Below are 72,089 nucleotides of genomic sequence, written 5' to 3' on the forward strand. Positions count from 1 at the left end.
TGGAATTCACTTTGTAGACCAGGCTGGCCTCGAACTCACAGAGATTCGCCTGGCTCTATCTCCCAACTGCTAGGATTAAAGATGTGCGCCACCACTGCCCGGCCTAAAAGGACTTTTTCAGAGCGAATCCTAAATGAGCTTGTATTGATATATGACTAACTGCTCATAGCAGAATCTCCTTCCCACACTTGCCTAAGGATAAGATCTAGCTGGTGTCATTCTCAACTGTATGGTTAACCTTGATTTTCTCTTAGTAATTGGCATTTGGTGGGTCTGGTGTAGGGTCTGGAATCTGCCTTTTAAAAAGTCATTCTTACCTTTAGGAAAATTTGGAAAGTCATGGTCCAAATACACTGTCCCTAAAAATAGAAACCTATATACCATATAACCTAGCTAGACCACTCTTGGATAAAGAAAACATGCATATGCACAATGGAGTTTTACTCAGCAACCAAGAAAAAATGAAATTACAACTGTGGAAAAATAGATGCACTTGGAGATCATTATATTAAGTGAAATAAGCCAGACTCAGAATGATAAATACTGTATGGTTTCTCTCTTGATCCTAGATTTAAAAGTGTGTGTGTGTGTGTGTGTGTGTGTGTGTGTGTGTGTGTGTGTGTGTGTGTGTGTGTGTGTAGTGGGAGAGGAGAGAGAAGATGATCAGGATCAGGGGTGTGTGTGTTATGAAATTAGAAAGGGGATCATGAGAGGGGAGGGAGAGGTTTCATGGGGAAACAGTAAATAGAATCCTTGACATGAAAGCGATAGGGCGACTGCTCATCCGAGGACAAGCAGAAGCAGTCACAGGAGGAGAGAGCAGACAGAAGGGGGAGGAACTAGAACAAAGAATGATACAAATGGACCAAAAAACATAATGAAACCCTTTACTTTGTATGCTTACTTAAAAAAAAAAAAAACAAATGTAGACCTTGAATAAAGTATTGTCCCCAAGATTTGTTATAAAGCACTTTGATTCCTAAACACATATGGCTAAGTTGTAGAACATTAAGAATTTTAATAACAGAGCTGGAGAGATAGCTCAGTGGTTAGGAACAGTTGATGCTCTTCCAGAGGACCTGGGTTATTTCTCAGCACCCACATAGAGGCTCACAACCACCTGTAACTCCAGTTCCAGAGGATCTGACACCCTCTTCTAGCCTCTGTAGCATGCACAAAACCTCACACGGACACACATATACACACATAAATAAAAATAAATCTTTTTAAAAAGAATTTAAATAACAAAACAGACCTTATGTTTGAAAAGCATCATATAGTTTATGATATCATATACACCATACATTTTACCATAATAGAACCTCCTAAGAGCCTTTAAGTCATGTAGGCCAGGATCTTCGTGTTTCAGGGTTAAGGAAGCCTTGCTGTTGTAGGACATGGTCTTCAGAACAAAACAGCTGCTATTTTCAGCAGATCAACTGAACTTGTTAGAAGAGACCATCACAACCAGGTCTGTAGACTGTCGATATTCCCTCAAAGAAAAATGGGCTGGGGTGGGTCACTGGACTCTTACTGGAGGTTCCAGCCATTCTGCCCAGCCATTTGTATGTGTGCAATTTTGCCTTAATTCTTCTGGCCTCGGTGGTCTATAGAGGTGCTAGAGTCCATAGGCTGGGAAAGGTTAACTAAGGGATGCTCCCTTATGCAGTTAAAAAGAAGCCATGCTGTGAGAAGACTTTCCAGAGTGGCTGCTTTAGAGCCACCCATATATATATACTTGTAGGCAACCCTTCAGTCATGCTCTATAACTAAGCCTCATACTTCCTGATTTCCCAGGTTAAACTTCAGTGGAATCATACTTTGGTTTGTTATTGGGGCCTTATAAGGAAATTCCGGGGAAGAAATTTTCTCAACATCTGCCATAATATAATCTATAATACAATTATAAAGCAACCACACATTAAATGATGGGAGAACCTATTGTTAGATCACAAAGGCTGCCCCTGGAGAGGGGATTAGCCATGCTTTATATCCTATACAGTATTGTATCCTAGCTGTGAAGCCTGCATGGAACTGGACTAGGCCCTCTGCATGTGGGAGACAGTTGTGTAGCTTGGTCTGTTTGAGGGGTCTCAGGCAGTGGGATCAGGATCTATCCCTGGTGCATGAGCTGGCTTTTTGAAGCCCATTCCCTATGGTGGGACACCTTACTCAGTCTTGGTGCAGGGGGAGGGGGGCCTTAGTCCTGCCTCAACTGAATGTACCAGGCTTTCTTGACTCCCCATGAGAGGCTTTACCCTTTTGGAGGAGTGGATGGGTGTGGTGATGTATTGTGTCCCCCAATAAAGTTTATCTGAAGATCAGAGGAAAAAGCCAGCCACTATATTAGACATAGAAGTCAGGCAATAGTAGCACATGCCTTTAATCCTATTATTCGGGAGGAAGGGATCTGTCTGGATCTCTGTGAGTTCAAGGCCACACTGGGAACAGAGCCAGGCATGCTGGCACATGCCTTAAATTCCAACACTAGTTAACCATGAAGGTCTGGAGGTCTGTACAGACAGTCAGGAAGTGATAGAACTGGGCAGGAAGAGGAAGTGATGTAGCTGGATGGACAGAGCAAATGAGATAGTAGGACAGAAAGGCGTATAGGTGTGGATATAGAGGAAGTAGGTCTCTCTTTGGAGACTGAGGTGTCGGTGAGGTGAGGTTAGCTCGTGGCTTTTCCTGTTTCTCTGAACTCTCAGGGTTTCACCCCTATATCTGGCTCTGGGTTTTTATTTAATAAGACCTTTTAAGATTCTTCTACAGATGGGGGGTAGGTGAGGGGGAGAGGTGAAGGGATGGGAGGGGCAACTGTGGTTGGTATGTAAAATGAAAAAATTTAAATAAACAAAAAAAGACATTGTATCCCATCTAGTACCTTCATTAATCTGCTAAACTTAGAGAACCCTACCTTCTAAGCTCAAAGGCCACTTACCTTCTGAAGTCTACAACTGGAAGGCTTTTCCTTTGTTCTGTGGGTGGCTGCTGGGTTGTCACCATATTCCAGCTTCCCCTCAGCACAGCTCTCTATTGAACCTGGAAAGAATCCTTTTGATTTTAATGCCCACTTTTGGAAAATGCTTTATGTCACAGACAATGCACATAAGCTTTGACGTGATATGGAGCCCAAGGATAGCCTGAACCAGCAGGAATCAAAAAGCAAACTCGATGGTTTTCTGTGGCACCGTATACTTCTCTACCCTGGATTCTCATGTGAGCCATGCCAGTTATGTCTTCCACAACCGCATATTGTACCACAAACCAGTCTGACCTGCAAGAGGAGTACACGCTTTGGTCCTTTTGCAATGCTCTGCTGCCTAACCAGTTTGTGTTTACCAACGCCACACTTGGTCAGGTCAAGATGGAGAGATGTCCTAGTGAAGAAAGGGTGACTAGCATATGAAGCCTTGCTTGGAATCCATTCTCGGCCTACTTAGGCTTTCTGATGCAGTAGAGATGAAGTATCACACTGAATTAAGTTGGATGCATATGTGTTGTAGAAGGGGCATTGTGCTGGCAGCTGTGATCTGTTCTGAGGTATTCTTAGCCTAGGCAGAGTAGAAAGGAAGATATAAACATGACCATGTTACCTAGGTCAGGAAGAATTACAAAACAGAATAAGCAGTCTTCTTTGGTGACAGAGTAGGAGTCAATGGTTCCTATGGAAGAATCTGCTGGACTTGGTGCATGCCTGTAATCCCAGCATGGCAGAGACAGGAGGATCACTGTAAGTTAGAACTGACTTGATCTATATAGTGAGCATCAGGCCAGGGCTACATAGTCAGGCCATGTTTCAGACAAATAAGACACACGGTTCTTATGGAAGATTCTGAAAGGTTAGTTGGGAAAGTGGCATTTCCCCTAGATCCTGAAAGCTAGGTATTCAAAAGACAGATAAGAGCATTACACCTTGAATCTGTGAGTAAAGGGATCATTTAGGCTCTGGCCTCTGGTAGCTACTGGATAGCTATCTGGTGGCAACCCATTGCTTGGGTAGGGCAACCAGGAAGAAGTCTTTGGGTCTTATACTTGTGGGGAGGAGACCTGTGACCATTACACCCTACTTTCCCATTTTGACTACAATTAAGTTTGAATTTTCAATTTATTTTTGAGACAGGCTCTCTCTATGTAGTCCTGGAGCTCACTATGTAAACCAGGCTGGCCTCAGACTCACAAAGCTCCCCCTGCCTCTGCCTCTCAAGTGCTAGGATTAAAGGTGTGTGGCACTGGCCCAGCCCAGCAAACTTTTTTTTTAAGCCCAGGGTGTCCTAGTTAAGCCCAGAAGCTATTGCAATGAAACACCATGACCAAAGCAAGTTGGGGAGGAAAACATTTATTTGGCTTACACACTCCATATCACAGTTCATCATCAAAGGAAGTCAGGACAGGATCTTAAATAGGGTAGGAACCTGGAGGCAGGAGTTGATATGGAGGCCATGGAGAGGTGCTGCTTACTGGCTTGCTCCCCATGGCTTGCTTGCTCAGCCTGCTTTCTTTTCTTTTCTTTTCTTTTCTTTTCTTTTCTTTTCTTTTCTTTTCTTTTCTTTTCTTTTCTTTTCATTTTTCTTTATTAAGAAATTTTCTACTCACTCTACATACCGCCCACAAATCCCACCTCCTCCCACCCCCAGCCCTCTCTCCCAAGCCACCCCACATCCCCACATCCCCCCAAATCAAGATCTCCTATGGGGAGTCAGCAGAGCCCAGCACACTGAACCTAGGCAGATCCAAGCCCCTTCCCACTGCACCAAGGCTGTGCAAGGTGTCACACCACAGGCACCGTATTCCCAGAAGCCCGCCCATGCACCAGGGATGGATCCGGATCCCCCTGCCTGGGTGCCCCCCAAAACAGTTTGAGCCAAACAACCGTCTTCCATATCCAGAGGGCCTAGTCCAGTCCCATGGGGGCTCCACAGCCACTAGTCTACAGTTCATGGTCAGCCTGCTTTTTTTTTTTTTTTTTTTTTTTTGGTTTTTCAAGACAGGGTTTCTCTGTGTAGCTTTGCACCTTTCCTGGAGCTCACTTGGTCGCCCAGGCTGGCCTCGAACTCACAGAGATCCGCCTGGCTCTGCCTCCCGAGTGCTGGGATTAAAGGCGTGCGCCACCACCGCCCGGCCCAGCCTGCTTTTTTATAAAAGCCAGGACCACTGGCCCAGGGACGGCACCACCCACAATGATCTATGCCCTCCGCCATCAATCACTAATTAAGAAAATGCCCTAAAGGCTTGCCTACAGCCTGAGCTTTTAGAAGCATTTTCTTAATTGAGGTTCCCTCCTCTCAGATGACTTTAGCTTGTGCCAAATTGACATAAACCAGCCAGCACACCACCACACCACACAGGGTCTTGCTATGCAGACTAGACTGGTTTGGAATGCAGTCCTTGGGATCTTGTTGACTTTGCCTCTTGAGTGATGGGATTACAACCATGCCTAGGTGAAAAATCTATGTCTGATTGGTTTTGAGACAAGGTCTCAGGTGCAGCTGGCTGTCCTGGAATCTGCTATGTAGACCAGGCTACATAGAACTTTAGAGAAAAGTAACAGTGGAAGGACTGAATCCAAATTGGAGGCTACTGTAGCAGCATGAACAAATACTCCTGGAGCCTAACCCGTCTGCCGTGCTGATGTTAGAGTGGAGACAGAGGATTGGCCATCAAGACAAGTCTCCAACAAGAGACAAGCCTTGGGTACTCCTTGAGTGTATTCTGTGTTGGGGAGAGGAGTGAATGAGATAGATGTCAATGGTCACCACCAAATGAGTGCAAAGAGACTGCTCTCTGAGAAAGCCTCTAATCCTCTCACGGGTCAGAGGAAGAGGAGGGGCAGCCACAGGACAAAGAAGGAAGTAGTTTGAAGCATCTAGAAGGCAGAAAGCCCAGAAGCCAGGTGGCAACACCGAAGCCACGCCCCCGGCTAGACCCCGCCCCGGGGTCCGCCTTCTCGTCCTCTTCTCACCCACCCTCCAGTTGCGACTCATCCTCCTGGGCGGGGAGAGGTGGCAGTTGAGTCCTCCCGTATCCCAGCAGGCAGTGCAGTCTGGAGACGCTGACAAAGGAGCAGGGAGCAGTCGCAGCTGCTTTGCGAGGAAGCCACTGTTACTGAGGTGAGAGTCCCCCAATGTCCCGTCACCCACTTCCTCTGACTTGGGAGGAAACGTGGAACTTACGTAGCTGAGGCCCCCCGCGTAGACAATGCCCAGGATCCACAGCCAGAGCTTGGTTCCGTGACTGACAGCAGGGCTGCGCGGTGCCGGGCTGCGGTGGGTGGCTGGGACCGGGGAGCCGGTCCACCGCTCTCTGACTGCTGGTGGCCCTTCCGCAGGGTCGGGCCACCAGATGTGTAGCTGCCCCTGCCTGGGCGAAGGCAGCCTCCCAAGCTTCCCGCTGCCTGTCTGGCAGAGTTCAGTTGCCCTGGGGATGCGGCTCTAGGGACAACTCTTTGGCGGACATTGCCTGGAGGGCTGCGGGAGGGAAGTCAGTCGACTACCCGGTTCGGGGTGACACTGTCCTCGCCCTTCCTGCAGTTCAGCCGGTCCCCCCGGGCGAGGAAGTGGGGGTGGGGGCTGGAGCCAAGCGTCCCGGGATGGCTTTGCCTGAAGGGACGTGAAAGGAGGTGGAGAAACGGGGAGGGTTGTGGTGGAAGCAAAGGTCTTGGAATCATAGGGGAGAAAGGGGGTACGTGGCGTGTATCCTCACCCCTCCCTGGACCTCTGCATGGATCCTGACGGTTGCACCAGCTGCTCAGCTGTAAACAGGCTCACATGACCAGTTTCACATGGAGCCGGGCAGCGTGGGGAAAGAGCTGTGAAGGCTGGGCCCCAAGCAGGTGGGGCTGATGTCTTGAGGGTTTTAGTCTCCCCCTAGACCTCAGCCTTTAAAGTTCGGTGGTTCCCCTTTGAGAAAAGTAACTGACATTTGTCTTTCTCCTGCTGAAGTAGCATGGCTGTCCCAGTAGAATTGAAGGAAATTTCACTTGGGAGAGCCACAGGGCAAATATGAAGTGAAAAGGGTCCTAGCATTTTGTCCTTTAAGGAAACGAAGAGAAAGTAATCCTGAAAAATTCAAGTTCCCGAATTTTGCCTAAAAGGCAGTCCTGTTCGTTTGGAACGCATTTTGTTCTTAATGTGAATTCCAGACAGAAGGGGAAAGTCTACTCTTTTGGGAAAGGCACACATGGGATTTAACACATTCATAGTGATGAAAATCTTTTCCACACTTCCTGTAAGTATTGGGAAATCTCTTTGCCTATTAAATACTCCATTCAGGAAATTGAGTAAGGGGTAGGTAGACACCCAGCTTTTCGATTACACATATATTTGGTACACATCAGTGGTGACTTTGGAAAACAGGAAACGGCCAAATGTGTCTTTAAAGTTGTACGGTCTATACACTCAAACAGGATATGAGATTAAACTATTTTCTGAAGGATATGTAGAACTCACAAAACAACAATGGTTTCCTGACATGCTAGGGTACTTGAAATTTTAGAATTTTTCAAATCTGTGAGAACTGGTTGTGCTAGATTCCCTTTACATATAGTATGTAATCAAGTGTAATAGGCAGTATTTCAGTGTAGAGTAGTAAACCCTTGATAGGCAAAGACAGAAAATAGACACTACACCTATCTTCCTTCAATTGTTCATGTCTATTCTTCTCAAATACTATAGACATATATTTTTTTCTCATGAGGAATTTACATTCAAGCCTACTGTCTGAAAACATGAAATAAGAAACTACAAAACCCATCCCATTCCTTACTAAGCCCAATAAAAAAATTACAAGCTGAGTGTGCTGGCACATGTCTTTAATCCCAGTACTTAGGTGGCAGAGGCAGGCAGACGGCTCTCTGTGAGTTGGAGGCCAGCTCAGTCTTCATAGAGAGTTCCAGGACAGGCAGGGCTACATATGGGATGTCTCGGAATATTGCTACTCTTCCATTTTGTATTTATTTATTTTGGTTTTTTCGAGAGAGGGTTTGTCTGTGTATCCCTGGCTGTCCTGGAACTCACTCTGTAGACCAGGCCAGCCTTGAACTCACAGAGATCCACCTGCTCTGCCTCCCGAGTGCTAGGATTAAAGGTGTATACCACCACCACCATCCTACTCCCTTTTTTGTTTTTAAAAAAAGATTTAAGATAAGCTGGGTAGTCTCCTGAGTTCAAGGCCAGCCTGGTCTACATAATGATTTCCAGAACAGCCAGAGCTACATAATAGAGACTTTGTGTCAAAACACAAAACAAAGCCAGGTGATGGAGTCACAAGACTTTAATCCCAGCACTTGTGAGGCAGAGTCAGGCGGATCTTTGTGAGTTCAAGGCCAGCCTGGGCTACAGATTGAGTTCCAGGAAAGGCACAAAGCTACACAGAGAAACCCTGTCTCAAAAAACCAAAACAAACAAACAAACAACCCCACATAAGACAAAACAAAAACCCCAAACCAAACCAAAAAAGCAAACAAAAACCCTAACAAAGCCAAAAAGGGGGTTTAAGATAAAAAATAGGGAACATTTTAACCCCTCCTAAAAGCTAGAAATGAAGATTGCCAATGATGTTCTAAAGGCTGTCTTGTCCTCTTTAGCAGTCTGGAGTATCTTTTTTTTTTTTTTTTTGGTTTCTCGAGACAGGGTTTCTCTGTGTAGTTTTGGCTGTACTGGAACTTGCTTTGTAGCCCAGGCTGGCCTCGAACTCACAGAGATCCGCTTGCCTCTGCCTCCCAAGTATTGGGATTAAAGGCGTGCACCATCGCCACCCAGCTTGGGAGTATCTTTACTTAGAATAAATATATTAAGTGATTTATTCTTTAAGTCCTCAATTTCTTCATCTCTATTACGAGGCTTTCGTTTTAATTTCTGTGGACCTCTCTAGCTCTCAAGTTACCTAAAAGTGTGCAGTTTGAGGTGGAGGGGTTGAGACAGTCTTATATGAATTCCTGTCTAGCCTGGAGCTCATGTAATCCAGGTCAGCTTCAAAGTCTAGACAATCTGTCTGCCATAGGCTCCCAAATGTGGGGGTACAGGTGTGAGGTACCATGTCTGGCTGGTGTGCAGTTGTGAACAGGGAGCTATTTTTGGACAAATGTGTTGGCCAAATAAGGCAAGATATTGTAGCAACTAAAAAGCATGAAATAACAAGAGGTGTCCAGAACCATGATGAAAATAGGAATTGTATCCTGCAAGGGTCTTGCGGCAGGTGGGTCTATGTGAGTTTGAGCCAGCCTCATCTACACTACCAGCTGGGTTACATAGGGACACTCCGTCTCAAAAACCCCAAAGCCTTTTAGGAGGTCAGTTAGCCATATAGGTTGACCCCTACCTGACTTGCTTTTCATCAGGTAATTGAAGATGGCCCCAGCTAAATCATGCCTCCCAAATTAGAAATAACAGCTCTGCTTGGCTCTCTTGACCTTCAGGGTGTATGTAGCCCAAAAGCTAATTCTTTCACTCAGTTCCGTTCAAACTTGCCGCTGAATGAACCGGGTTCTGTGAGTTTAGTGCAGTGTTAAGAAATGAGGAGGAGTTAACAGCCTCCCTTTGACAGTTCCTGACTTGATCAGCTGACCAGCGCCTGCTCTCTAGCCTTCTCACGGTCAGAATTTGTTTCTGTCAGCACACCATAATATCAGTCTCAGAGATTAGTTCGTACCAAGTAAATGCACAGAACATAGGAATATGTTAGGACGTCAACGTACTAGCTTACAGTGAGAGGCAGGATAAGCCTTCGACTAGAAGGCTCCTTTACAAACCAGGACACCCTTGCTCTGGACTATAAAGAAACACATAGAAACTGCTCTCAGCCTCCCTTTTTCTGGGGTTTATAAATTGACAGATTCAGCAAGACTACAGCTTTTATGTAAAAACCACGTCAGTGACACATCTGTATGACTGTCCTTTAGTCACCTGAGTGACCTTTGGTCACTTGAAACATCTCTTAAATCTGATTCCATTCCTACTGCCTTAGCCCCGGCTTACATCATCTCCTCATGGCATAGACATCCAACAGTTCTTTTTGTCTTGCATCTACACTGCAGTCAGGTGTTGGAGTTGGACAGTCAGTGGCCACCACTCACCCACCTCCAAACTCATCAGGCCAGTTTCTGTGGCTTAGAACTCCTTCAGAGGTCTCCTACTTCCTGCAGCAGTGGTTCTCTACGTTGGTGAATCTGACCGCTACCCAGACAGCTTGTTACAAACTTGACTCCCACCATTTCGGATTCCTGATTCAGTAGGTCTCAGGTGGGGACTAAGAATTTCCATTTCTGACAAGCTCCAAATGTAGAAAAGTTAATGATCTTCCACAATCTACCTCCAACTTACTTGTTACTCCCTCTGCTTGTTACTATGCTCATACATATTTTTTTTCTTTTCTTTTACTTTTTTTTCTTTTTCTTTTTTTTTTTCTCTCGAGACAGGGCTTCTCTGTGTTGTTTTGGTGCCTGTCCTGGATCTTACTCTGTAGACCAGGCTGGCCTCGAACTCAGAGATCGGCCTGCCTCTGCCTCCTGAGTGCTGACATTAAAGGCGTGCGCCACCACCGCTTGGCCACCCATACCTATTTAAATCATATGCAGTGTGCTCACTGTGAAGTACCCCCTGTCCCTTTTAGGCCTCTGCACATTTTTCTTGCAATTAATCCTTTTCACTCCAGACATAGGCCATCATTTTTGGCTCCCAGAGCATATTGTGTCAACTGGCATTTAAATATATGTCCTAATATCGCAATAGCATCATATTCTAACACCTGTTGTATGTTTCTCTTGCTAGACTGGGGTTTATGAAGGATAAAAATATTGTTTTCATCTTTTCTTCATGTTCCCTACCATAACTCCTGATAAATAATAAGGCTAATTATATGGAGAATAAATTAAAGATATTATTATTTTGTTTTGTTTTGAGACAGGCTCTCACTGTGTAGCCTTGGCTAGCCTGGCACTAGCCATGTAGATCAGGCTGGCCTCTAATTCAGAACTCCTTTTGCTTCTGCTTCCTGAGTGTTAGGCTCAATGATGTGCTCCCCCAAGCCTGGAATTAAAGATCTTAAAACTCCATGTGCCACATGTAGCAGCCTACATATTCTATAAACTGAATTAATACAGATTTTTCTTTGCACATCTTGTAATAATCAAAGACACAACAATGTTGTAAATTGTGGAAATAATGTATATATTAAAATGGAGATATAAAACTGTCTTTGGTTTAGGGGGGTATTTTAGTGTGTGTGTGTGTGTGTGTGTGTGTGTGTGTTTGAGGTTTGTTGTTGTTGTTGTTGTTGCTTGAGATAGGGTCTCACTATACTATATAGGCTTAGCTGACCTAGAACTTACTATGTAGACCAGGCTGCCCTAAAAGCAATAGAGAGCTGCCTATCTCTGCCTCGTGAGTTCTGGAATTAGAGTAGTATACCATCACACCCAGCTTTGTTTTCTTTTTGAGACAGGATCTTGCTATGTAAATCTAGCTGGTCTAGAACTCTCTATGTAGACCAGGCCGACCACAAACTTGTAGTAACCCTTCTGTATCTATATGCCAAGTGCTGGCATTGCAGGATTGTGCCACCATACACAGCCATATATTTACAAAAAGACATTTCTTTTCGTGTGGTACTTGAGATCAATTCCAGTGTTTTATGCATGCTAGGCAAGCTCTCTACCACCAAGCCACACTCCCAGCCCTTTGAAAAGTTTTGTTTGCCTGTATATTTACTTATCTATTCATTTGCTTTTTTCTTTTTCTTTTTTTTTTTTTTTTTTGAGACAGGGTTTCACTCTAGCCCAAGCCGACTTAGAAATCATTAGGTAGCCCAGGTTAGCCTTGAATGCACCATTCTTCACTAATTTTACTTATTTTTGAGACAGGATCTTACTTTGTTGCCCAGGTTGGCCTGGATATGCTATGTAGACCAGGCTAACCTTGATCTCTCAGAGTTCTATTTGCCTGTGCATCTCAAGTGCTGGGATTATAGGCATTATACCACTAATTTTATTTTGATATGGGGTCTTGCTATGTGGCCCAGGCTGTCCTTGAACTTGTGATCTTCCTATCTGAAATTTATAGGCCTGTCCCACTGCTCCTGACTAGGGTGTTCTTTTAAAGTCTTTTATATATACTACTCAGCTTTTATTTTTGAATGTGGATTAGTTCATGACTCTGTATGATTTGTAATAGTCAGCTCCACCAAGGAAGATAACATATTATACAAAAACCCTAAAAAATATGCTCTAGAATAACGGGCATTAAGATATGAAATGAGCATTATGATTTCATTTCTGGCATTAAAATTCTAATAGGTGATGGTGGAATTCACATTTTATTGCTGAGTTTATACCATGGAGGAGAAAGGGCTTTTATACTAAAGAGCCTAAAGTGGTAAAATATAGTGCTCTTACTAATTTGCATTTTTCTCGTATTTTGGCCAAGACTACCCAGTGTGGAGGACTAAGATAGCCCCTGCACTCAGATAAAGGGGCCTGACTTAAAGGTGGAGCTGAAAAACAGAATAAATATCTAGAGCCAGAGACATGTAGTTTAAGTAGGAGGCCCTCTGTGGCTAAGCAGATGGCTCACTAATTCCTGCTGCGTGGAGGCTAGACTTTGAATAATACTGAACTTTTTTTAAACTTTGTTTGTTTTATGTGTATTTGTGTGTGTCTGAGTTTACGTATGTGCACTTCATGTGTGCTGGTGTCTAGAGAAGCCAGAAGAGGACATTGGATCTCATGTTGACTGTGGAATTACAGGTTGTTATGAGCCACCAAATGTGGGTGCTGACAACTGAACTGGGGTCCTCTGCAAGAGCAACAAGTGCTCTTAACTTCTGTGTCATCTCTAGGCCCATTCTTAACTGGTTAAATTGGGAACCATAGTACAAGAATCCAGAAGGACTACTTGTGCCCTTCTGAGAGGCTCCATTTTCCCAAAAGCGGAGGGGATGAGAATATACTTTTACTGGAGTTCCCATGCTTGCCAGTAGCCCCAATGTTTGAAGTCTACAGTGTTGAAGTCTTCTGAAACTCCCCCGTCTGTCCCCGACTCTTATCTTTCCATTCCTCTGCTCAAGGCAAAGATGGGAAGACAGCAAATGATCAGAACTGTGGGCAATAGTTTGGACCAACAGCAAAGAGGGGGAAATTTCAATGTTGCCAGAAATGGTGGCATCCACCTGGGATCCCAGCATTCAGGAGGCAGAAGCAGGTGACCTCTAGTGTGAAGCTAGCCTGGGCTGCCTCAGACAATCAGGAGAAACCATTCAGGGTTGACATTGCTTTCCGTGGGAGAGTAGTTTGCAAACTGGTCACAAGGTAGTGTGCACACATAAGGTTTTCTTTCTAATTTTATTCAAGAATGTTCTGTACTTTTAGGAGAGGGTCAAGGACAAGGCAGTTTCCCATATCTCTTCTCAGCAGGACTGCCTGCCTTTATGGTCAGGGCCATGTGGGAGCTTCATGATTTATAAACACTGCTGGCGCAGATTGACTCTGAGGAGATGAAAGGGAAGCAGAAGTCAGGGGGAGAAGAGAGGCAGCTGGGAATGTGGATTCCTCCTCCTTTCCTCTCACCCTAGTCCGTGGTCAGCAGCCACCTATCTGTATGTAGTGCTGTCGTAGTTAGGGTTTCTATTGCTGTGAAGAGACACCATGACCACTGCAACTCTTAGCAAGGAAAACATTTCATTGAGGTGGCAGCTTACAGTTCAGAGGTTCAGTCCATTACCATCATGGCAGGGAACATGACGACATACATGCAGGAGGATATGGTTCTGGAGAGGTAGCTGAGAGGTCTATATCTTGCAGGCAACAGGAAGTGGTCTGGGACACGGGAAGGTATCAAAGCCCCCACAGTGACTCACCTACTCCAACAAGACCACACCTACTCCAACAAGGCCACACCTCCTAATAGTGACACTTTCCTTTGGGTGCCATTTTCTTTCAAACTACCACAAATGCCTTTACCTAAGATCCTTTGCCTGCCTTTTATGTAAACAGCACATTCCACGCATGCTCACAGATGAAAGAACTGATTATTAGTAGACACCTGTAGGAAAACCAATGACCTCAGTGTCTTCCAAGTGCCTGCACTGAACTTGGGTTTATCATGAATTTAGAACAAGATAAAAATAATGTGATACTAGGGCTAATATATAACTGAAGAGACCAAATATCAAGAGCATTAAAAATACAACATTGGTCCCAGGCATGGTAGCACAGGTCTGTAATCGTAGCACTTGAGAGGTAGAGGAAAGAGGATTAGGACTTAAAGGCTAGCCTGGGCTGTGTGAGACCCTGTCTCAAATACAGTCCTTATACAATGCCCTGGGTTCAATATCTGCAATAGGAAAAGGAAAAAGAAATGATAACACAGTGATAAATTAAATTTCGTTTGGGTCAGGCTACTTGATACTAGGGTATATATAATAGAGTCATGAGGGTAGGCCCTTCTAACTGAGATGCAGAGGAGATAAATACTATAAAAGGGAGTGAGTGGACAATAATATAATTCTGCCTTTAATAACCTGTGCAACTCTGGGAAAATGTCTTAACCATCCTGGGCTTTTTTTTTTTTTAATCTGTGAGGCTCTATAACACACTTTGACTTGGCGTACACTAGACTTTCGGACAACACCTTCATAAACTGATCTGCAGGAAGGCTTTTGCCAGCTTAGTGTATACTCTTTCCCCTGGATTTTTGCACTTTATCATTTTGTAATATGGAGTAGGGCAAGGAGAAAGTGTTACTCTCCCGGAAAACCATCCATCAAAGGTAAGCGGTGTGCTTCGTGATGCTTGTTGGCAATGCTCATGCTACTCTGCTGACCTGGCGCTAATTCTTCCCTTATCACCCCGGCTTGGAGTTGGGGAGGCAACTTCTATCTTAGCCCAGATAAGTGCTGGATGGGAAAAGGGATATGAAAAGAAACACTAAACGGCTCAAAAGCAATTAAACACTTCTTTAATGTTGACAAGGAGATGGCCTGTGTGTGATTCACGGGGAAACGAGGAAGGGCATTTTTAACTCACAAAGAGAAAGCCTCAAGATGCAAAGGATAAAATTTTCTAAGCCTTTATTCCAAGCTAATAAAATTCTTCCTCTGACCTGTGCCAACTAAATTCTCCTTAAAATTACAACAGCAGCTTAGCACTTGTCTGTGCGGTTATTTTTGACTTCACAATAAGATTTGTGAATCATCTCACATTCCTCTTTTTGTTGTTGTTGTTGGGGATAATCTCATTCTATAGTCCTCCTGCCTCAGTTTTCCTACTAGGATGGCCTTTGCCACCACATCTGGCTTAAAGGACTTGAAAAGTACATGTTTTTGTTATTTATTTATTTACTTATTTGGGATGGGATCTCATGTAGACCATGCTGGTATGGAACTCCCTGTGTAGCTGAGGCTGACCTTGAACGCCTGATCTCTTGCTTTAGACGGAAATGCTGGGTTTACAGGCATGTGTCATCAAGCCCAGTTTATCACTCATTCTTTTCTCTTTCCTTTGCATACAAATGATAGTATGTGCTTCACAAGGTACTCCTTGCTTTTCTCATTCAACTCGACATCTTTTGGTGGGGCAAAGCATGCTGGGAATTGAATGTAGGCCCTACCACTGAGCTTTATCCCAGACCTCTTTTTACTTTTTTCTCCCTCTTCAACTTTTTATTTGTGGTCAATCTTTTATTTGGTACTAGGGATTGAACCTGGAACTTCATACATGCTAGGCAAGTGTTCTACCACTAAACTATAGACTTTTTGTTTTGATACAGAGTCCCATTAAGTATCCAGGCAAATCTTGAATTTGGTATCCTCCTTTTTTAATTTCCTGAGTAGCTGAGATTACAGTTCTATGTTAGCAGGTCCAGCTTTATCTTACATTGTGAGGCTTGATTCATGTCCGGCTACACAAAGAACTTTCTCTATTGTTTTGACAGGTATCTTGTATCTCAATGAGTGTGGATATAGCACACTTTAATAAATCCCCTACTAATGGATAGCTGGGCTGTTTCCAGTCTTTTGCTATGAACTACTAGTTTATACTGAGTACCAAGGTCTTTTCACCAAGCTTCACATAAATCATCTCCTTTAAAACTTAACTCGTCATATAAACGCTTTCACGTGTGTAACTTCACATAAAGTTGGCGGCGGTGGCGGTGGTGGATATATGTTCCAGAAATATTCTAAAAGTAAAATTAGTGGCTCTGAGGATATGAGTATTTCATTCTAGCAGAATAGTAGTTGTTGCAGTTTATATCCCCATCAATAATATAAGAGTGGGCCTGATTTCTGATTTCTCTCAGAAAATGTGCTAACACTTTTTTTTCCTAATCTGATAGCCTTTTAAAAATGTATCAAAACATGGCTTTAGTTTATGTTTCTCTTGTTATGTTAAATAGCCTTTTGTAAGCTAAGTCCCTTTCCTATAAAATAATTTGCTTTTTTTGTGTGTGACAGGCTCTCTCTCATGTTGTTCAGGCTGGTCTCAAAATTGCTGTACAAGTAAGGCTGACTTTGAACTTCTGATCCTCCTGCCTCCACTGCCCAAGTGCTGGGATTACAGGCCAGCCATGTGTACTTGTAAAAAGTTTATGTAACTAAATTTTTCAATATTTCTGGGTTTAGTTTTATGCCATTGTTAGCCTGAATTTTTTTTTTAATTTTCTGTGGTTTCTTCTAGCACTTTGGCTTTTCTTTCCCCTTTTAACACTTAAAGTCTTAATCTGTTTGGAATTGGCCATGGTATTAAGCAAAGGCTTAATTCAACTTTATTGTTTTCTAGATGGCTCTGCCTGGTTATGTCTTCTTTAAGTCAAAGCTGCTACCTTTTAATCCTAAACTCTTTCCCTCACAACTGAGTTTTAGAATGAGTCAGAGCATATTACTGAGTCATGTCAAATTTGGATCTTCCTAACAGCCAAGTTTCTCAAGAATCAACTTACGGAGCTCATTGTTGTATTGAAAAATATATAGCAAATTTCTGAGAGTGAATTATCCAAATAGCAATGTGTGTGACTTAGAGTAAAAGAGAAGAATGCAGAGCCCTGTGTGGCTTCTGCCTGTGGGCCCAGGACTTGGGAAGCTGATGCAGGAGTGTGGCTGGGTGGGGAGGAGTGGACAAGGATGGAAAGGAAAGAAAAATAGATCCGAGAAAATGTGTTAAATTATAATCACTTGAGTCAGATGCTTTTCAAAATATTCTTTCTCTTGTGAAAATATTTTGGTATAGTGCAAAGAATACTGGACTAGAAGGCAGGAAGCCTGATGATATTGGATTTTCTGTTTGTTTGTTTCAGGCTGGTCTATTCATAATTAAATATATCACTATGACCAATCATATAGTAGGAAATACTTAGCACTTAGTAGAGTCCAAGCAACACTCTATCTAAGAGCTTATTAATCATTCAGTCTATGTAATTAATAAAAGTCTGGGTAATCTGTTATGAATTATACAAACATTAGCTATTGTTACTCATAAAAATGTCAACAGGCTCGGTTAGCTTATTGAAAACCAAACTCAGGAACACAGCCAACGTTGTCAGGAACTGTGTACATGCTCTGAAGTAGTGGAGAGAGCTGGAGGATTAGCTGAGACAGCCTGGGGCTCGCTGCCTCCCCTCCTGCTTTCAGGCTTCCATGCTTGGTCTGAATGTCGCCCTCCTGGTGCTCATGTGTAACACTTTCTGGGGTTTCTTTTTTTTTTTTTTCTTTTTTCTTTTTCCTTTTTTTTTTTTTTTTTGTTGTTGTTTTTTTGTTTTTTGAGACAGGGTTTCTTTGTGTAGTTTTGGTGCCTGTCCTAGATCTTGCTCTGTAGACCAGGCTGGCCTCGAACTCACACAGACATCCACCTGGCTGTGCCTCTTGAGTGCTAGCATTAAAGGTGTGTGCCACCACTACCTGGCTCTGGTTTTCTTTTTCTTTTTCTTTTGAGACCAGGTCTCACTTGTAGCCCAGAATAGCTTCGAGTTGTTGGTCCTCTTGCTTCAGCCTCCAAAAAGCCTGAGACTACAGGGGTACACCACAACACCTCACCTCCAGGGTTAATTCTTTTTTCCTTCTTTTCTTTTATTCTATTTTTGGGTTTTTTTTTTTTGTGTGTGTGTGTGTTTGTTTGTTTTGTTTTTGAGATGGGATCTTACTTATGTGCTCCACCTGGCCTAGAACTTGCTGTCTGTGCCCCCTGAATGCTGAGATTAAAGGGGTGAATCGCTATGCCCCAGTTTAGAGTGTCTTGATGGCAGGGCCTGTGTATGACTTCCATCTACATTTTTACATATGATGGTATCATATCCTATCTTGGTGAAAGTTCAGAAAGCCTCATTAATAATCAGAGCCCTGGCAGCTGATAAAACTAAATAATGTGTTCATTGGTTATAGTCCTCTTTCATTATACATGAAGCTCAACTCACAGTAATGGCTTAGAGCCTGCTTTAAAAATGTCTTCTACAGAATGAAAACTGGACGTTTTCTTTTCTTTCTTTTATTTAATTTTTTTTTATTCTTTTTACATACCGACCACAGATCCCCTCTCACCCTTCATCCTGCTCCCTGAGTCCTCCCTCCCACCCCTACCCACTCCCCATTCCTTCCTCCCTCCCACCCCTACCCACTCCCCATTCCTTCCTCCAAAAGAGTAGGTAGGGCTGGGCGGTGGTAGCGCACGCCTTTAATCCCAGCACTCGGGAGGCAGAGCCAGATGGATCTCTGTGAGTTCAAGGCCAGCCTGGTCTACAGAGTGAGATCCAGGACAGGCACCAAAACAACACAGAGAAGCCCTGTCTCGAAAAACCAAGAAAAGAAAAAAAAGAGTATGTAGGGGGACAGCAAAGCCCTGGTACATTCAGTTGAGGCAGGACCAACCCCCTCCCCCCCCCAGCATCAAGGGTGAGCAAGGCGCTGCATGTTTTCTGAGTGTTAGCTTTTCCACTTGGTTGGGTTGGTTGGTTTTAGAGAGAGGGCTTCAGTGTGTTGCCCAGAAACATGAGCTTCAAATTTACAAGCAGTCTTCTTCCCCCAGTCTCCCAAGTGCTAGAGTACAAATATGCATCACCACGCCTGGCCCAGTTTTGCATTGGGTGGTGGTGGGGGTTCTGGGAGCCTTGAATTTTTTATTATTTTTTCTTGAGACAGAGTCTCATGTCACTCAGGCTGGTCTCAAACTTTCTATGTAACCAAGGAGGACTTTGAAATTTAATCTTCCTGCCTCTGCTTCTTTTTTGTAAACTTTATTCTTTTCTCATGGATTACATCCTTACCTCAGTTTCCCCTCCCTGTACTTTTCCCAATCCCTTCCCCCTCTTTGCCTCTCCTCCAGATCAATTCCTCCTCCATCCCCCCACCAAAAAAGCAGCCCCCCAGGGATATCACCTGAATATGGCCTAACAAGATACAGTTAAGAGTAAGCACAAACTTTTATATTGAGACCGATGAGGCAACCCAGTAGGAGGAAAAGGGTCCCAAGAGCAGGTAAAAGAGTCAGAGATATACCCACTCTCACTGTTAAAAAAACACCAAGTTAGGAACCCACAAGAACACCAAGCTATGAAACCATAGAGTACATGCAGAGGACATAGCCCAGACCCGTATAGGGTCCATGGTTGTCACTTCAGTCTCTGTGAGCCACTATAACCCTGCTTAGTTGATTCTGTGGGCCATGTTCTCCTGCTGTCCTTGACCTACTCTGGTTCCTACAATCCTTCCTCCCCTTCGTCTTCAGGGTTCCCCTTGCTCCTCCTAGTGTTTGGCTGTGAGACTGCATCTGTCCCACAAGTTGCTGGATAACAATTGGGCTAGGCACTGATGTATGAGTGAGTACAGCACAGTATCATTAGGAATCATTTCACTGATCTATTTTTTTTGAAGTCACGTTTGGTTCTATCCTGGGTCTCTGGACTGTCCCGCCTCTGGTTCCTGGCCCTCCCAGCAGTGTCAGGTGTGGGCTCCCTGGCATGGCGTGGGCCTCAAGTTGGACCAGTCATGGGTTGGCCACTCCCACAAGCTCTGTGTCACCATTGCCTCAGCACATCTTGTAGGCGGGACAGAGTGTAGGTTGAAGGTTTGTGTGGCTGGGTTGATGTCCCAGTCTTAGTGCAAGGATCCTTTCCTGACTATAGAAGAGAGTACTGGGAGAGATGAATGGGATTGGGGACATTGTGGGGGGGTTAGAAACCTGGTTGCTGTGGAAACTCCCTGCCTCTGCTTCTTCAATGCTGGGATTAGAGGCATGGGTCTCCACAGTTGGTTTTATGCAATCCTGGGAATTGAAGCCAGTGTTCTGCGCATGCCAGGTAGGCCCTCTACCAACTGAGCCCCATCCTCAGACCGTGTGTTTTATGTTACTTTTAGGAGGTTTGCTAAATCCGAGTATTGATTACAGTGAGATTAGGAAATAGAAGCAGAAGCATCACCTTTGACAGACAGACCGCCTTCTGCCAGCTCCAGCTCCCTGGAACCCATTTAAGCCCAGCCCCGAAGGCAGGCGTCGTAAAGCGCTTCTGAAACTGGAACAAAGCAGCAGCGCTCCTGATCCCTGTGTCACTTGACATACGAGTGGAAGAGCGGGGCCACGGGGGCCAAAGAGCACTTACTTACTCTGAATCTTCAAAGGAAACGCCAAGGACTGCTTAACGAGGACAGTCAGTCAGCTCCCAGACAGCTTGGCTGTCTTGGTTTCAGTAGGAAGAAAAAGATGAAGAGAACCGTCTTCTCCATCCCTCTACACGGCACTATATAAATCATTGTTAATGTCAGTGTAAAAGGGATTCTTAAGTTTTCTACAAGAAATAATGGGAAGTTTCGGTTTTTGTAAAGAAGTCTTTATTTTTAGTGTATGTGTGTGGGTATGTCCATGTGTATGGGTGTCTGAGGAGGCCGAAAGAGGACATCAGATCCCCTAGAGCTAGCGTTACAGGTAGTTGTGAGTCATCTGAGGTGGGGTCTGTAAGCTAAACTCTAGTCCTCTAAAAGAGCAGGAAGTACTCGAAACAACTGAGCCACCTCTCCAGACCCAAATTTGGTTCCCAGCACCCACATAGACAACCTATAACTCCAACTTCAGGGCAGACAGGCGGACAGGCACACACACACACACTCCCACACAAATACACACAAATAAATAAAAATCAGTCTTTAGGGGCTGGAGAGATGTCTGCTCTTCCAGGGCATCCTGGTTTAATTCCCAGCACCCACAGCATCTCATAACTAGCCCTTCATGGCCTGGAACTCACTATGTAGACAAGGCTGGCCTGGAACTCACACGAGATTTACCTGCCCCTGCCTTCTGAGTTCTGGATTAAAAGCACCACACCCAGCTTGCTTTAACTTTTTTCTTTTCTTTCCTTCCTTCCTTCCCTTCCTTCCCTCTCCCTCCCTCCCTCCCACCCTCCTCTCTCTCTCTCTCTCTCTCTCTCTCTCTCTCTCTCTCTCTCTCTCTCTTTCTTCCTCTCTCTCTCTCCCTCTCCCTCTCTCTTTCTCTCTCTGTGAGAGAGGGAGGGAGAGGGAGGGAGAGAGAGAGAGAGTTGGAACAGCTCACCTGACTTGGTTCTCTGTGGGACTCATGGATGGAATGTGGGCCATCAGGCCTGGGATGGCATCAAGAATCTTCAGCCACTGAGCCACCTTGCTGTTCCCTAAATATGCGATTTTTGCAGAGTGACTGTAGATTGCTGAAAATTGGTATCATGCAGTTTCTTTTTCTCATTTCTAGATTGCCAAAATGGTTTGGAGTTTTTAACTGAATCTAAGAAAGTCCAAAATAGCTTTGAGGCGGTAAAAACAGAGCTGCAGCAAGGGGGATTCAGTGCCAATGCATCAACAAAAAAGACAACCAGAGTTAGTGGAAGGAAACCTTCCTGTTTTTGTGTTTCCCACGGAGCTGATATTTTATGCAGATGATCAGTCAACACATAAGCAAGTGTTGACTCTGTACAACCCCTATGAGTTTGCCTTAAAGTTCAAAGGTGAGTCTCCTCGTCTCCAAATTTTAACCAGGTCCTACTAATTGTTACTTGTAAAAATGAATTGATTTGATCACACTAATGGCATTGTGACTTTTTCTTTCAGTTTTATGTACGACTCCAAATAAGTATGTTGTCGTCGACGCTGCAGGTGCAGTGAAGCCTCAGTGCTGTGTGGATATGTAAGTCAGACTCATGTAACATGCTCTCAGTGTGTGGATATGTGTGTCTGAACTTGAAAATGGCCTTCTCACAGCGATTCTTTAATAAGTCCTCATTGTTTCGGTTGAGTCAGTGATGTTTATGGTCAAGTTCTGGCTTATTCCTTTAAATTTCTCCAGCTATAATAGAAAATGTAGCTTTCTTTGAGACATCCTGCTATTATAGTGACATTTGTGAAATGAATAAATACTACATTCTAGAACAATCACAGTATAAGATCATCTGAAATGATTCGGCCTATAAGCCTGGAGTTGAATCTATGCAGGCAGCGAGTGTGTCTGACTGCTCATCTGTAAAAGGTGACCTGAGTGCTTCCAGATAATTTCACTGTGGAGTGTCAGATGATTGTTTGTTCAAGCTGTTCAGATTGAATTTTTCCTTTAGAAACTAGTGGTGACCAAATGAATCCACTTGACCAGCCCTTAATTTAAGCTACCAAGTCAGCTGTATTTGTCCAAGTTTTCTATGAGAGGCAGCCTTTTCCTCAGCTCAAAGCCATAGAGCAGTGGTTCTCAGCCTGTGGGTTGCAACCCCTTTGGCATAACAGTAGCAAAATTACAGTTATAAAGTGGCAACGAAATAACTTTATGGCTGGGGGTCAGCACACCATGAGGAACTGTATTAAAGGGTCGCAGCATGAGGAAGGTTGAGAACCACTGCTGTAGGTGAAGTGTCTTTTTAGAGCAGATTTTTGCACATTGCTTTGGGTTGTCATTCAGTGCACAATAAGCAAGGATATTCCAAAGAAATATAGTCTTACCAAATAAGCACACTACCATTGACCTAATTGTTTTTGCATTCCCTCAGAAGAACCAGGCACAATAAAGGGAATATTTCTTACTTCAATCACAAATAAGTAACAATGGGAATTTATTATGTTTATGAGGAAGAAACTTTTTTGGTTTTTCGAGACAAGGTACTCTGTGTAGCTTTTCGCCTTTCCTGGAACTCGCTTTGTAGACCAGGCTGGCCTCGAACTCACAGAGATCTACCTGCCTCTGCCTCCCGAGTGCTGGGATTAAAGGCGTGCACCACCACCGCCCGGCTAGGAAGAAACTATTTTATGTGTTCCAATTTAGGAAAGAAATCTTCAACAGATATACAGAAAAAATTCACTGCTAAAGGCAACTTTCATCATTCTTTACTCAAGACTTGATTCTGGGCTGAGGGCATAACTCAATAGGAGACTGCTTGCTTATTCAGCATATTTGAGGCCCTGGGTTCAGTGCTCAAGCACACACACACACACACACACACACACACACGACTCTTATTCTGTGTTTCGGAATGTATACTTTCATCTAATAGTTCACAATTGCCCATTTTTTTCCTTAGACTATATGATTAGTTTTTTTCAGCATCATTAGCAAATTGTGAGTATTTAGTTATAGTCAGAAAGATTATTTTTACCCTATTGAAATTTCTGATGCCTTCTGTTTGATAGGTCCCCAGACACCTAAACAGACTTTGTAATTATTTATTATTATTATTATTATTGTTTTGCTCTTTTCAGTGTGATTCGTCATAGAGATGTTCGATCCTGTCACTATGGTGTGATAGACAAATTCCGCCTCCAAGTTTCTGAGCAAAGCCAGAGGAAGGCTTTAGGAAGGAAAGAGGTTATTGCTACTCTTCTCCCATCTGCGAAAGAACAACAGAAGGAAGAAGAGGAGAAAAGAATAAAGGAACATTTAACCGAAAGTGTATTTTTTGAGCAGTCGTGTCAACCAGGTAGTATTGTTTTTTAAAGCCCCTTAAAGCACTGTAGACTTCCAACTGTAATCGTGGAGCTATGACTACTAGCAAGATAACCACTTTCAACCTAGTCAGCAAATGGAGCTTCAGGGAAGAGCAGAGTGCCCGCTACAGTAGGTAGAAGGAGAGATGATTGCCATCCTAGGCTTTGAAATGAATGAAATGCCGTATATCTCCAGTATATATAAACTTAAAGAAGGCGGGTACCAACTTTATAATACCAGTACAATTTAGCAATTATATACTATTGTTTCTATGACTTTCCTATATCCTTTTTCATTTAATTAGTTTAAAAGAGGAGAGAGGTTCATTTTGGCAATAGGCCAAGCTTAGTATGCTGTTCATATTATTTTGAAAAAAAAAATCTCATTAAAGTTGAAGTTAATTAAACTAAGTAGATTATAATATCCCCTGTGGGCTATTAATTGAATCCCTCTCCATTCCTCATTTCCTTCCAGCTTAGATACTCAGAATCGCTATGATATATATTTTCAACAATGACACTCTCCTCATATCCAACTTTCAGACAGCATTCCCCCCTTTTTCCAACGTCTAATTATTGTCCTCCAATCCTGTTAGAAGAGTAGGGAGATAAAAGTTTCCATAGAAAAACAAAGGACTTTTCAGAGCATGATACATGAATGTGGTACTAGCTGTCTGTAAAACTGAAATGTAAAAGTCAGGAGTGGTGGCACATGCTGGTAATCCCAGCCTGCTAGAGGCTGAAGCAGGAGGATTGCCACGAGTTAGTGAGACTCTATCAAAACAGAGAAAGGGCTCGGGACGTGACTCAGTGGTAGAGCATGTGCCCAGCTTGAGCAAGGCCCTAGGTTCCATCCCCAACAAAAACAATGAAAAAAACCATTTTGTAAATATAGTATGTGTATATGAAGTTAAATTAAAACTAAAAAGTAAATTAAAACAAAGGTAGAAAGGAAAGACACTGAAGCTTATATTGGGGATATTTTGTAAATGTCCTTGTCATTATATCAACCGTCTATCAATATGTTCATCTTCAAATATTTATTGTAGAAGACAGGAAGTGCTATCTTTTTGGTGTGGCTCTGAAGTTTTTCCATTCTGCACAGGGAGTGCCTAGACTGCTTAATCCCAGAACTATGGACTAGGTGTTAGCTTCCTAGCAGTAACTATCTGTTGACAGAGCCATCTTTTTATCTTTGGATGAAAGAGAACGTTTGACTGGTGTGGTGCTCCCAGGCCTTTTAATCTCAGCCCTTCCTTGGTAGGTGATGGAAGGTAGAGTCGATAGGATTAGGGGTTCGGAGTGGTCCTCAGGCAGGGGACAACGTGTAGGACTAGGTGCTTCCCTTTGACCGTGTAAATCCCAGGGACGGACGCAGGTCATCAGGCTTGGCAGCCGTCTTGCTGACAGTCATCCTCTGTTAGAGAGTGTGAGGCCAGCCTGGGCCACATGAGAACCTGCTCCCCCCAAATAACAGACTACACAGCACTAACCAATTTTAAAACGAAAAAAGCCACCTACAGTTTCATATACTTAACGAGTTTGCTTATGTAAGTGCTGCCTGCATCGTAAAAATAGTTCTATATTTTATGGATCTTTTCATGTAATAAAAATAAACTGTAAAATTAAGAGAAATACATAAAATATGCTTTCATAAAATACTAGCCAAGGCTATTAAGGACATTTTTAAAAGGTAGAGCTGAATATTGGTAGATTTTTCTTAATTACATGCATTAATAATGAACTGCAAAGGCTTTATCACACACATTGGAGTCTGCACCTTCTGGCTTCAGAAAATGATCTTCTGTATTATTGTTTGTAAAAATAAAAAGCTGAAAGTGACCTGAAAGACCATCAGTTGAGAACTGATTATGGTATGACTGTTGAGGAAATGGAATGTCAGGCAGGCATTCACAAGGATCTGTCAGAATGAAGTGCAAAAGCTTCATCAATATGGGGCTGGCGAGAGGGCTCGGCACTTAAGAGCACTGGCTGCTCTTCCAGAGGAGCCAGGTTGGATGCCAAGCACCCACATGGTGGCTCACAACTGCCTGTAGCTCCAGTTCCAGGGGATCTGATACCCTCTTCTGGCCACCATACTCACCAGGCACACATGTGGTACATAGCCATATATACAGGTGAAACACTCATATCCATAAAATAAAAGTAATTAAATCCTTTCCAAAGTTTCAAGTACCTTAGGAAAGGGAGAAAGCAGTGAGATATATATATATATACATTTTTGTCTTTGCATGTGTAAGATATGTATATGTGGGCAGTTCTGTGTGGATGCAGGTGGATGCACAACATAGTATATGTATGGTTAACCTCAGGGGTCAGTCTACCTTGTTTGAGGCACAGGTGTGTTCAGCAGGTCTCTGCCTCCCACCTTGCTGTTGGGATTACAGACAAATTTGCTGTGTCCAGCTTCATGTAGGTTCTAGGAATTCAAACTCAAAGTCTTCATGTTGATTCAGCAAGCACTTTATCCATGGAGCATGTTTCCAGCCCCTATTTTATATGTTTATGTGGGCATTATAAAGTCTGAAAGTTGTCAGTGCTATCTATAGGAAGAGATGATGGAGGACATTGTTTTATCTTTATTATTTTTCTTTGAGACAGGGTTTTACTCTGTAGACCCCAGTTACTCCTGATCTTCCCACCTCTATCTCCCAAGTACAATTATAGCTGTGTGCCGCCACACCCAGATTGAAATTTCAAGGCTAGCCGGGCGGTGGTGGCGCACACCTTTAATCCCAGCACTTGGGAGGCAGAGCCAGGAGGATCTCTGTGAGTTCGAGGCCAGCCTGGGCTACCAAGTGAGTCCCAGGAAAGGTGCAAAGCTACACAAAGAAACCCTGTCTCGAAAAAAGAAAAAAAAAAGAAAGAAATTTCAAGGCTAGCCTCAAACTCACTGAGTCTTGCTATGTAACCCAAACTGCCTGCAATCTGCTATGTAGAGCAGCCTGGCCTTGAACTTACATAATCTTCCTGCCCCTGTCTCCCAAGTGCTTGGATTACAAGTGTTTGCCACCACATCCTGTTCTTTGAAATCATCTTTATTTTAATTTGCAGTCAATGGTGTAGTTGTTATATTTTCCTTAAAATCAGTCTTGCAATCGATGTAAATACAAAGATTTTTTTGCTTACGAACTAAGGGTTTTTAAAGTTATTTATGCTATTGTTTCATCCCAAGCAATCATTGCTATGAAATTTGACTTTGTTTTACCTATTTAGCTTTGGTGAAGTTCAATTAAATTTCACAATAGCTAAGGTATTAATAATTTAGAAAAGTTCCACTTAATAATAGAATGAACAGCATTATTTCATTAATAAAACACAAATTGTGTTGCTCTTGGCTATTCCTTTTAATGAAAGGAAGATTAGTGGGGAAAGGTACATGGTAGAAAAATGCTCTTACTGGGTTATTAGTCAGGGTTCTCTAAGGAACAGAACTGATAGAATGAACTAATTTATATAAAATCTGCTATATATTATAGTGTATATAGTATATGTATACATATATGTATATGTATGTATGTATATGGATTAATTAGGGTGGCTTGCTGTGGTCCAAGTAGCCTGACAAAGGCTGTCTCCTGAGAGAAGGGCCAAGGATCCAGTAGCTGTCCAGTCCTTGAAGCTGGATGTCCCAATTGTCCCAGTGTGGTGCTGGAGTACCAGGGTCATCCTAGAGCTGCCAGTTTTCAGTCACTGTTGGAGTCCTGAACAAGTAGGTTATAACACCACCAAAAGAATGGGTCAGGCAGGAAACGTGAGCTTACCAATGAGTGTGAGGGCAAGCAGACAGAAAGCATGGGCCTCCTTCTTCCAAGTCCTTTTATGTGGGATGCCACCAGAATGTCTGGCGCAGATTTAGGGTGGATCTTCTGACTTCAAATGATCTGGAATTAGGGTGGATCTCCCACCTCAAATAATCCAACCAAGAAAATTAACTCAACAGTATACCTAGCTGCTTGGGTTTTAGTTACTTTCAGATGTAGTCAAGTTGGCAACCAAGATTAGCCATCACACTGGGTTTCTTTAAAAGATGGATATAATAAAATATGGAGATATATCTATATATCTATATCTATCTATATATATATATATATATTATAGATATATACTCAGAACTGTGTCACATCAAGCTTGACAGCAGGGGTGTGTGTGTGATTTTCCAGGGGTTCTGGGTCAAATTCAGATCCTCATGTTTGTACAGCAAGCACTTTTCCCAATGAGTCATCTTTCTAGCCCTGGATTTATTTTTGAGACAGAGCCTCACTAAGTTGTCCAAGCTGGCCTTATAGTTTCAAATCTTCTGCCTCAGCATCTGGAATAGTTGGGATCACCAACTTGTGCCACCATTTCCTCTGGAATACATAGGATTACAGGTGTGAGCCACTGTGTTTGGTCATATTTTGTTTTTATTTTAAGAATATTCAACATGAGATTAAAGTATGCTATCTATCATAGGCTGGCCTTGAACTTATGATCCTCTGACTTCAGCCTTCTGAGTGCTAAGATGATAGGCCTACACCACTACATCGGGTTCTCAACTAATTTTTAGGTGTATAAAAGAGTATTGCATTTTTTGTTGTTTGAGACAGGGTCTTACTAGGTAGTCTTGACCATCCTGGAACTCGATCTGTAGCCCAGGCTGGCCTCGAACTCACAGAGGTCCACCTGCCTCTGCCTCCTGAGTGCTGGGATTAAAGGCGTGCGCCACCATTACCACCCAAATATAGTGTTGTTAAATATAGGTCCCATGTGACAGAGTGTATCTTTAGACATGTACATCTCATAGGATTGAGACTTGTGTCAAACTGAATTACAGCTCCCATTAGTCTCTTCTCCCGAGTCCTGGGAAGCCACAATTCTCTCTGATTCTATGAGTTTGACTATTTAAAATCCCCAGTTTGTCCCAGGTAGCCCATTATAGACTGAACATGTTATCTGTGTTAAAAGCATTGAATACACAATCCATTGCAGGGTGTTGGTGTTTTCCTCTTGGGATGGCTATGCCAACAGAATGCTGTAGCTCACTGCCAAGGCCCAGGATCCTAACTTTCATACCATATGCCAATCGAAAGTCACCATTTGGGGTGTGGTTTCTGTTATGCCTATTACATGCCCACCAGTGTCAAGTTGAGCCAGCTTAAATCAGGACTTCCTGGGTAGCCAAGTAATCCCCTGGTGTACAGGAAGAAAATGTTGAATGTCCATTCATTTCTAGCACATTCTTTTAGAACTGTCTGTCTGCTTTCTCTTTGGTGTACATACTAGTATAGTAGCCATCCATACAGTTGAAAACCATTCTTGATTTGGTGGCACACGACTTTAATCCCAGCACTGGGCAAACAGAGGCAGGGGGATTTCCGTGAGTTTGAGGCCAGCCTGGTCTACATTTTGAGTTCCTGGACAGCCAGGACTACAAAGAGAGACCAAACAAACAAAGGTAAATGTAAAGGTATTTATGATACACACTTGAAAGACTATTTTCTGCTGTAGACTACAGTCAGGGGGTTGGGGAATTTGTAATCACTGTTCTTTTCACGACCTCCCTTTGCCATTTAAGGAGGCCGATGCATAATGGCTGGGGGTCAAATGATAGGCTTCCATATAAGTGCAACATGGAGGTCCCCATGGGATTAGAGTAGTGGCGACAGACACAGCTGAACCACAGTCCTCATGAATGCTGGCCACTATCTATGGAGGGACTTCTGACTTTCATCTTCTACTGGTTTTAGCAGCAAGCTCAGAGATTATCTTCTTCTTCTCTTAATACAGAAAACAGAACGGTCTCTTCAGGACCTAGTTTGCTAACTGTCTTCCTGGGTGTGATCTGTATTGCGGCCCTGATGCTGCCTACGCTGGGGGATATGGAATCGCTGGTGCCTCTCTACCTCCACTTAAGTGTGAATCAAAAATTAGTGGCTGCTTATATCTTAGGTAAGGGTTCCGCAGATGCTTTGGTACTGATCTGAGGGGTTACTGGTTTCCAATGTTATCAAATATTTATAAAACACATGCATTCAAGTTGGGCACGTGTAATGGGGAGGTGGAGGAAGGAGAATGAGGAGTTCCGAGTCATCTCACCTCATAGAGGAGATAAAGTCTTTAAAAAGTCTTTCCTTTCCTCATGTTCTCCTGACACCTCTACCCGCATGCCATTTTTTCCTTGGATTGGCACTCTGTTCCTTAGAGTGCTCTTTTGTTCCACTTTTCTTTTCCTGAGACAAGGTCTTGTGTAGCCCAGGCTTTCCGTGACCTCCTGACCTTCCTCGCCCTGCTCACCTCCCCAGTTCTGGGATTGCAAGCATACACCACCACACTGGGCTTTCTTTTTTTACTTTTATTTGTTTGTATATGTTTCGTTTTTTCATTTGTTCTAGGAATCCTCCTGTTTCTGCCTCCCAGAAGCTGGAATTACAGGCATGTGTGTGCCGTCATACCTGGATTTCTGTTTTGCTTTGCTTTTTTTTTTTTTATTTCAGAATTGCTCTTTCTACTCTCTCCTTGTATTCCTGTTCCTCCCTGTTCCTCCCCCTTTGGCTTATCCCTCAACCATCCATCACATTGTCAGGAGGTCGGTTTCTCTTCTACTTCAGTTTCACGGTGTCTCTCTACTCTGAAGATCTCCATCGGTCCCCGAAGTCCCTGGGATGACGTGTGACAGCACAGTTTGGCCTTTACAACGGTGCTGTCTTACAAACCTCCCGGAGCTCTTTTCTAGCTCTTCTGCTTCTTCCTCCAGTAGAACCTGCTGAAGGAGTCACTGATGCCAGAAAAATCTCATCTGGAATTTCTGGGCCTCTTGATCATGCCATCCCCTTTCTTGAAATGTCCGCCTTTGTTCTGTATCTTCTTTCCTGTCCATCTTCTGAGATTTAGCTGGTGTTCTGTTTGGAGACAGTGTCTCTGACTGCTTCAGTCCTAGGCAGTCATCTTCCTTCACTGTGCTCCTCTCTATTACTTCCCGACATTCGTTTAAGACTGAGCATGCAAGCCAGTCTGCTGATGCACACCTTTAATCCCAGCACTCGGGAGGCAGAGGCAGGCGGAGCTCTGTGAGTTCAAGGCCAGCCTGGTCTACAGAGGGAGTTCCATGAGAGGCCTTGTCTCAAAAAAAAAGTGAGTGGCAACATTGCACTCCTGTGCTTTGTGGCCCTAAAGCCCTGCCATAAATAGGCTGTTGAAGTCTGCTTGGTTTTACAGACACTTTTAAATGGCATGTCTGCTGTTATTACGGCTGATGTGACTGGATAAAGTAGGAGGTATGTTTGATAGTGAAATTAGCTATGACCAGACGTAAGTGATTTCATTAAATCTATCCAGTGACTGCCTATTGTTGTAAATTGGATTTCTTCTGTATAATATCAACTAAATTCAAGTCGACTTTGAGTTTTTGGTAGAGTGCCAACCTGTGGCACTATATTTTATTTGCTTGCCAAGCCCCAAACAATTGTTATTGAATGGTAGATTTGGTAAAATGCATTTCTCTAACTGTCCTCCATTTTTTCCCTTCCAGGTCTTATCACAATGGCTATACTTAGAACATGAGCAAGGATTACAACTGACTTCTGAAGTAAATTTATCTTAAATATGAATGTGGACTGCCTTTTATCTCTTTCACTCCATTAACACACTACAAATTATGAATGATTTCAAGTAACTGCAAATGTATAATATATATTTTCAGTTAGTCTCTAATTTTATTTGAAGGACTCTAGCACTTTATGTTCCAGACAACAAAAAGATACTTCCGAGTGATACAGAGGGAATTATTGGAAGACATTCTTTTAAAAACTATGCCTATTGTGCGAACAACTTTAAATGTTATTTTTCATCTTTTTTTTTTTTTGTCTAATTCACTTTGATAAGGGTCATGGGTCCTTCAAAGTGTAAGACCTAAATGAGCAACTGCGCAGTTGAAAATGAAATGACATTCATTGCTAGACACATGCATCAGCATTACTATGTAAATCATGTCTCCCTCCCTCGGTCATTGCAAGGGCTTGCTGTAGTGGTTTTCAAGCAAATTTGTTCCAAGCAGTGTGTGAGAGGCTCGAGAAAGCAGGGGACTTACTGGGGGGGCCACACTTACCTTAGAGTCTCACAGAAGACAAGATGGATGTAAGGCATCTTGTGAACTGCAGGACAGGTTGTGGTCCAGACACCAGGCACCTCATACAAGTAAACTGGCTTCTCTGTTTGGCCTGAGAGTTCTAAAGGAAGGTAGACACTTTTTAAAATTACTTTGTTCATCCTGGCTTTACCTCGGCTTCCCCCTTCGTGTTATTAAGGGGAAAATCACCTTTTGGTTTCCCCCAAGTCTCTTGCTTGCCTGATTGTAAGAGACTTGCTCTGACTAGGAAAGTCCAATGACAGTTTCCAAGGACATGATTTTTCACCTTCAAACTCGAAGCCAAGTAGAGAAGAAAGCCCTAGATACCCGTGTCTATTTTGTATCAGTCACTGAGACATTTTTTAAGTTTTTATTTATTAAAATAATTTACCAAAAAGTCCCCTAAGCACAACTATTTCTTTATAGCATTTTCTGACCTCTGACATCTGTGCAGTTTTAACTGTTCTTGTCACAGCAACTGATCTTTTTTGTCTTAGGATTTTTATCTGAAAGCACAATGCATTAAGTCTCTTGAAAATCCATTTCTCTTCCAGCTCTTTTTAATAAACTTTATGCACTGCTAATGTAGCATTCTCAAGGAATATATGTAAACACAAATGTATGCCTGAAGTTGATTTTTTGCAGGAAACAGTACTCTGCTTCTAGAAGCTTTTTGTCTAGTATTTCATAGGGAATCATTGTTTAACCATTTATGGAGCATAAATCATTCAGTGGATCATGTCTGTACATTGTATAATGACTGAAAAGCACATAAGTGTAATCAACTTTGAACTCATAAAAACATGTTTGTGAGGCTCTCTCTTGTTTCTCTATTCATTTCTTGAAGTGTGTATGTGCGCGTGTGTGTGAGAGATAACACATCAGAAAGAACAGACATTACTTTCAAAAAGAAAAGAAAATGGGGATCCGAGTTTTACTGATTTAAACATTTTATTTGCCTCACTTCTGAGGAATGCCAAAGTATGATCTGACCTCTTTCCTCAAGTTGATTCATACTTGTGTGAGTTAAGGTGGAAAATCATAGCAGGGGACTAGCTGGGGCTGTAACTTAGCAGTAGAGCTATTCTTGCTTAGACGGTATAAGGTTCAATTACCAGTATCACACACAAAAGAAGAAAAACATACTGAAATAAATGATAGAAATATCTTGAGTTTCCGGACATCCCAAGACAGTTGTCTATCTTTTAAAAGAATTTTTATTTTCTTTTATGTGTGTCAGTTTTTTCCTTCTTTTTTAAAATTACATCTCATTTTGTTTAAGTCAAGGAAAAATAGAGAATTTGGGTGAAAATTATGCATAGATTCCAATCATTTTAAAGCTAACTGCTGAGGCTGGCGAAGATTAGTAGTTCTCTTCACATTGCCTGGTACTGTTTTGTGAACTGTTATTAAAAATCCTGAGCTTACCAAAATCTTTACAAGTCACCTCATGAAAATAGGTATTTGGCCAATAAGAGTGTGTCAGTTTTCTATGTATCCATTTCATGTATGTATATGCACACAAATATGCTTGATACTCACACAGGCCAGAAGAGTATGTCACTTTTCCCTGGAACTGGAGTTACACGCACACACGCACACACACATGCATGCAGGTGAAAGAGAGGGAACTGAATGAGTACGGATACCGTTAGAGGCCAGAAGAGGGAGTTGGATCCTCTGGAGCTGGAGTTATAGGGATTTGTGAGGCACTCGGTGTGAACGCTGGAAGCTTAAGCAGCAGTGTTCTTAAGGCCTGAGCTATGGTTCTTCGTTTTATTTGCTTGTTTTTGAGACATGCCCTCACTCTAGCTCGTGCTGAAGTCAGATTCCAGCCCCTGACTCACAGCCATCCTCCTGCCCCCGTCTCCCAAATGCTGGGATTACAGGTACTGTACCCAGCTGTATTTTTTTAATCATTCATTTTTTTTTACCCCACTTCTTTTTCTATTTCTAACTCTTTGCCTCTTTTTGTGTAGTTCAGGCTGGCCTCGAACTGGCTATGTAACTGAAGATGACCAAAACTGATCTTCCTGCCCCCTACATTCCCAGTGCTAGGGTTATAGACCTGTACCCTATACCTGGTTCAATTCATTTTTAACTTCGTATACAACTTAACAGTCGTGTTCCAAAACCTAAATGTGTTATATGTGTATGAACCCAGCAATTGCAAGTCTGAGTCCAGAGAATCAGAAGTTCAGGATAGCCTGGGCTACATAGTGAGACCCTGTGTCCAAAATAAACAAGTAAACACATTAAAAATACTACGATGTGCACAGTGAAAACATCCATCCTACCCAGATGACTGCTTTCAGTAGTTTAAATATGCTTTCAGGCCCTGAGGAATGGCTCAGATGGCTCGGGAGTTAGGGTCACTGCTGCTTTTTCAGGGGCCACAAGTTTGGTTTCCCACATGGCAGCTGGAAGTCATCTGTAGCTCTAGTGCCAGGGAATCCAATGCCCTCTTCTGGCCCCTGTGTGTACTACATTCTTGTGCACGGACAGACAAGCAGACAAAGCAATCCTACACAAAGTAAAAATATACTTGAAGAATAAAATATACACCGGGCAGTGGTGGCACACACCTTTAATCCCAGCACTCGGGAGGCAGAGCCAGGTGGATCTCTGTGAGTTCGAGGCCAGCCTGGTCTACAGAGCGAGATTCAGGACAGGCTCCAAAGCTACACAGGGAAACCCTGTCTTGAAAAATCAAACTAACTAAATAAATAAAATATACAAAGTATTCCTTTATATAAAACCTAAGAATTGTGAGTGTTCAAAGAACTGGGAGTGAAGCCAGTCCTGTTTTGGTAAATTTGGTTACTATACAGAGACAAGTTCACAGAAGGGGCAAGGCTGAGCACAAGGCAAGAGTGGTCTGCAACAATGTCTGGGGAGATACTTGAGACTGGTGCGTGAGCCGTTAGTTCCAGTCCACTCTGAAAGGAACTTCACTCTCAGTGACTTAAAGGAATGAACGTGGACTCGTGAAGAGAGGACCCAGCTAGACAAGGGGCTGCCATATGTATTCCAAAGTGCAGAGCAGGAGGAGGCAAAGCTGTCTCTGGGGAAACAGTATGATTCATCCTGAGAGCAGCTACCAAACAGGAAACTTGCTACAAAAGACAGGGCAATGGTTGTAATTATCTGTCACAGAAGGTGTGTCTGCCACCTCGATATTGTTAGGCCAGCATCGTCCTGTCATCCCAGTTCACCTCAGAAGGAACTGTGTGAGGACAGTATATAAAGTTCGGGCTTTCTAGAGGAATTCTGGGAAGAAGTTCTAGATATTTCCATTTCGGCAAGCGATTAAGCGGGAGGGCTGTGACAGCTTCTCTGGAGATAGCTACGGTAGCCTGTGCACACATGGAAGCAGACGCTGGGATTTAGAAAGTGCTATTATGAAAAAGATTGAAGATTGCTCTGACATTTAGAGAGAGCATGCCTAGAAAGAGCAATTTAGAACTGAAGGAAGTTGGAGATGCTGTGACTGTTCGCCCGTGATAAAAGATTCAAAATGGAGGGATCCACCAGAGCCTCGCTGCATTATTCTAGCTGCAGAATGTCAAGTTAGGATTATTGCTTTGAAAAAATATTTGCTACACCTATAATCTGGAAGTGATAAACAACATGCCAGAACAGAACATTAGTCACCAGGACTACGTACGAACCAGGGTACTGAAAGTGGACCCAGCTTCAGGCATTACTACATTGAAGGCAACTGAAGTCAGTCCCAGAGAAAGGAGGAATGAACCACAACACTGTCCTCGAGGCTGGCTAGACCCAAGATCACTAACTCGGGCTCTTTCCTTCATTCTGTTCATTTAGTTTTTGACTGATCACTTGGTTAGTCCAAAGATTTTCAACACATCGAAGAGACACCTACTCTGAATTCTGAGGGAGAAGGGGAGGTGGTTGTGGGGAATGTCCAGCTCACTAAATTCATTTTCTAATTAGCTGGGTAATTGCTTTGTGAATCACTGACTTCATGAACACACGAGGTGGCGGTAATTCAGGCTGCAGTCAACACAGACAGCAGACAAACTTGTTTCAGTAAAAAAAGAAATGATTTCTTGGGGAGGTGGGCCAATTTTAGTCCATCGAAGGAGAGAAAAACAATATAATTCTGTCTTGAATCAACAAATTGTAAATTGTGCCAATGTTGAGAAAACTGATAAATTCTGACATGGAAGGTAGGTGGCAAAATTGGCATGCACACACAGGTACACACACACACACACACACACACACACACACACACACACACACGTGTGCACAAATGAAACTCCACAGTAAATTACTTGTGTACAATTGTAAGCCTTGGGAGTCAAAGTTAGGAATTAATTTTCTTGGACATTGAAACAAAATTTGAAATAATTTCTTTTTGGAGCCAGGCACAGCCACACACATGTGAACAATCAGTATTTTGTGGGTAGAAGCAAGAAGACGAAGAATTTGGGAGTTCAGGAACATCCTTGGCTATAGTCAGTTTGAGGCTAGCGACTACATATGACTGCTGTTTCAAAAACTCAGACCAAACAACACGGTGTGTATTGGATTTTTTTTTTTTTTTTTTGAGATGGGAATTCTCACTATGCTATCCAAGCCAATCTTGAACTCCTCAAGTGATGCTCTGATTTCTCTTCTTGGTACTTTTAAAATGAGTGATTTAGCCTTGAGCTGTTGCTTGCACCTACCATGCCAGGAGGTGAGAGACAAAGGCAACAGGGGGCTGGAGAGATGGTCTAGCCATTCACAGCACTGGCTGCTCTTCAGAGAACCGAGTTCAATTCTCAGCACCCAGAGGGTGGCCAACAATTCATCTGTAACTTCACTTTCAGGGAATCTACCGCCCTCTTCTGGCCGCTGTGGGTACTGCATGTGGTGCACAGGCAGACATATATGCATGCAAAATAATTATACCCATAAAATATTTTTTAAGAGAGAGTCAAAGACAGGAGGATTAAAGCAAATTTAAGGTGAACCTAACATATATAGTAAGTTCCTAGTTAGCCTAGGATACACAGAGAGACACCGCCTGGAAAAATAAACAAAATGAATGCTTGAAGTATTTTGTGGTAACTATTATAAGTAACTATTTTGTAGTAACTATTATTAAGCACTAACTATGATAAGCTCTTTCAAATGATAACAAGCCCCTTCCTAGGGCTTGGAGTACTTGTGCATGCATATATATCCTAGCACCTGGGAAGTAGAGGCAGAAGGTGGGAGACCAAGGTCATCCTCCTATACACCAAGTTCAGGGCCAGCCTAGACTATAAGATATCCTATCTCAAAGCAAGGAAGGAAGAAAGGGAGGGAGGGAGGGAGGGAGGGAGGGAGGGAGGGAGGGAGGGAGGGAGGGAGGGAGGGAGGGAGGGAACAAGAAGACTCTTGCTAGTCCAAGTGTGGTACCAGCAGCACATACATCACCTAGGAACTTAGCAATAGAGACCTGGAGCTTCACCCTAAAGCAGCTCATCCAGGGTCAGAATCTCACCAGATCCCCAAGCTAAAGGGCTGTGTTAAAAGTTGAGAAGCACCGTCTGCCTGTCACAGCCTTCCAAAAACAATCTTGCAACAATTCTACAGTGCAGACATGTGCCCAGTTACAGATGAGAGGCCTAGTATTGAGCCATAGTGTTTGACTTTTCCAAGATCCCACAGCTAACAAATTTAGATCTGTCTACCTTCCCCGTGTATGATTTATAGCATGTCTCTACTAGTTAAAGAGTACGATTCGATGGCAACTCTGTTAAAAAAAAAAAAAGAAAGAAAGAAACCAAACGCTGTGTATTCCTGCAACAGCCAATCCTCTCCGACACGACAGCAGAAAACCAAGGCATCCGCCACTGTGCTAGCAATCCCGTGCTCCACTGAAAATCCTCTTCACTGTCAGCCACTTATTATGGTATCTTGCAGACAGCTAAATATTTCAGTGGTCAGGGAAAAAAAACGGAGCAGTTGTCAAAGTTATTCCCTCTTACCAGTTCCTGTTGACCAAACATGCATCAGACTGCAAACTACAAGCTCCTGCAGAAGAAAACGACGATTTGCTATAGACCCAAATAATTGGTAAACGCATTTCAAAAGCTGTCAGACCAGTTTGGCATCATACAGTCAGGAAGGGCAGATGGCTGACTGACAGCTGTTTCCAACCAGTTGAAAATTGTGTACAGGGAGACGGATATTTGAAAGGCTTGGATCTGGCTGGCCAATACAATGGGCCTTTGTATTTCTGGGTAGCTTTTTTTTTTTTTTTTTTGGAATATGACTGGAAACGGTAGAAAAAGTACTGAGTCAGGAGTATACTTCCAGGTTACCAGGAACTCATTACATCTCAGGAACTTCTATCCGCTAATCCTAGAAGGAGATTAGGCTGTTTCCTTCTCTTTCGATGCCTAATGATTTGGGAGGCCTGCATTAGTGGATCAGCATGGCCACTTGGTTTTGCAATGAGCTGATGTGATGATTAATTAGCCTGTAGCAGGAGTCTGATGATGATCTCAGCTCAAAGCCCCAGGGATCTAGTACAGGCAGTCAACCTCGCAAGCATGCATGCACACACACACACACACACACACACACACACAGGCACGCACTCACGCATGTACTCACGTACGCACACACGCACACACAGCTGGGTGATGAACTCTGAAAACTGAATTAGATTGGTGATAGGCCACCACTGGATTTCTGACTGACTTTTACAATCAAATAATCTGAACATAATTTATGGTTGGGAAACCACAATCCTACTTTGTTTGAGACATCGGCGTCTCGCTAGGTAGTGCAAATTCATAGATATCCCCCTGTCTCTTCAGTGCCGGGATTACAAGTGTGTACCATCAGGCCTTGTTAGGTATCTCTTACTAAGGAGATAACATTCTGTTGTTCTATTTTTCTTTTGAGATAAGGTCGCATGTGGTCTAAGCCGGCCTTTAACTTGCTGCTCTATATTAAGGATGATCTGGAACTCCTTAACCTCCTGCCTCGGCTTCCCTGGTGCTGAATTACAGGCGTGAGGCACCACATATAGTTTATGCATTGCTGGGGATAGAACCCAGTCCTGTGTAAATTCTACCCACTATATCCCCAGCCCGGGATCAAATTCCATTTGTAAATTGTATTTATTCTGTATGTGCAGAGAGGTCGGAGGCCAACTTGCAGGAATCGGTTCTCTCTTCCCACCATGTGGGGCCTGGGCATGGAAATTTGGTTGTTAGGCTGAGCCAAACTCTGCATGTATCTTTTTTTTTTGCCATTTAAATGGCTATTAGGTTAATTTGATGCCACATTTTAATTGATTTATTAATATCCCATGGCCTTTTCCTTGTACCTAAAAATATAATGAACAGTGCTAAAAGTCAACATAAGAGAAAAAGGACACCAAAGAAACAAACCAAATCTACAACAAAGAACCCCTTAAGGTGAAACATGGAAGCCTTTTCAAGAGTTGTGATGCAAGCTGATATTCCCAGAAGCGCTTGGGAGGCTTAAACGGAAGAGCTTTGTTAGTTCGTTGTCTTGCTTACATAGTGAATTCCGGGTGGACTTAGGCTAGAATGAGACTTTGTCTCAGAGACAAACAAAACAAAATAGTGTCAGCTCTTTATGATAAGACGGTATTATCTAAATTGTGTTGGACCTCATTTAAAGCTATCCTGGAATGCATGTGGCCCATGGCCCTCAGGTCAGAGGTGCCTGCAAGAGTTACTTTAGCAGTGTTTTCTTAATGCTGGGGAGATGACTCAGCAGTTAGGCCAAGTCGGGTTCAGTTCCCAGCAACCATATGGTGGCTCACAACCTTCTATAACTCCAGTTCCAGGGGATCTGATACCTTCTTCCGGTCTTTGCAGGCAGCAGGCATGCACGTGGTCCACAGACATATGCAGACAAAACACCACACACATAAAAATAAGTAAGTGAAAACTTAAAAATAAATAAAAAGTCCAGGCTGGGTGTGGTGACTAATGCCTTTAATCCCAGCAATCTGGAGGCAGAGGCAGGTGGATCTCTGTGAATTCAAAGCCAGCCTGGTTTACAGAGCGAGTTCCAGGCCAGTCAGGGCCACACAATGAGACGTTGTCTCAAAAAAAATAAAAAATGAATTAAAAATCTAAGAAGCCAAGGATGGAGCGAAAAAAACGAGCACTTACTGTTCTTGGTACAGGACCTGATTGTCTCCCAGCTCCCACAATGGGCAGTTCAAGTTCACAATTGCATATCATTCCAGCTCCAGCTCCATGGAATCCAATACCTTTTTGGGCCTTTTTGGATACCCTTGGTGTGAGCACATTCAGACACACACACACACACACACACACACACACACACACACACACACACACAAAATAAAATAAAATAAAATAAATCTTTGAAAAACAGAGCACTGGCAACATTGTATTTTAATAATGCCTTGATCACTGTTTTTTCTCTCCCAAACCTTTACACTGATGTCGCAGTTCCCCTCCGACCTCAACGTTTGTCTTCGGGAGGGCAGAAGAGCTGTTGGTGTCTGTCCACATTTTGTAGGTAAGGAAACCGAGGCTCTGAGTGTTCCGATTCCTTGCTCTTCACAGTAGGGCCTCACAGCAAGTAAGGGACAGAGCCGACACCAATGTGCTAGCCAGGATAGCCCTGCTTTTCCACTCCCCAGAAACTGGAGACCTCACATGACGAGCCACTCAGAGGGATCCCCCCAAGAAACCAAAGCAGCTGAGAATATGGGAAATGACGATAGTTCTGGGAGGCAATGGAGTTCTTCCCAAGGAAGCAGGGAACTGGGCCGGCTGGCCAGGACTGGAAGGCGCCTCTGAGGTAGATACTAGCCCCTCTGTCTCTGGCCCTGGCTGTGGAGGGAGCCACTAGTCCGAAGCCATTTCTTCTAAAGGGTGCCACATGCTTTGCTGTGTTTGATGTTTAAAGTTATTATGTGTATGGCCACTTTCCCTGCAAGTGTGCCTGTCTGTGCACATGTATGCAGCAGCAACAAATGCCAGAAGACAGAGTCAGATCCACTGGAACTGGAGGTAAAGACAGCTGTGAGCCTCCATGTGTGTGCTAGTATCTAACCCAGGTCCTCTGGAAGAGCAGCCGGTCCTCTTAACCACTGAGCCATCTCTCCAGCCCAGGACACCACATCTTACAGGTTCTGAGCCTGGCTTTGTGTATGTACTACTGGTAAGGTAAGGAGACCTTGGAGTTCTTTGCGATGAGAAAGGTGAATTAGGACCAAGTATAAAAAGAGAGAAGGTAGCGGATACAAATTAACCCCAACCATGGAACAGCCCGGACTTCCCTTTGGCCTTCTTCTTCCAGCCGTTGCATGACTTGGAGTCCTTTCCTGACGTCATTTCAATGGGCTAGAGTGTCTTGGAGAGATGCTCCGCTCACACAAGTCCTTTTGAGGTGCTGTTCCATTTAGATTATCTCAGAGAATGAGCCTTGTAGATACCTATCAGGTAGATGACATGCTCACAGTCCACCTTGGAATTCAAGTCATCCCAGGTACCACAGTCAGTCATTCTGGAAAACTTCAGTTGCTGGAGGCCAGATTATTTGACCTGTTGTTAAAAGAATTCTGGGATTTCCTGTGAGCCTCCCAGGCTTCCTGAGACTCAAACCTTTCCACTAGGTAAAGGGAATAGAAAAAGGTGATGCTTGTTTGAGGTAACAGACACTTAAAGATTGCTTGTGCTGAAAACCACCCACTCCGAAACCCACCATAGTGGTTCCCACATCACTCCAGCACTTGGGAAGAAGAGGCAGGAGGATCAACAGTTCAAAGTCATCCTTGGCTACATAGTAAGTTCCAGGCCAAACTGGCCTACATGAAATTCAGTTTCAAACAAACAATTCATTCCTCAGAGAGCGTCAAAGGAAACAAATACAGCATAAAAGGCTGACATCTCTGCTTCATTTTGTGTTTATCCCCTTTACTCGGGCCGAAGACACAGTGATAAAGCATTTTCCTGAACCCCCAGCCATCTTGGATTCCAGGAAGAAGAAAACCTGATAGAACAGGCCCTTTCCCCGTCAGGGGCAGTTCCGATGACGAGATCACATAGTTACTGGAGCAGAAGCAATCGTCATATAAGGACCAGATAGCTGCCCTCAAGCCAAGACTGCAATACGAGTTTGCGCACCTTGGAGACCCAGAACTAAGACAAGGATCAACCAGGCTTCAGCTCATTTCCACATGCCTCCTGTCCCACTTCATTTCCTCCTCCAACTGAAAACCCGTGCTTTCCCCCCCAAACATGGACTCGGGAAGCACAAGACACCTTTACCTAGCCCTCTTTGCAATCCGCCCTGATAAACAGCCTGTCTTTCTTTTGGCCATTTGTTCTCTCTGTGGTTTTCATACTGTGGCTGGTTGGCTGGATCTCGATTTTTTTTTTCCGGTGGGGGGATTGCCCAGGCTTTTGTCCCCTCTAAACTCCAACTACAAGAGGACACTACGTGATGGGGACATGAGGGTGCAAGAGGGCATCTCTAAAGTTAAGCTAACTAAAGATAAGGGTTTGCTAATCGCAGAATGGATGGACAGGAGGACTGTCCTTGCTCTAAACATTAACGGTAAAGTCAATAGCTCTAGAATGACAGGACAGGCTTTACTTTGTAAATGGAGCGTTTAGGTTGAAAGTCTAGGCACTGCTAACCCCCGAACACTAGCCTTGACCACCCCTCCCCGACATACCAATGCAAGGTGTGAGGAATATTGAAAAGCAGGGCAAGATCTATTCAGTATGGCCACACTGGAAAAGGAACAAAAGGGGTGGCAAAATCTCCCCCCTTTTGACATGAGATTATGTTCAACCATAGGCAAGGCATATGGATGATTAGGCAGTCCCAGTCGAGGTGTGGTCCTCGTCAACACTGACTCATTGTCTTAGGTGGCTCTCTTCAGTCTGTCTTCCAAGGTGGTCTGCTAAGTTGTCAGAACTGTGCGAAGTCCCTTCCTGTGAGCACCTGAGTCTCATACTTAACTTGCCCCCAGAGTGAAATTTCTGAGGAAATCTCAGTTCTGATAGCGAGAGGTGTAAGTGTCTCTCTCCAGAGCATTTCCCCTCTTGACAGGACAGTTGTAATTGGTATGTGGTTTACAGCTGGCTGTACATTCAGCATGGACATTGCAGAAGGGTTGGGTACATGCCTGAGATTCTGTTAAAACTAGAGATGTTGATCTATTTTCTTGAGTAAATTACCTTTGGGGGCTGTTGGTTTTTGAAACAGGATATCACTGTGCAGCCTGTCCATGCTGGCCCTGAATGGACTATACTCCAGTCTCAGCCCGAGTGCTGGGGGTTATAGGTCTGTATTACCACACTCGGAAATTGTACTTAAGTAGAGAATGGAGAATAAAGTAATAGCAGGGGTTGGGCTAGTGGAGGAGAGGTCGGGGAGACTACAGTAGTAAGGGGTGCAGGAGGGAGATCTTTGTGGTGAGGGAGTAGCTCAATAGTTGGATTGCGTTGGTAGGTCCGCAAGTGTACACATGTAATAAGATAGGATAGAAGTGGACACACATTGTGCCTATGTCAAATGTTCTAGTATATATCCTTTCTAGTATAGACTGTTGTGTGCAATATATTTGTTGAGGGAGACTGGAAAAGGGCAACTTCTTGTAAATCTATACATTATTTCAAGATACAAAGTTAAGAAGAGGGCCCAGGGAGATGGCTCAATGGATAAAATCCTTCCCGTGCAAGCAAGCGTAAGGACCCGAGTGTTCCAGTTTCCAACACCCGATTCAAAACAAGCATGGTGCCATACGTGTGTAACCAAAGCAACAGGTAACAAAGAGACACACGTAGCTACAGGGAGCTTGCTGGCCAGACACGTTAGCCAAAATGACTCATTCTGGGTCCAGTCACAAGCCCTGTCTCAAGACCTAAGGTGAAAGGCTAGAGGGATGAATCAGCGATGAGAGAGCAGAGGTCCTGAGTTCGGGTCCCAGAAGCCGCACTGAGTGGCTCGCAGGCTATCGTACGTAACTGCAGCTCCAAGGGATCCAGTGCTCCCTTTTGTGCTCACGTATGAACACACATGATTAAAATATAGAAACAGATCTTTAAGGCAAACAGTGCGATTAAGAAGTGATTGCAGAGGAATTTCTTTTCAGTGGCCTACAAGACCCTTCCTTTTCCAATTTCCCCTTTGTGAGAAGTCTTTCCCCCAAATACTCCATAAATTCCTTGCCTCTTTTTGGTGTTGTTATTGTTGAAGCCTGGGTGGACCGTAAACTCACAGTGCTTCTCCTGCCTCAGTCTCCAAATACTGGGATTACAGGCATGTGCCACCAAGTCTGGCCAGTCCTTGACTCAGTGTGTGTTGGGTGGTAGGAGTACCATGGTGGAAACCGTGACTTCAAACATGCTAGGCAGTGCTCTACCAATGAGCAACATCCACAGCCTCAAACATTGAGATGGAAAATGAAAGTTTGTTTCCAAGTCTGTACTTCTGTTTGTCGGTTTTCTCAACTTGAGGCAACTGAGAATCACCCAGGAAGAGAGTCTCAATGAAGGATTCTCTACATTGAGTAGAATTACAGGCATGTGGAGGGGGGAGGGTTAATTAATCGGTGTGGGAAGAACCAGCCCACTGTGGGCAGCACCATCCCTGAGCAGGGGGCCCTGAACTGTATGAGAGTGGAGAAATTGAGCTGAGTGCAGCAGGCTCATGAACATGTATGCATTTATTCTTCTTTGCTTTTGACTTGTGGATATGATGTGATCAGATGGCTTCAACTTCCCACCAGAGACTTCTCTGCTATGATGGACTGTAACCTAGAACTGTAAGCTAAAACAAACCTGCTGTTCTCTTTGTTGCTTTTTTATTTCATTTGGAGACAGAATCTCACCATGTAGCCCTGGCTGGCCTGAAAGTCACAACATAGACCAGGCTGGCCTTTGCTTCCTGGGTGCTAGAATGAAAGGCATATGCCACCATGCCCTCCTTCAGTTACTGTCTGTGAGGCATTTTTTATCACAGCAACAGAGGCAAACTAGGACAGAAATTTGAAGCGAAGAAATGGGGCCATGGCTGCGATAACCCGGACTGTGTAACATTTTCTTGTGAGAGCCTTGAAGACAGAAATCCTGACAGATATGCGGACTGTGGGGCCGGAGCTCATGGAGTTTTGGAGAGAAACAAAGACTCTGTCAAGGACAGAGGCTTCTCTCTCTGTGTTAGAGAGAGAGAGAGAGAGAGAAGAGAGAGAGAGAGAGAGAGAGAGAGAGAGAGAGAGAGAGAGAGAGAGAGAGAGAGAGAGAGAAGGAAAGAGAGAAAGAGAGAAAGAGAGAGGGGAATGGGGAGAGGCTTAGGCAGTATCTCTCTATATGTCCCTGGCTGTCCTGGATCTCACTCTGTAGAGCAGGCTGGCCTCGAACTCAGAGCCCTACCTGCCTCTGCCTCCTGAGTGCTGTGTTTAAAGTTACGTGCTTCCATGCCTGGAAAGAACAAGGGCTATGTGTGATAATTTGGCCAATGTGGTGTGTGTGCTCACCACGCTAGGGATGAATAAGCAGCTGTAATTATCACAGACCTCAGCATCCCCACAGAGAAGCCTCCAGGGCTGCACTGGGACACTGGGAAAGTGCGGTGTGGTCTCAGAGCCAGCACCCACAAGCGGGGTTACACGGCAAGCCTGCAGTAGAACTCAGCAATGGAAGCACTGTCTGCATGCTGCTGGGTTTGAAGGCATGAAAGATGCAAGATTGAGGAAGTTGTGGAGAACATCTAAGGTCTTGTACCCTGTGACTTGCACAGAGTCCTTGTGGAGAGAGGCCTTAAGAAGCCTTTGCAAGCCGGGCGGTGGTGGCGCACGCCTTTAATCCCAGCACTCGGGAGGCAGAGCCAGGCGGATCTCTGTGAGTTCGAGGCCAGCCTGGGCTACCAAGTGAGTTCCAGGAAAGGCACAAAGCTACGCAGAGAAACCCTGTCTCAAAAAGAAAAAAAAAAAACTCAGGATACTGGAGATGATACAGTCGGGTCATAGGATGTTCACTAAGGGTAGTAGAAGGTGTCAGGTGGAGCTGGGCTAAGCCCAAGAGAGAAGCTTGTGCACACGGCAGTTGGTATATACGGAGGGATGGGGCTACCCAAGCCCTTTGGTGACAAGATTACATTATGAGCCCCAGATGCTGGACATTGGACATACAAGATTTGGTATTTTCCTTGCTGAATTATGGTTTTGTTTTGATCTGATCATTCCTTGCATTGCTCCAGCTTTTCATTTTTAAAACAAGAATGATTGCTCTGTGCTATTATATGTTGGAAGTCTATAGCTTATTTTTTTATTTGATAGGAGCTCACAAGTTAAGAGACTTGTGGCTTTTAAAGAGACTTGGGACTTTTAATGTTGGACTGTATTTTATACTATGAGAAAGAGACTCTGGGACCAAGGAGTGGAAGGCTATGGCTGAAAAGTAATGTATTTGTGTGTTGAGTTGACAAGACGGGGGGTGTGATAGTTAGCTTAGAATCATCTGGAAAAGGAATCTTGGTTGGCCTGTGGCCATGTCTGTTGGGGGTTGTCTTAATTCAGTTCATTGACTTGGGAAGACTCAGACCACCACAGGCGGCACCACTCCCTGGGCAGGGAATCTTGAAATGCATGAGCGTGTGTGTATTCATTTCTCTGTGCTCTCCATTGTGGGTGTGCTGTGACTAGCTCAAGTTCCTGCCCTAACTTCCCTACAGTGATGGAGTATAACCTGGAATTGTAAGGTAGATTAAACCTTTTCTTCCCTTAGTTGCTTTGGTCAGAGTATTTTTGGTTTATACATACATATATATACATATACATATACATATATACATATATACATATACATATACATATATGTATATATACATATATATGGTATGGGTGATTTGCTTAGATGTGTCTGTTCCCTGCTCCTGTGGAGGACAGAAAGGGATGCTGGATCCCTGGAACTGGAGTTATGGATGGTTGTAAGCCACCATATGGGTGCTGAGAATCTAACCCAGGTCCTCCGGAAGGGTTCATAACCAGCGCTAAGCATCTCTTCAGCCCCTTATCAGAGTATCTTATCACAGCCACAGAAACGAAAGCGGGCCAGTTCTCGAGTGCTTGTATGTTGTGCATGAGGCCTTGTGTTCAGTCCCTAACACCACAAAACCAAACAAAACCCCTGAACCAGAGGAGAGGGGGGTCAGAGAATGCATGCAACCCTTCTTTTATTGTAAGCTACGGATCTGCTGTTTTCACTGGAGCTATTCGTTGCTGGAGACGCGAACAGACTGGGAAGGTTCTGTATCTGATTAAGACAACTCTTCTCCCTGCATGAAAAGAAGACGGAGATGGGTTAAGGTCTTTCAACAACTTCAATGTGAAAAGAAGCATAAGGTAGGAGGAAGACAGGGAGGCTAGGAGGCTGTGAGGCCAGGCCATGGTTCTGAGATGACAAGCACCAGGTTACCACGCAATTCACCTGGAGGCAGCTGTGCCCTGGAGGCAGAGAGATGCATGAGAGACCGCCTCCCGCAGTAAAGCCCTTGGAGGAATAGCAGTTCAGCTAGCCTCAGAGGGGGCAGCCGGAGTAGAAGCCAGAAGTCCAAAATGGCCCTACATTACTTCCCCTAGTGCTGTAGAGGGCATAGACAGAGTCCGAGCCTTCCATGGGAACAGGTGCGTGTGCTGTGCAGGCTAAGGACTGGGAACGGGAATATCTGTCACAGCGTTCGGATTCCAGACACACCCGACACACCTTACAGGGGCCCCATCTTGATCTTCTACATTCCATGTACCTCCCTGAAACGTCGTCAGCACCTTTCTGTAGCTCTTGTAACCCAGAAGCTGGTGAATGCTGTCTAATTCCTATTCTTATTTTAGGTTACGGGTAACCTGAGTAATTCTGCCATTTACTAGCATATGATCTTGGACCAGTTGTCTAAACCACAGTCCCTTAAAATGTTAGTCTTCACCCAACATGAGTCCTGGAGGAAAATTTAGCAACAGTTAAGCGTTTCTGAACATACAACTGCCAAAATTCCAAACCAGGGGCCTAGGACGCGGCTCCATTGGGAGAGCGCTTGCCTACCATGCACAAAGCCCTGGCTTCGATCCCCAGCATGGGAGAAAACAAGGCACAGGTGGCACTGGCTAGCAATCCCAGCAGTAGGGAGGTAAAAGCAGGAGAATCAGAGGTTCAAAGTCGTCTTTGACTACATAGTAAGTTCGAGGCCAGCCTTGCACGAGACCCTGGCTCGAAAGAAAAACCAGCTTAAAACCAAACAGACAATGAATTTGAGTTGTCCGGCTGCAGTTGCCTCTGTTGCCTCAGCAAGTCCCCTGAAGCTTGTTTCTGTGTGTACAAAGGGCATACATGCGCTACACATGCTATCTTGCTGGGCTGTACCAGTGACTGCTGCTTGAAACACCTTAGCTTACATGCAAATGAGTGTGTGTGTGTGTGTGTGTGTGTGTGTGTGTGTGTGTATGCTATGGACTGTTGTGTACTTACTATATACAAAATTTTCTCCTGCTACAGAAAAATAGTCATTTTGTTTTGTTTTGTTGAGGTAGAGTCCATGTTGCCATGGCTCTTCTGGCACTTGCTTTGTAGACCAGGCTAGCTCACCTGCCCCTGCCTCCTGAGTGTTGGGATTAAAGGCATGTGCCGCCATATCTGGCTGGGCATAATTGTTTAATTGTGAGAAAGCCTTTAAATATATTTATACCATCATACTTCAGCATATAAGCATCATATTAATGCATTTTGGGATTGTATCATGTTAGAATGCTTGCTTTTTTTCTATTGCTGTTTGAGGGACTGGAGAAACAGTTCACTGGCTAAGAGTGCTTGTTGCTTTTTCACAGGACCAGAGTTCAGTTCCCAGAACCCAGTTAGGTAGCTCCCAACTGACTATAACTCCAGCTCCAGGGAATCCAGTACAATTCTGACTTCTGTGGGCATCTGCTCACACACACACACACACACACACACACACACACACACACACACACAAATATTAAATAAACAATAATAAAAAAGTGCTGTTTGAGTTACTGACTTGAGCTATATATTTTGAAAAGTTAAATGAATTTTGACTTGGGATTTTGACTTTTAAAAATTAAAATGTTTTGAAAATGTGTGTGTGTGTGTGTGTGTGATGTGAATTTGTGGGTTGTGTGTAAGGATGCTACGGTGCATCTGTGGAGGTCAGAGGACTGCTTTATGGAGTTAGCCCTCCCCTTCCACTCCGTAGATTCTGGGGATTGGACTCAGGTTTCCATGCTTGCATGGCAAGTGCTTTGATCCACTGAGTCATCTTGTTGGCCCTGGGATAGAATTTTTCACAACTTCTGAAATGGCCCTAAGCATTCATCTGCCACTTTGCTCTATGTATTTGTGGGAAGCTGTTCTCTCAGGACTGATGATTATAAAGTCAAAATATCTATTACACTGAAGATGCTCTATGCCTTAACATATTAAATATTGAGGCAAGATTTAATTCTTTATGTAAAAATAAACAAAGGCATCCATCTTATCAGTATGCAAATTTGCCATCTTCTTTAATAAATGGTAAAATGATATATTTACCAAGGAATTGTTTAAAGCTGTTTATGATTTATTATTGGTAAGTGTTGAATTTGTATACTTATTTTTTATACCTAGGTTCCTGTGAACATTTTTCAGATAAAAAAAAGAGTCCCACGTGGTAAAAGAACAAGAAGCTCTGGTTTAAAATTCTCTGCCCCTCAGTTTGCTTAGATGTTAAATGGGGTAACTCCTGCCCTTATAGGATTGACCAAGTGTTTAGCACCAAATAGTTGCTCACACCTGTTACCATCCTTCTTGCTTTGCTCATTGTTTTTTCTGAGTGTTACATCACTCATGGCTCCGGAAGCTTCTGTTCTTTGTCTTCCAGTTACCTAGATGCTTGTTAATGTGGCCTTGTTGGCAAGGCTAAACGCACTGGACCCTCTAGTGTTACTGATGGAGACCTGGAACATGCAGGAGCGGATACTGTAGTAGTTGGAATGAAATGTCTCCCATACCCTCATATTCATTCACGGGAGTTTGAGTGCACAGTCCGCAATTGGTGGCACTGTTTGGGAAGACTTAGGAGGTGTGACCTTGTGGGAGGGAGTGTGTCACTGGAGGCAGGCTTTGAGAGTTTAAAGACTTGCAGCACTCATTCTCAGTTTGCTCTCTGCTTCCTGCTTGCTGTTTAAGATGTGAGCTCTTAGCACGCTGCTCCAGTCTCCCTGCCTACCTGCCCCATGCTTCCTCACCATGATAGTGATGAGCTCTGTTCCTGTGGGACCGGAAGCCCAAATGAACCCTTCCTTCTATAAGTTGCCTTGGTCATTAGTGTTTTATCATAGCAATAGAGAAAGAGCTAACACAGATGCCAATGTTCTACCTCAGACATTCAGAAAGGAACATACTGAATTCTTTTATTTTAATATTGAATTTTTGCTGTTCTAGGAACTGAACCCAAGGCATCCTAGGCAAGCTGTCTATCTCTGATTCATATCTCCACCAACTGACTTAATTCTTTGCTTCCTTAATACACTGTCACAGCAAAAATGTTCATGTGATAAAGCCTGCCTTTTGTCCAAGCATAATTTTAGACAAATTTATATGACTTAGGTAAAACCATAAGCCGGGGAATTTTCAATATCTTGACAACAATGGCTTCTTGCTGAGCTCAACAGGTACAAGAATCAACTCCAGACTATCATGGTGGAGGTTATCAAATAGAGCACAAGAATCTGAAATGGACCCAGTTACATCAATGCCCCAGTCTCTGCCTTATTGTTTTTGATATATGTCATTGCTATGTTGTTCAGAATAGCCTCAAATGTTTTTAATAATTTTATTTGCATTGGTGTGAGGGTGTCAGATCCCCTGAAACTGGAGTTACAGACAATTTTGAGCTGCCATGTGGGTGCTAGGAATTGAACCTGGGTCCTCTGGAAGAGAAGCCAGTGCTCTTAACTGCTGAGTCATCGGTCCAGTCTCAGCCTCAAACTTGATATTCTCCTGCCTCACTTCCTGAGTGCTGGGATTACAGCCTAGCTTCTTTTGGCTGTGTATCCAATTTTCTATAAATCCAATGTATTTCAAATTGATATTTTAAATATATAACTTAGGGGGCTGGAGTGATGGCTCAGCAGTTAAGAGTATGTGTTGCTCTTGCAGGGGACCTGAATTTGGTTCCCAGCATCTACACTGGGTAGCTCATAACTGCCTATAAATCCAGCTTCAGGGATCTGATATCTCTGGGACCTGCACTCTTGTGCACATAACACTTCTGACACACATACACATAATTAAAAATAATAAACATAAACCATATATATATAACTTTGGGGACTTAGGGTGTGGCTGAGTCACAGAGCATTTATGTGGCATGTATGAGGCCCTGTGTTTGATCCTCAGTACCTAAAAGAAACATATACATATGTGTGTAGACACACACATATATAGTTTTTACATACATATGTGTGTAGACACCCACATATATAGTTTTTATATACATATGTGTGTGTATCTACACACATGTAGATTTAATTTTGAGCTGTTAACCATGTGTTTGGTGTACTATGTGTTAGCTATTCAAGCAAGAACATGATATAGTGTGTATCTTTAAGTGGCAGTCCAGGGCAGGAGGGAACATATAAAGGCAAGTACATACCATGTGATTGAGGCCTATGGGAGAGCGTGAGGATGTGTGCTGACCTCAGACTTCTGGGGAAGGGAGTCAGAGCAGCTCTTTACAGAGGATACAAAGGGGGGGCTTGGGCTGGGCACTGTGCACACACCTGTCATCCCAGCACACAGGGGGCAGAGGCAAGGAGGATCTCTGAAAGTTCAAGGGGAGACTGGGCTGCACAGTAGGACCCTGTCTCAAAAACAAAACAAAACAAAAACCAGAAGAACTGACCAATAAGAGAGGAGGTTCAGTTGGAGCACTAGTCATTTTTGCTTCTCAGTGAGCGAGTCCCCGAGAGAAGCAATGTAAGACAGGCTTTGCATCGGGCACAGTGAGGCAAGCAAGCCGGATCTGTACCATGTGTGAGGGGAGGAGCATGATGCAGAGGTTCTTCGCATCATGGTGAGCCAGGGACCAAGGACCAAGGCTATCACCTTTAAGGGCCCACCCCTACTGACCTATTTTTGCTAGTTGATGCCACCTCCTGAAATGTCCACAGCCTCCTCCCAAAATAGTGCCACCAGCTGGGAAACAAGCATTCAAAATATGAGCCTTGGGGGGGGGGCACTCCAGACTGAAACCGTTACAGTTAGGAAACCTTGTGAAGCTTTTGGGTGAGACATGCTTGCAGAGACGGCTGACAGAGTCGGATATAGGGAAGACACTTGAGCCTGTAGCAGAAGAAACCCACCTGCCCCCTGAGCACAGACACCAAGGCAAAGATTAGTAGGTGTCAGCAGCCAGGATGAGGCCACCCACTATGGCCTCTTAGGTAATGTAAGAAGAGCAGACATAAGCAAACAACTTGAGGTTGAAAGGTTGAACACGAGTGTGCTCACCTATGACCTTTGCTGTGTTGTGTAACTGAATGTCTAAGAGACATCAGCCCCTAGATTGATAAGTATAAGTAACCAAGTTAAAGGAATGGCTACAAATTAGTTAGGGTAGCTAATAATAAACTAGGGTGGAAAGAGAATGTCAAGTGGTCATTAAAACAAAAAATCTAATGAAGTGATTTTTCGAGAACAAGATGAGCTTTGCAAGCAATAAGAATAAGGTAGTAGCCAATTAACACCCAACAGGACAGGGAGAGATTGTCATTAGTAGGAAAAATCCTGAGAACAGTACCAGGCCCCATAATAAAGGGAAATCATTGAGGTAATGATGCTGTTTCAGAAGTCAATGGGGAATGGGAATTTCCATTCAATTATGGATACAAGATCCAGGATGAGAAAGTACCTGAATGTTCTTAGCAAGAGCCTGATAGGAGTTGTTTTTTCTTTTCTTTTTTTTTTAAGTTTTATTTGTGTGTGCATGTGCGTACGTGCGTGCGTGCGTGCGTGCGTGCGTGCGTGCGTGCGTGCGTGTGTGTGTGTGTGTGTGTGTGTGTGTGTGTGTGTATGTATACATGAAGGCGCCATGGTGCACTTATGGAGGCCAAAGGACAATTTTGGGGAGTAGATTCTCTTCTAGCATGTGGGTTCTGGGCAGAACTCAGATTCACAGGCTTAGCGGCAGGCATCCTTAGCTGCTGAACCGTTTTGCTGGCCCTCTTTCATTGTTTTCTCACACTTGGGAGAGAGGAGGAGCAGATCTCAGGAAGTTCCAGGTCAGCTAGGACTATGCAGTGAGACTCTGTCTCTCCCCAAAGATGTCAATTTTAGTAGAGCATGGCAGGTCACACCTGCTGTCCAAGCACTTGGCAGGCAACTTGGAGGCCACCTTTGAGTACCAGTCTGGGCTACAGAGTGATACTTTGTCTCAAAAAAAGAGCAATTTTATATTTCAAATGAAAATAAATCCCCATATATCCATCACTTAACTTCAACACATGGTCAGTTTCATTTCATCTACACCCTGACCAAATATCCTGGCAAACTGACTGGTGTGAAGCAAAATTCTATTGGAAGTTTTTGTTGTACTTTTATTCTAATGATTTATATCTACAAAGTAGATACAAATTACATACATACCGAAAACTGAGGTTGAGAGATTAAATTCATATATTTTAAATTACTTTCTCAGCAAGTAATATATTCACATGGCTCAAAACACGAGAGGTAGGAGAAAGAGAGGAGAGGAAGGGTTATGCAGTAGCTCCATGAATCAGAATGTGAGCTCACAAGGCGGATGACCTGAGTTTGATCTTCAGGATCCAGTCCATATAATGGAAGAAGAAAACCAACCCCCCCAGGTTGTCCTCTAACTTCCACATGTATACCATGGTGTACGCTTCAAAATGTGCATGCTTCACACACACACAAATGTAAGTTTTTAAACTTCACAAAAAGAGTCAGGAATGACAGTGCTCTAACTCCAGCACTCAAGAGGCAGATGCAGGCAGATCCCTGAGTTTGAGTCCTGGGCTAGCCAGGGCTACATAGTATACGCCTGACTTTTTTTTTTAAAAGAGTGTGTGTGTAGGGGAGGTCCTGTCTTACCTTTGCCCCCAAGCAAAAGTTCCCAGCTGCAGTTCACTTGCCAACAGCTGTCTTTGGAGAAACCAATATCCATGTGTGTATCTCCTTCTAGAACTATTTTATGGCTATAATAATGTCAAGTGCACTGCACACTGTTGACACTCTGCTGTGCCTCGCTCCTCCCATTTACTATACAATGATTATTTCACACAGCACATGAAATGCATCCTCTTCTACCACCATACAGCCTTCCACTTTATGGACTCTGACTTAACTCGCTCTGGTTGGGCTTCAGGGTGTTTCTCACGAGACACACTCACAGGCAACACTGCACTGTCTGCTCCCTCACAATCATCCCGCACAAAAGCACGCATAGGGGGAAGACAGAGCTCCTTGAGGCAGCGTTACTGAATGGAAGGGAATGTGTGTAATTCTGACAGATGATCCTAAGTTATCCTCGCTCGGGTAAGTGCTGGCTGAATTCTGTCTATGCTCTTCCATCACACCTTAGCTGCTCCTTCACACTTACTTCCAGAGTCCCATAGTGAACTGCTTCAACATCTCCAGCGCAAAGACACATCTGTGACCTTAGCGTCCTATTGCTGGTCTGTTCTCCTCCCCTCCCCCTGCTCTGTGTCCGTCTCTGTCGCTCTCTCCTGATCTTTGACCTTCACAGCTAGCACTCTGCCTTTCTTTAGCTTCCTATTGCTAGGCTTCTCTCTCTCTCCCCCACCCTCTCCGTCTCCCCTTCTCTTTGGCCCTCACAGCTAGCACTCTGCCCTTCTTCCCCTCTCTTTTCCCAGAAGCCATTAGTAACCCCCTGGCTTCCCTTCAGCTCCTTCCGATTCCGTTCCATGGCTAGCCATTTTAGCTCTGCCTGTGTTGATCTGCTCAAGTCCCTCTCCCAGCAACCTTTGGCAGCACCTGCTCTGCCAATCCCCAGCCTTGTGAAAACCCTAGCACAGTGCACATTCTCTCCATCACCCTCTCCTAGGCAGCCTGCTATTGCTGGAGAAGGTCAGAAAGTTGGCTCCACTACAAAGCCTGGCCAGCCAGCCCCTGCTGGGCCCCAAGGGCTATGAGGCAGTCCTTTTATATATTGATATCGTATTTCTCTCAGTGATTGTTCCAAATCCTTTCCGTCTCCTCATATCCCCTACCTGACTCTTGCCTCAGACCCCTCTGTCCGGCACCTAGCTTTGGATTTTAATGCACAGACACAGGTCATCGGGCGATACTCACATATTAGATCCTCCTTCGCCTGCGGTCCCCACTTCTCTGCCCACTCAGTCAGGCCTTTCACCTTGCCACCCCCAGCTTCCCTGAAGCCAATACCTCCTGCTCAGGTTGACCCCTTCCACTTACGCCTTTGGCACTGGGTTCCCTTGCCCTCCCCTCCCTCAACCCCAGAATCTATCTCCCTTCCCTTTAGGCTAGCTTTTCCTCCTCATTAATTTTTCCCCTCTTGACTTAAGCGCAATTCTAGGTGCCATTGCTCCATCTTGCCATCTTACCAGCAGACTTTTCGTGTTTAGCAATCTTTACAAGTACACAAGTGTCTCGGCTGCCTCCTGCCTTCACTTCCCCTTCCTGTGTTTGCCACAAAACCAGAAAGCACACCAGGCCTGTGGTGCTCATTAGCAGCCTCAGCACCAGTGAGGTGTGCGGGGAGGCTTGAGAGGTGAAGGTCAGCGCGGGCAATGTGGTAAGATCCCATCTCAGAAAAATAATAAGCAGATGAGTAAAGTAGAAGAAAATAACAAAAGCACAATGACATCATCCAACTGGCAACATCTTATGTTTTCACTCACACACACACACACACAAAATTGGATCATATATGCAAAGTTTATATACATTTTAGAATATTGAAGCCTTGCTATTTATTGTCTGGCCCAAACTAAGAAAATTAACTTCTCTGACTGAGTCCAGTTCCTCTTGTGCAAAAACATAGATTATTATAGTAACTTCTTCACCTGGTTTTATGAGAATTAGATGAGAAAAAAACATATAAAGATATACGTCACAGTGCCTGACATGTAACAAGTCAAATTAATGTTAGCTACATGGTCTTCCACAGCAAATCCTAGATCTCGACATAATCATGAGTCCTGTCCTTCTCATGCCTAACAGAAGCGTCTAAGCTACTGCAGCAGCTCTCCAACACGTACTCACTTGGCACATGGGTAAGCATATGAGTGGGCTGCGGAGTTCTGAAAACACTACAAAAAGCCATGTGTATTTGTGGCTTTGATGTTATCCAGACAACATTTCCCTTGTAGCCCAGGCTTTCCCGGAATTCACTATGTACCTCAGGCTAGACTCAAATTCATGGCAATTCTTCTGGCTCAGTTTTCCAAGCACTAGGATAATAGGTGTGAGTCGCACCTCATTTTTCTTCTCTCTTCCTCTCTCCCTTCCTCCCCATCCCCCCTCACGTGTGTGTGTGTGTGTGTGTGTGTGTGTGTGTGTGTGTGTGTGTGATGCTGGAGGCTAAACTCAGGGCCTCACACATGCTAGTGAAGCACTCTTGTCATGGAACTGTAACCTCAGCCCTGTGGATTTGCAATTTTGATAGACATTGCCAAAATGAGTGAAAGCTATCACGACCTCCTTCTTGCCTCTTTCCTTCCTTGTTTTTAGTCGGGGTCTCATACAGCCAAGGATGGACTGGAACGCTCTATATACGAGGGTAACCTTGAACTTTTGATCTCCCTGCCTCCCTTCCCAAGTGCTGGGATCATAGGCGTGTACCGTGCCCAGTTTATTTGGTGATAACTGAATCCAGGGCGTGCTAGGCAAGCGCTCTGTCCACTGAGCTCATCCCTGACCCTACCGTGATTTCTTTCAATTATGAATTACGGATGGGTGCCTTGGCTGTTTCACCTTGTTTCCCTTATACAAGCTCAGGCTGTGATGCACATTCTCATAACTGAAAATCTGCAAATATCCCTGATTATTTGCAGGGCAAGGGAAGACTAGGAGTAAACACAGAGATGGGGTATAAGTGTCGCCCGTGGGAAAATGTTAAATTGAGTGACACACAGAGGGGAAGATGGCGGAAAAGGGTGGAGCTGGAAAACAGAGAGGAACCAAATCGTAAAGGACTATGAAAGCCACAGTCAGTCAGCCAGCTGGGTGCCAAGTAATTATTGATCGCTTCCTACAGGTCACACGGTATTTTAGGTATTTTGTTCACTTCCTGGAACAAAACAAGAAGATATTGCTACTGGAGGGGGCTTGCGTTGTAGCAAAGAGAGGCAAACAATCAAAAGGATAGGGGCCGGGTAGACATTTCAGTGGGAAAATCTATTACTCTACAAGCATGACGACCTAAGTTTGGATCCCCAGCACTCATGTCAAAGAAAAGCTGGGCATGGTGGCAGACACCCATAGCCCCACTTTTGGGGGTTCTGTGCAGAGACAGGTGGATTCCTGGAGCCTATTGTCCAGCCAGCTTAGTCAAATTGATGATGAGCTTTCCTGTTCATTAAGAGTCCCTGTCTAAAAAAGTTAAGTTGAGAGCAATTAACGTGACACCTGATACGAGCTTCTGGCTTCCGCATACACAGGGAGGGGACTGACATAAGTTTGAGGCCTGCTCTACATAGAGTTCCAGCCAAGTTTGGAGTGGAGGATGAGACCCTGTCTCAAAACAAACAGAACAAACATACAATAACTACAGTAACAAAACCAAACAAAACCAAATGGGAATAGAGACAGGGATAAAAGTGCAGCCAGGCAAATAGTAATTTGCAGAAGTAATTTTTTATAATTTACAGTAGTAAATACAGTACTATTTACTACTAATATCCCTATTAGGATCATTGTGAAATTTCACCTTATTATAGTGTGTGTTGGGGGGGTGGTGCTGGGACTCAAGAAAGGACCTTGTCTATGTTAGGCAAGTCTGTATCACTGAGCAATAACCATAATGAGCTTATTTTGTAAGAAGGACACAAATAATGATTTTCCTTACATTCATCACCATCTCTAACATATTTACATGTGACCTGATACCCAGTACCTAATGATTTCAATTCCCTACTGTAATTTATTTTAAGGAGAATGTCCCAACACTCACATGAATGAAAACCTAGTATTATAAGCCATAAAGGTCTAGGAAGGGACACTAGGAGAGATACTTAGCAGCTGTCTGTTTTCTTCCTTTCAGATCCCACTTTGTAAATCACAAATGCTTCCTAAATTGCATGCTTATTATTTCTCGGGCAGCCCACTGTTTTATACACAGAAGATGAATCCCTCTTTACAATAACCCCACAAAATAGGTAACATCATTGCATTGTTCCCATTTTCTTAGGAAGAAACCGGGGTTGTCTTTCGCCTTCCTCTGCCACTGTTTCCAGCAGACAAATAGAAACAGTAATGGGGACCTAGGAGAGAAGGCAGTGTCTGCCCCATTTCCAAGCTTTGGGGAGGCTTTCCAGGGCGGGGGGTGGGGAAGGGAGATGACAGAGAGTCTTAACGACAGTCACCACTGACTCTCTCCGTGACTGAGAGCTGAGCCAGAACATGGCTTCAGAACACACATGCCTCCCCACAGAGTCCCATTTATTGGTCATTTTAATTGTCCTGTGAATAGCCTAATTGGAATGTTCAAATTGATGTTAGCCTTGTTAGGATGGCAGTTTTGATTAGAAGAAGGAAGACAATGTGCTGCTGGCATGCTGGCTCCTTTGGGAAGAAGCCAGACCAGGGTGAATACTAGTTGAGGAGGATGGTGAGTGGCTGGGAGGGAAGAAATAACAAAGAGAAAGGGAGGGAGAAGCTGAAGATAACCTGTCGGGCTCCTGTGTCTCTAGTCAAGTTCCTGGAGGAAGAATTAACTGACAGTCACATGTCAGAAGAGAGAGGCAAGGATGAGGTCCTGTTTACCTGTCGAGTCTCACAAAGCATATGTACTGCTCTTCAATTTCCTGAGAAATCAGCCTGATAGCTTAAAAAAAACTCCTTTTGGGAGGGGGTTGTTTGTTTATTGATAGGTTTCATGTAGTCCAAGCTGGCCTTGAACTTCTAATGTTCCTGTCTCTATCTCTCAAATTTGTTTTTTGAGATAGGAGTTCACCATTTAGCCCGGGCTGGCCTTGAACTCACAGAGATCTGCCTGCCTCCGCTTCCTGAAATGCTGAGATTAAAGGTGTGCATCACCACACCAGCATTTTTGTAAGGGTTGCTTTATTTTTTAAGACGACATGAGTACCTATGCAGCTAAGACCAGCCCTGAACTCCTGATCTTCCTGTTTCTACCCCTCCCCCAAGTGCTGGGATTGCAAGCATGGCTACTACATCCAACAAAAGTCATTTTCATTCATGTAATTAACACTAAACCTTGCCATACTAAAGCAAAGACTCTGAACCAGAGGTACATCTTTCTCTGGTTCCATTTGTTATTGCATAAGGAGAATTCCAGAGTCACCCACTGGCAGTCTATAGGCTACCAGCAGTCGCCCCGGGTCCATTAAAGGCTTACAACCAAAGCTCACTGTAATGCAAGAAGCCTGGAATGTGACTTTCAGCGCAGTTCTTCCACACTCCGTTTATAAAGGAAAGTTATCCTTTGCATAGAGTACATATTTTTAAATTTCTCAGAGAAAACTGGAGACTAAGCAAAAGCTCCTCATTGAAATAGAAACGCGAAGAGTAGAAGGGGTTAATCTCTGGTACAGAGGAGGCATTGCCTAACAGCCCCAGATGTTATGTGTTATCTAGACCCTATCTCATGGCAGGAAAAAAAAAGACTGTTTATGATCAAATTCCCCAAAGACGGATCCACTAAGGAAGGATATCCCAAGATTCCTTTTGCCAACAGCCCGGTGAGAGCATGACTACACTATTTAGAGCACAAATGCCTTCTTCGTCCTCCTCAACATTGGGGAGGTCCCAGACAAGACGCAGCCAATCCTGGCACTTATGCTATCATTTCTATTTGTAAATCAGGATTAGAAGAGGCTTGTCACTTGGTAACATGTGCTCGATGTAAACCCTTAGATCTTCGCTATGGTAAAAACAGAGCAAGTACGTCTACTGTTTTATTTAGCTTTGGGTTTTCATTTCTTTCTTGTCACTGAGATCCAAAGAGTAATGCCACGCTTGGTAGCTTTCCAGATGACCAACAGGATACTGGCAATATCTATGAGGTCAGATTCTTTTCCTGTCAGTAAGTTAGAGTTCAGAAAGCCATGTGCATATTGAATATGTTACCAAGACTTAAACAAGACAACTCCTCTTTAATTGGGTCTGATCTACCTTGAATTTCATTTTTGTTTTGAGATAGGGTTTCATGTAGCAGACTAGTCTTAAGTTTACAATCCCCCTGTCTCAGCCTCCCAAGTGCTAGAATTACAAGTATGCCCTACAGTCCACAGCAAAGTATGCCCTCAGCATCAATGGTGGCATATCATCTATAATGCCAGCATTTGTGATGTATGAGCCAGCCTAGCCTATATAGTAAAATCTGTGTGAAAAAAAAAAAAACAAAAAACAAAAAATACAACAAGGTGTGGGTATGGCACATGCCTGTCTTCCTAATCCTGGAAGGCTGAGGCAGCAGAATCAACAATGTGAGGCCTGCCTGAGATACTAGTAAGACTGTGTCTTATAAAATCAAAATCCCAAACCAAACCAAATAAACTTCAAAAGCCCTTTAGCCAGTCATTTTGAGCAGCAATGGATAATTGTGTTTAACCAAATACTAAAACCCAACATATGCAAGTTAAATAAATTATTTGACAAAAATATAATTGAATTAACAATTCTGATAAAATAAACATTGAAACATGTTTTGCTGCCATCATTGATAATTTTCTTATCTCAAGTAACATTAGACACAACATCTTTTAAAATGTAAACCTCAAAACAAAAACACTGTTTAGTCAGATCATGCTTGTGATTCTAAGTCAGGCGGCAAAGGCAAGATTACTCTGGAATTTGAGGCCAGTCTGTAATTGCAGGCAAGCTGTGGATATATATAAAGACTGTCACTAAAATACCCAAACAAAATAAAACAACATCAAAACAAGTGAACTAAAACCCAAAATAAAATCTGCTGTTTAATTATTTACATAGGAACTATATTAAAGAACATTCACTGTCGGTGGGAAATAGAATGGTGAATTCACATTGGAAAAATAGACTGCCTATTCCTTGTAAGGTTAAACATACATTCATCATATAATATAACCATTTGTAATAGACTGCCTATTCCTTGTAAGGTTAAACATACATTCATCATATAATATAACCAGTTGTTGTAAGATACTTGATTACACTGTGTAAAGATATGTCACTCTGATTGGTTTAATAAAAAGCTGAATGGTCAGTATCTAGTAAGGTTTTCCAGGCAAAGAGGATGCTGGGAAGAAGGGGAGACACCAGGAGATGCAGAGCAAGCAGGATGGGCACTACAGAGATGAGATAACAAAGCCACCAGGTAGAAATTAAATTAATAGAAATGGGATAATTTAAGTTATAAGAACTAGTTAGAAACAAGCCTAAGGTAAAAGCCAACCTTTCATAATTAACAGAAAGTCTGTGTCATTATTTGGGAGCTGGCTGGTGGGACAGAGAAAGACTCACTACAACCACTCTGCTATATTTTTACTCAAGAGAAAGTAAAAGATACATTTATGGGCTGGCACGCTGGCTCAATAAGGAAAGGCACTTGCTCTCATGTCTGACTGGAGTTCAGTTCCTGGGACCACACAGGGGAAAAAGGGAAATGACTTCTGCAAGTTGTCCTCTGACTTCCCCACACACGCCATGGCACAGAAATGCCCTGCCCCTCATACCCGGGCATATGTACAAAAATAAGTGTGGTTTTAAAGAGCATATGTACAAAAATAAGTGTGGTTTTAAAGTAAGATTAATTCATATAAAAGCTTAAAGACAAATGTTCACAGCAGCTTAACTAGTAATAGCTCTGAAGTGAATGAAGAGACCTGTTGTACCCTACATAGATTCAGTAATAAAAAAATAATGAGCAACTAATACAGGAAACAACACAGGCGGATTCCAAAGATATTATTCCAAGTAAAAATAACCAGATACAAAATTGCACACTTTATGATTACATATATCAGATTCTACATGATAAAAATGAGGTATGTAAGTGGGGTTACTTAAAGCCAGTGGAGGGCAACCAAGGAAGATAAACCCCAAAGGATGCTTTATGCAGCAATGGAAATGCTATGAATCTTGATTGTAAGCTTAAAGTTGGTGCAGCTGTTTTGTTGTGTTGTTTGAGGCAGCATCTCTTGTAGTCCAGGCTGGCCTCACACTCACTGTGTAGCCAAAGCTGACTTTGAACTCCTGATGCTCCTGCCTCTACCCCCCAGGCTTCAGGGTTTGCAAACATGTGCCACTATGCATGGTGGGGAAATCCTTAAAGAGTTGAAGTTTTCACCGTATTTCCTTTAAGGAAGCCTTCTGTACTAAGCATTCTGGATATGCTGTGCACCTGCACCGTATATGATAGGACAATTGCAGAGCAGCGGCTACTCTCTGGAAAACCGCAGCGCACAGGCAACACAGGCTTGGTAGAAGGAACTAAGTTGTGTGCTGTTTAGAGCAAGGTCTCATAGTTCAATCAGGCTTTTGAGGGGAAAAGTAGCTACTGTATGGGAGGACTGGTAACAGAAATCGAAAACAAAGTCTTCATTAAGCTGAAAAGACCAACATGTAACTGGGTTAGATAAGTCAAGGACAAGAAATAACAATTCGGAGGACTGTGAACCCTGACAGTGCCGTCTTAGGGAGTACATGTCAAGGGCAAAGACAGCCCGTCTTTGTGAACCTTGACTTTATCTAACTGGGCTCTCATGGGAATGGAAAGTCAAAAACAAACAACAACAATAACTGACAGCAGTGACTGGAGCAAAGAGAAAAAAGGAGCAGGTGGCCAAAGGTACTCCAAATTCTATGGCTAAGCAGCAAGGAGGCTCTTGCCTTCCTCAGCAGTATGGAAGCTCCTTTTCTTCCAGGGTTAGGTACCCAGTTTGAATAACCCAGGGCCAGGCATGGGAGTGCACTCCTTTAATTCTAGCACTCTGAAAGCAGAGGCGTGTGGATCACCGAATCAGCCAAAGCTGCACAGTGAGGCTCTGTCTCAAAAACACAGTTCTAGTAACACTTGAATGAATGTGGGCAATTGAATTGGGAATATGTTAGGATCTGGACCACGTTATCCACCTTTAGAAATAAAATATAGTGGATAATGGGCGTGGTGGAGTATGCCTTTAACACCAGTACTATGGAAGCTGAGGTAAGAGGATCCTGAGTTTAGATCCATGGCCTACATGGCAAGATTATGTCTCTAGAAAAAAATAAAGTGAATAAAATAAATTTCTTTCAAATACTTATAGGGTAGGATTCAGAATAGTTATACTCAAGTAGGTAATAAAGAAAATGTTGAATTAGATTGTACTAAATCTTTAAGGGGCTAGATATGTAGCAGTTATAAAATCCAAGTACAATTCAGAAATCAGTACGAAATTAGACATGGTTTCCAAGATTTGATTAAGACAATTGGTACCCAATTGTCATATATATATAATTTTATATGTAACTGGAATTATTTAGTAATAAGGATAGTACTTTCTTTCAAAAAGCATGAAGTGTTATGGTAATTTCTGGGTGCTACACATTAAGAATAAAGTAGCTACTAGAAAAGACATCTCAAAGAAAAATGACAGGGGACTGGAGAGAGAGCCCAATGCTTAAGAGCACACGGCGACCTCGCAGAGGACAGGAGTTTGGTTCTTAGCAGCCATGTCAGATAACTCACACCGCTGTAGCTTCAGCTCTGGGCAATCCGACACCCACTATGGGGCCACTGTGGCACCTGAACACTCTCTCTCTCTCTCTCTCTCTCTCTCTCTCTCTCTCTCTCTCTCTCTCTCTGTCACACACACACACACACACACACACACACACACACACACACACACACACACACACAAGAAAAATGGCGGGGACGGTAAACCCAAAAGAGAACAGATTTGTAGAAAGATCTACAGATGGCTGGAGGTCTGGAAGTCTATCTGTGGGAGTTCAAGAAAGGGCATCTCCCCATCCACAAAATATATTCGTATACAATCTGTATACAATATAGCCAAATAGAGAATATCCATATACTTAAAAAAACAAGACTCTATTAATTACAGTGTTTTGTAACATTGTAGTCACAAACATCTTGCCATGTCAAAACTTCTTTCCGCATCAAGTGATACAGATGGCATCATCATTCTTAGAATGTGTGGCAGTTTCTACAAAATGATGGTGCTGCAATTTATTTAGCCCAGCATTTCCCAAAGGGTATTCTACATGGCACCAATGCCACAAAATGGGTGCTCAGAAATGAGGACATAGGTTAAACAGTTCGAACATGCTCCATACCACATCCCCTTTCTCGGGCTTTCCCAATGACATGGAGCAGAGTGGAGGCTGCAGGCAATACCCTTATTACTGCCCAGCTGCCACCTCTGCGGTACACTAAACTAATTTTTCATTCTGTTGAAAAAAACAGAAGCAGATTTAACTAAGCTGGCTGAACTGACTTGTCCCTGGACTCTTCCCAGGTGACCTCTTCTTAATTTGCCAGAATACCGACTTATTCACATTTTATAAAATACCTAGAGAAATACTAAACTAATTGATCCCAGTGTTAGGCACCAGTTCTCATTTTGTTGTTGTTTTTTAACCTAAAACTTACTAACCATTTTAAATATGATACTAATTACATTTACAACATTGTATGACCACCAGTACTGTCTATTTCTGAATCCTTTTAGTTATCCCCAAACAGAAACTATATTCATTGAGAGTAACTTTCTGTATCCCCTTTCCAGCCACTGGTAAACTCTAATCTAATCTACTTTCTACTATCATTATTATGTTTATTTGAATTATTTAATGTAAGTAAAATTATATAACATTTGACCTTTATGTCTGATTTCTTTTACTTAATAGACCGTTTCAAGATCCATCCATGTTGTCATTTGTATTAAGACTCGATTGGTTTTCAAGGCCAACCACCATTATTTGAAAATAGATTTTCAGCTGCTCCAGCACACCACTTGTTTCTTGTTTAGTTTAATTTTGGTTTGTTTGAGGTTTTTTGGTTTTTTTGCTGGGAATCAGAAACCCCAACCTGGCCTCAAACTTGCTGTGTAGCAAGGATAATCTTGAACTTGTAACCTTCCTACCTGCCAACCGCTACCTGTGCCACCACAGCCAGCTAAGAGATCTATCTCCAGGGGGCACTGTTTTCAGTGAACCCACAAGAAGATTGGTGGAAAGGAATGCTGCTGGGTGACCTCCAACCACCAACTTTTTTTTAAACAGTCCAATACATTGTACAACAGAGATCCAACATCTTACCTTGAAGGCAATAATCTTTCATTTATTTTGCATTTACAAATAATAATATTATAATGGGCTGGACTTGGTGGCCCATGTCTTTAATCCCAGCACTCAGGAGGCAGAGGCAGATGGATCTCTGTGAGTCTGAGGCCAGCCTGGTCTATAGAGCTAGTTCCAGGACAGCCAGGGCTACACAGAGAAACCCTATCTTGAAAAAACAAACAAAAAAGAAAAAAATGCAAATAATATTATAATGAATATGCTTTCTAAACTTACTATATTTTTTTTTTTGAGACAGCTTCTCATGTATCCCAGGATGGCCTCGAACTTAACACATAGCCAAGGACAACCTTGAATTTCTGATTCTCTTATATCACCTTCCAAGTGCTAGAATTAGAGGGATGCACCACTGCACGCTGTTTATATAGCCCTGGGGATTGAACTCAATACTTCTGTCTGCCAACTGAGCTACATCCTGAGCCTCGGCCTCATATTTTTCCCTAAGAAAATCTAGATTTGCTGTATTGGAGAATGAAGAGTGGAAATAGTGTGCAGTGCTTAGAACACCTTCCCAGTGTGTGAGAATCCCTGGGTTTTCTTATCAGCACCAGCAGAAGAAGCATAGAGATGGAGAGGAGGAGGAGGAGGAGGAGGAGGAGGAGGAGGAGGAGGAGGAGGAGGAATGGAGCATGGAGAGGGAGGGGGTTGGAGAAGGAGGAAGAGAAAGTGTAAAAAACATTCACTGCTTGAATAGTTTTGAGCAATATCAAACTGCCACCAGAAAGAGCATTAGGAATCCAACGTAGTGAATTTGAATGCCACTTTCCCCATATTCCCAACAGTTTCGCATTTTATTAGCATTTGAAAAAAATCTCTGGTAATAACACGGCGTGGGAATGGATTCCAAAGCAAGCTGAAGGGCGGTTTAGTTTGAACTGTCTTTGACATGCTGCCCCAGTCCTTTCCTTTCCCAAGCTCTCACCCTTACAGGAAGATAACCCGAGAACAGGGCTTGATGTAAACCCCAGAGGAGCTTCCTACAAGTCTAGTTAAGGAAGCAAACTAAACCCGTCCTTACAGAAAAGCAAGACTAGAAAAGGAAAGTATAATTAGGTTCCTCTGCTGGATAATGACATTTTTAAGTATTTCCTTCCTCAGCACAGTTACAAGCCAGCTGTTTGCAACTTTCAAATGTGTCCTTTTTTTTTTTTATTTGTGTTTAATAGAGACTTACCAAGCAAAGGCCCATGCCAAGAAATAAGCTAAATTGACCTTAGAGGGCTTTTCTTCTAGCCATACAGTAATTATTGAAGAAAAAGAAAAGGCTCATTTGCTGGTAGCGTCCTCTTTAGTGCTAGACAAGTGCTTCCCAGTGCATAGCAGGACAGCATTTTTATAGCAAATGGCACTTTGGGCCACGTCTTTCTTGATTCTCTGGAACAAACACACCAAGCATAACTCTTATTTTGTTTTGCTCAAGCTGTAGTTACAGTACAAAGAAAATGTTATGGTGAGTGCTCTGTCCATTGGAACTTGTTATTAATAAGGAGAGCCTGAGAGGATCATTTTTTCACACAAAACAAGAAACCAGGGGGAAATTAGCTTTCTGTATTTCATCATAAATCATGCATAATTTAGGGAATAGAGGAGACTATTGATGAGGCTGAACAAAATTAGTTTCTTGTTGCCGAGAAGAATAAAAATATTTGCAACAAAGCTGTCTAATTTCTTAAATATTCTTAAGTGGTCTGAAATTTCATGCTACCACAACTTTGAATGTCAGTCTAGTGAAGATGGAGGAAGATAGTCTTCCAGACTCAATAAAAAATTAAGAGGCAGAAGGGACCTTATAAACGTCCAGTCCAACTCTATTTTACAGATCAAACACCTGAAGTCCAGACAGCTGAAGTGTCCTATTCAAAATCACTCAGAACCAGGGGCAGAACTTGAGCTACAAAACTCAGGACTCTCGTATTCATTAAGAATAAAGTCTGACCCCTCTTGCTCATATAATCCCTCTTCCCTCTCTTCGACTGGACTCCTGAAGCTCGGCCTGGTGCATGGTTGTGGATCTCTGCATCTGCTTCCATCAGTTACTGGATGAAGGCTCTATGATGACAGTTAGGGTGTTCACCGATCTGATTACTAGGGTAGGCCAGTTCAGGCACCCTCTCCACTATTGCTAGTAGTCTAGTCTGGAGTCGTCCCTGTGGGTTCCTTGGAATTTCCCTAGCTCCAGGTTTTGGGGAAATCTACAGAGACAACTGAACCAAGCTCAAAGGAACTCACGAACTTTAGACTGACAGCTGTGGAAAATGCATGGGACCAGACTAGACCCTCTGCATATGGGAGACAGTTGTGTAGCTGGGTCTGTTTGAGGGACCCCTGACAGTGTGATCAGGATCTATCCCTGGAACATGAGCTGGCTTTCTGAATCCCATTACCTATGGTGGGACACCTTGCTCACCCTTGATGCAATGGGGAGGGGCTTGGTCCTGCCTCAACTGAATGTACCAGGCTAAGCTGTCCTCCCATGGGAGAACTTACCCTGTTGGAGGAAGGGATGAGGGGTGGGTTGAGTGAGGGACAGGCAGGGAGGAGCAGGAGGAGGAATGAGAGGGGGATCTGTAGCTGGTATGTAAAATGAATTAAAAAGATGAGAGAGAGACAGAGACAGAGACAGAGGGAGGGAGAGAGAGAGAATACAGTCTGGAGGCAAGAGAGGGCTCAGAGGTTAAGAGCACTTGCTTCTCTTGCAGAAGACCTGGGTTCAGTTCCTAGCACCTACGTGGTCGGCTCATAACCACTTGTAATTCCGGTTCCAGGAAATGCAATACCTTCTGGCCTCCTGAGGCACCAAGCAAGCATTTAGTGCATGTACATACATGCAGGCAAAACACAAATCAACATGAAATAAAGAGTAAAAACTACAGTCTAGGCTGCGTGGGAAGATGCATGCTTTTAATCCAAGCACACAGGAAGCAGAAAAAGCAGGTGGATCTCTATGAGTTCAAGGTCAGCCTGGTCTACAAAGCAAGTTTTAGGTTAGCCAGGGCTATATACCTATTGAGACCTTGTCTCAAAAAGATACAGGCTGGTCTTTCCCCTCAAAAGACTTATGTGATCTTTGTTACTAGTTTCCTTTAATATCAGTAAAGCCACAGAGATTTCCAAATGGCATAGAAGTAGCTAGTGGTCAATTCATTAAGGATCTGCCTAATAACATCATTCACTTAATGCTTTATTTCTGAGAGACCATGGTCATTAAGTCTCCTATTATTAAATGCTGAGCACATTTCCAAGATTCCTATGTGATAGATGATGAATCTCTATACTTACATATTACAGGCTTTTGAAAATCAATTCAGTTTACTTTGTCTGAGACAGAATCTCACTATGTGGTCTAGGGTGTCCTGGAGTCACTGTGTAGGGCAAGCTAACCTTGATCTTGAAGAGTCTCCTGCCTCAGCCTCCTTAGGGCTGGGCTTACAGATCTGCACTACCATCTGGCTTTGTTTTAAATCATAGGCTGTCAAGGAAATAAGCTGTATTTGGGGGGAATTAATATGGCTTCCTGGTCTTTTCTAAATGCACAATTTCGACTATCTGACAACAAAATTTATCTATATAATAGAATTTTCAAGCACAACTTTTCAGATTTTAAAGTAATTTAAAACACTCGAGGGGAATCATAATTAGTTTCTCCCCATAGATATCCAATGCCATAGATGCATTTTCATCATTCATTTATATATAGTTGCTTCGAGGTGAATTAAAATTTTTCATTTAGGCGATGAGATTAAATATATCCTGTTGTGGGAGTACTAATAATTCAAGAAGCAGGGACAAAGATTAATGCAGATTAGAATCTTAACTCACGTGCTTTTAATAGCTTACTTGATTTACCTCAGTTCTAAGGAGCCAATGAAACAAGCCACCCGGCTAAAACTCCAGACCTAAACCGATCCTCAGTTCTTAAGGTAGGAGATTGCTAATCGTGAGAGTTATCTGACAAGGGAACTGGGCTGACAGCTGGCTCATTATAAGATTTCCAACTGTAGCTGAAAGATAACCTTTCTAGGATCCACTGGAGTTTGGGTGGTGGTGTTTGGTCTAGCGTTCCTTTTGTTTTCATTTCTGGTTGGTTTTGTTGCTTTTTTTAGACAGTCTCACATAGCCTAGGCTAGCCTCAAACTTGCTATGTGATACAAGATAAGAACTTAATTGAATACATATTTTAGGCTTAAACATTATTAACCCATTATTTTATGTAATTTAATACACACTAGTAAAAAGTGTAAAACAGGAGCAGGGAATATATCTCAGCCCAGCTCTCAAATATTTCAAAGCATAATGTTTAAGCCTAAAATATGTATTCAATTCAGTTATCTTACAACTTTATAAATGGATAGCAATCTATATTTACTTGAATGACTCACTGAGATTAAATAAGAAAACTCACTGTATTAATAAATGGAATTTATGATTACTAGTCAAGCATGGTGGTGCATACCTAGATTGCCAATACTTGGGAACTAGATGTAGGAAGATCAGGAGCGCAAGCTCATCCTGGGCTCATATAGCCCAGACTGACCTTAAACTTATAATATGGTCTTACATGATGATCTTGAATTCTTAATTTTCCTGCTTCCATCTCCCAAACACTGGGATTACAGGGATATGCCACTAGACTTGGCTTGTCAGTTCCCATTATTTACTTTCATCATTAGTTTTTATACTGGAACATGTCAGCCATTTTATTACAGAATTCTTTTTGTGCCAGGCGGTGGTGGCGAATGCCTTTAATCCCAGTACTCGGGAGGCAGAGACAGGCAGATCTCTGTGAGTTTGAAGCCAGCCTGGTTTACAGAGCGAGATCCAGGACAGGCACCAAATCTACACAGAGAAACCCTGTCTCGAAAAACAAAACAAAACAAAACAAACAAAAAAGAAAGAAAAAAAGCCCAAAACTCTTTGCCTATAGCACATGTGAAACTTTATGTTTGCTGTTTCCTACATCTTCAGGAAGAAATATGGCAACCACACTGAAAATATTTTAGTTCACTTGTCCTTCACCAATTTATAGACTACTGTCTCATTTCAGGGAACTATCACATCACGCACCTCATACATATTCAATTTAAGGGCTGGAGATGTAGTCCAGTGGTAAAGCACATGCCTAGTTTGTGCAAGGCCCTGGGTTCAAGTTTCAGTACTACTCATCAAAAATTCAGTTGTATCACAGATGAACATAATTATATGCATCAGGGCCACTGTTTAAAAAATCTTAACAGCAAGGCATGGTGGCTCATTCCTGTAATCCTACCACTTGGTAGGCTGAGACTGGCAGCCATCCTGTACAACAAAGTGAGAAGGTGTCTCAAATAACAATAAACAAACAAAAGTAAAAGCACAATCATTTCTTCATACCTACATCAGATTCCTATCCTTCAGTTATATTCGAAGGTAAACCGTGTTTCATTAATGTTTTCGGTAGCTGTTTCTATTGCATTGACTGAAGCATTTTAAACAAATTCTCAGCTTCATTTCATGATGGTACATTTCCACTGCTCAAAGTGCTAATATTAATATCAAGTTACTTAAAGCATTTGCTTTAGATTTAAAACTTTTAACATGATTTTTCCTATTTAAAAACCCTTGAGATTTTTTAAAAAGAAAACAATTGGGGTTTAAAAAATACAAAACCCTCAGTGAATACCTGTAAACATGATATTTTTTGTTGTTGTTGCAAAAGTCCAAATATATTAAACTTGTATTTAATTAAGTCAGGCAATAGTCGTGAAGATGAGCAAAAAAAATCATAAAAATGAAAAAGGTTGTATTTTCTGACATTTTCTCCCCCCTCCCACTTTAATTAGAATGTAAAGTTGATCAGGGCTAATTAGGATGAGTACAAATTCAGTGAAGCCCCAATTACTTATTATTTTCTTTTTATTCAATTAGCTTTTATTTATCTTGCTGTTTCTCTTCCTACACCTTCCCAACAAATTAAACACCCAAGGATTCCTGAGCAAAATAAGCAATCCTTGGATCTGTGGTATAACTAGCTGCATTGATTTTCAAAATTGCTTTCATAGATGACATGGTTTCCGTCCTCAGTGGAAACTAGCAATTACTGAAAGCGTTATTTAAAAACTAGTATGGCCGTTAAGGACCTCGTTTGTTATATATAGTCCTAGAGATCAAACACAGCTCCTCAAGCATGCTGGGCAAGCGCTTTACTACTGAGTTGCACTCCTAGATCTAAGTGCATCATTTTTAAAAATGGCTTGCCTGGTGGTTAATTGAATAATCATACTTTATTAAAATCTATACTTTTATGTGTCTAAAAACTTCATTTTGTTGTTCTTATAAGTAAATCCAGATCTCAGTATGGCACAAATCCTACTTTTAAGAGGTGGCTGTGGCTTGCTCCTTTGTCTCTGATCTTTCAGCATTTACCCTGATATCTGGCTCCAGGTTTCGTGCTACATCTCAGGTCTTAAACAAAATCAAGGGACTAGGAATGGGACTCAGGAGTGAGTAGAGTTACTACTGCCTAGCAT

General features: G+C 43.1%; 2 protein-coding genes across 4 annotated transcripts in view; one reads left to right on the forward strand and one right to left on the reverse strand.

The window, feature by feature from the left end:
* Positions 1-5,972: 5,972 nt before the first annotated feature.
* Positions 5,973-32,847, forward strand: Mospd1 (motile sperm domain containing 1). Of its 2 annotated transcripts, XM_006982294.4 has the most exons (6): positions 5,973-6,110; positions 21,692-21,944; positions 22,048-22,123; positions 23,677-23,894; positions 29,692-29,853; positions 31,433-32,847. In XM_006982294.4, the coding sequence occupies exons 2-6, from the start codon at positions 21,791-21,793 to the stop codon at positions 31,462-31,464; spliced, it is 642 nt and encodes a 213-aa protein (XP_006982356.1). In that variant the 5' UTR covers positions 5,973-6,110; positions 21,692-21,790; the 3' UTR covers positions 31,465-32,847. The 2 variants fall into 2 exon arrangements, with proteins under 2 accessions (XP_006982356.1, XP_015856346.1); XM_016000860.3 differs by lacking the exon at positions 29,692-29,853.
* Positions 32,848-47,219: 14,372 nt separating this feature from the next.
* Positions 47,220-72,089, reverse strand: part of Pabir3 (PABIR family member 3) — a 57,935-nt gene continuing 33,065 nt past the window's right edge. For both annotated transcript variants that reach the window (XM_042269120.2, XM_042269119.2), the window contains exon 10: positions 47,220-47,338. The gene's annotated coding sequence lies outside the window, so the exon portion shown is untranslated. The remainder of the gene's footprint in view (positions 47,339-72,089) is intronic.

Source organism: Peromyscus maniculatus, chromosome X, assembly GCF_049852395.1.
Source record: "Peromyscus maniculatus bairdii isolate BWxNUB_F1_BW_parent chromosome X, HU_Pman_BW_mat_3.1, whole genome shotgun sequence".
Taxonomy (NCBI): Eukaryota; Metazoa; Chordata; class Mammalia; order Rodentia; family Cricetidae; genus Peromyscus; species Peromyscus maniculatus.

Coding starts and splice junctions, on each gene's coding strand:
- Mospd1 (XM_006982294.4), top strand. CDS start 21,791: ATGCATCAACAAAAAAGACAACCAGAGTTAGTGGAAGGAAACCTTCCT. Junction 21,945..22,047: donor GTTTGCCTTAAAGTTCAAAG/GTGAGTCTCCTC, acceptor TTTTTCTTTCAG/TTTTATGTACGACTCCAAAT. Junction 23,895..29,691: donor TGAGCAGTCGTGTCAACCAG/GTAGTATTGTTT, acceptor CTCTTAATACAG/AAAACAGAACGGTCTCTTCA.